General features: G+C 42.0%; 4 protein-coding genes and 1 pseudogene across 24 annotated transcripts; 2 read left to right on the top strand and 3 right to left on the bottom strand.

Annotated features, from left to right (window-relative positions):
• The first annotated feature begins 16,706 nt into the window (after positions 1–16,706).
• LOC123124064 (uncharacterized) lies at positions 16,707–17,653 on the top strand. Its single transcript, XM_044544768.1, has 3 exons — positions 16,707–16,935; positions 17,033–17,194; positions 17,367–17,653. The coding sequence occupies exons 1-3, from the start codon at positions 16,764–16,766 to the stop codon at positions 17,414–17,416; spliced, it is 384 nt and encodes a 127-aa protein (XP_044400703.1). The 5' UTR covers positions 16,707–16,763; the 3' UTR covers positions 17,417–17,653.
• Positions 17,654–18,133: 480 nt separating this feature from the next.
• On the bottom strand, positions 18,134–19,418 carry LOC123124063 (protein SRG1-like; annotated as a pseudogene).
• A 9,523-nt stretch (positions 19,419–28,941) lies between these two features.
• On the top strand, positions 28,942–30,442 carry LOC123124062 (coiled-coil-helix-coiled-coil-helix domain-containing protein 2). Its single transcript, XM_044544767.1, has 3 exons — positions 28,942–29,297; positions 29,395–29,552; positions 29,729–30,442. The coding sequence occupies exons 1-3, from the start codon at positions 29,135–29,137 to the stop codon at positions 29,843–29,845; spliced, it is 438 nt and encodes a 145-aa protein (XP_044400702.1). The 5' UTR covers positions 28,942–29,134; the 3' UTR covers positions 29,846–30,442.
• A 54-nt stretch (positions 30,443–30,496) lies between these two features.
• On the bottom strand, positions 30,497–34,858 carry LOC123124061 (protein SRG1). The gene is made up of 4 exons (XM_044544766.1): positions 34,706–34,858; positions 33,044–33,303; positions 31,105–31,432; positions 30,497–30,739 (listed from the first exon to the last, which is right to left on the bottom strand). Exons 1-4 carry the CDS (start codon positions 34,856–34,858, stop codon positions 30,497–30,499), a joined length of 984 nt encoding a protein of 327 aa, XP_044400701.1.
• Positions 34,859–38,301: 3,443 nt separating this feature from the next.
• Positions 38,302–44,239, bottom strand: LOC123119060 (heparanase-like protein 1). Of its 21 annotated transcripts, XM_044538701.1 has the most exons (11): positions 43,695–44,238; positions 43,445–43,619; positions 42,971–43,084; positions 42,606–42,740; positions 42,203–42,350; positions 41,988–42,105; positions 41,592–41,654; positions 40,706–40,817; positions 40,514–40,594; positions 38,987–39,149; positions 38,302–38,786 (listed from the first exon to the last, which is right to left on the bottom strand). In XM_044538701.1, exons 5-11 carry the CDS (start codon positions 42,206–42,208, stop codon positions 38,724–38,726), a joined length of 606 nt encoding a protein of 201 aa, XP_044394636.1. In that variant the 5' UTR covers positions 42,209–42,350; positions 42,606–42,740; positions 42,971–43,084; positions 43,445–43,619; positions 43,695–44,238; the 3' UTR covers positions 38,302–38,723. The 21 variants fall into 21 exon arrangements, 15 of the variants coding, with proteins under 15 accessions (XP_044394636.1, XP_044394647.1, XP_044394649.1 ...); XM_044538712.1 differs by adding an exon at positions 39,181–39,303 and having other exon boundaries at positions 38,987–39,086; positions 40,706–40,777; positions 41,587–41,654; positions 42,203–43,084; positions 43,695–44,236; XM_044538714.1 differs by adding an exon at positions 39,181–39,246 and having other exon boundaries at positions 38,987–39,086; positions 40,706–40,777; positions 41,587–41,654; positions 42,203–43,084; positions 43,695–44,236.
• Positions 44,240–71,219: the final 26,980 nt, after the last annotated feature.

Genomic DNA, 71,219 nt, shown 5'->3' with positions numbered 1-71,219 from the left:
AGTATTTATTCATTAGGCTCCGAGGAGCGAGATATTACAAACATAGGTCTCATGACCCAACATTCAGAGCATACAAGTCAAACACATGCGGAAGCTTAACATGTCTGAGTACAGACATCTACAAATGAAAAAGGCTGAGAAGCCTGACTATCTACCAGATCCTGCCGAGGGCACAAGATCGTAGCTGAGGTATCAAGCTAAACGTCGAAGTCCACGCGGAACTACTAGCGAGACTGAAGTCTCTCTGCAAAAACATAAATTAAGCAAACGTGAGTACAAATGTACCCAGCAAGACTTACATCAGAACTAGCTACATATGCATCGGTATCAACAAAGGGGGTGGTGGAGTTTAACTGCAGCAAGCCAGCTTTGACTCGGTGGCTATCCTAACTACGACTGCAAGTAACTCTTTTGAGGTGGCGCACACGAGTCCACATATTCACCGTATCAATACTCCACTATGGATCCGCTCCCGTCTCCCTACGAGAACGCCATCCATAGCACTCACACTTATCTTGCGTATTTTAGAGTATCCACTTTCACTTGTCTATGAACTGTTATAGGCAACCCAGAAGTCCTTTACCGCGGACACGGCTATTCGAATAGATCATATTAACCCTGCAGGGGTGTACTTCGTCACACACGCTCTCACCACTTACCGCCGTTTACACAGCATGTACTCGGCAACCTTCAAGCGGAAGCCCAGCGAGGGTGTCGGCCACAGCCTACCTAAACGCTCAAGTCTCTAGTCCAGGTTTATCGCCTATTCAGGTTCCATCCGCAGGGAGTCCGGCCGAGGTTTCCACATACGGCCCCGAACGATGTGTGCAGGGTTCCCGAGACACCAAACGGGCGACTCGGTACACCGGGCCACGAGCCTACCGCATCACAGCCCACCCCTCGGGTCAGCGCTGTCCACGGCCTCCAGCATACTACAAACACCAGAAACTACTTGCAACTCCTGGACAGAGGACAAGGGTGATTAAGAAGCCGAGAGGGTCCATTGGTTTCGGGCCCAATGCGTGGTAGTAACTGTTTCATGGATCACAAACACAGAACTCAGTTCCTGAGGACGGCTGCAATGAGACAACCCACCATGTACTCCTACATGGCCTCTCACCGCTACCTTTACCAAATCGTGTTCACACACTTAGCTCACACACAGTAGGACATGTTCATCACCATTCCAACTCATCCCCGATGAATCAGACCCGACTCAACTCTAAGCAGTAGCAGGCATGACAAACAAGCATGAATGAGTAGGCACATCAGGGCTCAAACAACTCCTACTCATGCTAGTGGGTTTCATCTATTTACTGTGGCAATGACATGTCATGCAGAGGATAAGGGGTTCAGCTACCGCATCATGTAACAGTTGAATCGTTGTTGTCCTAATGCAGTAAAAGAGAGCAGGAGCGAGAGAGTGGGATTGTATCGGAATGAACAAGGGGGTTATGCTTGCCTGGCACTTCCGAAGATCATATAGCTCTTCATCAGTGTCATCGAACTCATCGTCGGAACCACGTCTATCGAGAGGGGACAACCACCGGCAAACAAGGAAGAACACAATCAATGCAATGCAACAATTATGATGCATGCTAAGACATGGCAATATGAATGTGTTTTGGCTAATGCAACTACAAACAGATGGGTTTGGGTCATTTTGAACCAAAGGTTCAATCCCAAACTCAAATTATGAATTTAAATAGTGCCTTATCATGTTTTGAACTAAACAGCAAGGTTAAGTTGTTTAGACATGCATGAAACCAGTACAGATGGATAGATCGGATTTTTCTGATCATTTTTCATATATAAATCTTTTCAATCTGAGTTATAGATGATTTTCTATGATTTTTAGAAGTTTGCTACATTTTCAGGAATTTCCTATATAAAAAATAAATCCAGAAATGAGTTATTGCGTCAGCACTGCGTCACTGTGACGTCAGCTGGTCAACAGCGCCTAACCAGAGTCAAACCTGACAGTGGGACCCATATGTCATTGACTCAGCTAATTAATATAGTTAATTAGCCTTAAGTTAAACCTAACCAAAATGTCAGTGGGGCCAGGGCCCACATGTCAATGACCCAGGGGGTCAAATCCCTGGTCAACCGGGGCTAAACCACCAGCGTTTAGCCGGCGGCGGCAGCAGACACGGCGGAAGGGCTCGGGATTGCTTCTCCGGCGCCCAATCGAGCAGAGGAGGGCACGCGCGGGGAGCGGGGGCTCGCCCGCATCCAGAGCGGAATGCGGCAGCAGCGGGGACGGACGGAGCTCGCCGGAAACGAGCTCGGGGCGGCGCTGGCGTTCGGGTGTTTGTGGCTACGGGGCTGCAGTGGCCGTGGCAGCGCGTTCATGGCACCTACAACAACTACGCGAGGCGGCGAGCATGTTGGACACGACGCCCGGGCTGTTTGGTTGCCGGGGCCGCGTCGGCGGCGGGTGCAAGCAGCAGCGGGTGCGGTCGAGCTTGGTGCGGTCGCTACGGCATGCGAGGAAGAGAAAGGAGAGGGGGGAAACGGCCAGCAGCTCACCACGGTCACGACGAGCGGGTCGGCGAGGTCGGGGAGGAGCTGATGAAGACGAGAGGTCGCCGGCGATCTCGGCGGCCGAACGACGAAGACGAGGTCGGGGGCGGCGCTTCGGGGCGTTTGGCGTCGCGTGAGTCGACAGAGAGACGTAGGCGACGGTGGCGGATCTCCTGGGCATGTCGGAGAGGCGAGGGGGAGGCGATGGCCGCGGTGGTGGCGAGCGGCGGCGACGAACCCGTTCGGGTGGGTGAGAGAGAGTGGTCCAGGGGAGGGAATGAGCACGGGGGAGAGCGGGAGGGGTCGAGGGGAGCGCGTGGTGTCTCCGGGGACGTCCAGGGAGAAGCGGCAAGCAGGAGGTGGCCGGGGCGCGTGGGCGCGCACGGCGGCCACACGCCTCTCGTCCTACTGGCGAGAGGTGGGAGATGACTGGCAGCGGCGCTGGGCTGGGCCGGCCAGGTGGGCTGGCCAGCTGGGCTGCGACAGGTGAGGCCAGGTAGGTTTCCTTTCTCTCTCTTTTTTTATTTGTTTCTGTTTTCTAATATTCTGTAGTCTTTAGGGATTTATTAAAAATACTTAGACACTTCCAAAAATCATGAAACTACTCATGATCACTGTTGGGAATATATCCTACAGTAAACATTTTAGTTTATGATTATTTGAGCATTTAAAATATTTAATAGCATTTAAATGCCCAAATGCAAATAGAGTATGATTTAATCCAGAGCCCAAATATGTCATGGAAAAATGTGCATCACCTCTGGTTACTGTTTCCAGCATTTTCCAAGAATGATGAACATTTTTGAAAGCCATTTGGATTTACTGGAAATATTTTGGTTGAACCTAGTGAATTCCTTTAATGCTAGGGTTTAGGCAATCCCCATTTCAAGTTTCTTTCAAAGTTTAAACATGATGCACACATGAAGTTAGCCTAGTGCAATGTCAGAAGCTAGGGATGTGACAACTCACCCCCACTAAACAAGAATCTCGTCCCGAGATTCAAGTCGTGAGGTAAGAAGACAGAGGGACACAAGCTAACACAATCTTCACGATCCAGATGTCTTTCTCGAGGATGTTGATTCATTGCATCCCCTTGATCTCAACGTCTTGCTTTGAGAACTACATCCAACATGACAACGAGTAGAAAGGGAGAATTTTTAGAAGAATCAATCTTCCTGAGGTTCGAGCAACTTAGGATCGTCTTAATGATCACAAGATCAACTCACGGAATGGGACATAGAAACATCTCTGGAGCTGAGAGGCAAAACATGCATCAGGAGGGACGGAAGAAACAATTTGACGAGGGTTTCAAAGTAGCGAGGAAAATTGCCATGATTCGATAACGAGGCACCTTGGGGAAGGTGACTCGTAGAATTATTACCTTAAGTGGTAAAAAGAATTACTTTTGATATAGAGATCATTGAAACTCTTTATACCAGCTTAAGGCAAATCACAGCAATCGTTTGGCGGAGTTCGAAGGAATGGCATACTCGGACTAGAATGGATGATGTGAACTACCTTGTTGAAGACAACGCAAGGGATGATTTGCTTATCACCGGAAATGGATGGAACCCATGGTAGAATGGCACATTGGCGGTGCAAGCTGGGAACGATTGCAAATGCTGGCAATGATTCTGGTAACTGGGAGAAGCTTAACAGTAGAGGGTGAGTCCACTCTTGAAAAGTTATAACATAACCGGAGAAACTAGGAGCAATCCCTGTTAGTGCCGATGATAACACCTAGTGCTTGTGTGTGCTCTCAAGAACTTGAGCATTTCCATATACATCAAGGTTTTACCAATATCCGTGTCGAGGATCCTGGCAACACAACATACTACCATGATGAATAGTGATGGATGATGCAGATGCAAAGGAAGATAACACCTTCTAGGATTTCACCTTAGCGAGGCCAAGGGGATGAAATCTGAACGATCGACCGAGAGACATTTAGCACTCCGCTTCTAATGTTCTCCTTGATGTGCTAGTGCAACCCATTTATTAAAATGGTTTGGTACGTAGAACATCAAGTAAAAGGTCGGACTTCGGGAGCACAAGAATCCATAAGGAATATCTACGGAAGTAGAATCTTACGAAATCCTTATGGAGAGGTGGCCAACTTCCTCAATCAAGATACTATAATAATAGGTCTTCCGGTTGGGTGTGTTGGCCACGACATCCACTCTACCGGTTACCGAGAGACCAATATTATAGCTCTTGGGAAACGTTCCAACCATCACATCTGCCCGAGATTCAGATCTGGTTGGTGGCAGGATATTCCAGACTCATCGAGTCTAGGAAGAAAAATGAAGGTTTGCAACACAAATCGACGAGATGACGTTGCGAGATTCTCAGGGGATGAACTACGATAGCAAGCTCCAAAACATGAGCTGGTTCTGCTACAACATGTGAACACGCTGTCCCAGACAAGCATGACCACATAGTAGTCTTAGAATAAAACACTACCGAGTTCTGATTAGGAACCATCATTGCGGAGAGCGAAGTCATGCGCATGTACCTTTGGGTCCTTAAGGAATAGCACTTAAGAACTTCTTTTCCTTGAACAAATCAATCAGTGGCTTGGTGTGCTAGGGATTCATATAGAATGAAGGTTGCAAGTCTCCAGACCAAAGAATACTTCGCACGTATGCATGACTGACTTGGGATGATTCCAGAGGAAGCGAAACAAACTTTCTCAAGTTCACGGCGGCAACTTGCATCATATGCACGTGAACTAGAGGAAGTCACTTCTTCCATCAAAACATAAACTTCATGAGCTAACACGAGGAAGATGCTTTCAAAAGTTTCCAACGCTAACTTAGATGTTCAACCAAATCATGGAGGAGATAAGGATGTTGTCGATGGGCTCAACAACAAACCATCTAGGCTTCCATATAGATGGAATTCCACAATTAAGTGAACACGGTGATAGCATTGGTCAGACCAAAAGATGTAATGGTGTATGCTCGAGGAATCAACCACGAGTAAGACAACATTACGAACATCGTTGGTTCTGATTTGATTTGATGATAGCCCATACTCAAATCAAAGTTTGGTTAAGATGATAGGTCCATTAATTGATCACGAGGACCAATCGATGAAGAAATCATCTTTCTACAACACACAACACAAGATATCCCTTTGGAAATGAACTAAGTTAGACAAGTTTTTATCTTCCAACTCTCCAAGTTGTTGTTTAGCTTGACCAACTAGCTCAGGGGTATCCAACACAGATTCTTGGAGAATGGGTGGTTTGGAGGAAAACCAACATGATCACGAACTCAACATAGCGGTCAGGTGACAACCTGGTAATACATCCGAGAAGATATTCGGAACATCACGAACCACCGATATGTTACTAAGCTCGAGAACGATCTTGCTTTTCAGAGCAAGACGATATGACCGAATAAGCAAGGACTGACACTATCCTAACTCATTGATCGAAAAGTGCACCGGGAATAAGGACTGGGTAGCACGATCAACCTTAGGATGTGATTCAGTAACCAACACGCTAAGGATGAAATTATTGTCCTTTAACTACCAAGCAACGGAGTTGCTAGGAGTATAGATTTCACACATCATAGTTCACCTGTCGGCATTCCGGTTGTGACAACACGGAACCGAGGAATGAGCAATGATGGCGAGAAGTATCACTGCGTTAAGAATTCGTGAGAGATGGTGCAATTCTCATGACAATTCTGACATAAAGGGGGTAATACTCCGAGGTAGAACAGAACAAAAGCTGGATTGGCATTTTGATCTGCGGAATACAACTACTTTGACCAATCCAAGAAATGGATGAGGTACTGGAGTTTGTTTCTCCTAGTCATTCCGGAATAGAATGGCTTGACGGACCACAAGAATAATAGGCATCGATAACACGAATGCACAATACTCCTGACTATCAATTGATAGACGAAGGCCAGAAATAGACTAAGAGGGACAACTCAAAGGAACATATGATTTTCTGAGTTTGGATGCATGGATTAGTATGTCGAACAAATTCAACAAGTTTCTTCTAGATAACCCATGCAGAAAGGAAGGACTGGCAGAGTCACAATATGAATGGAGTACTCCTCAAGAGCGCCCTGGTTGTGATCTTTTGGTTAAAAGAACTTCTGCCATGAATGGTTCATGGTATTTGGAAGAACGAAATACCACGGACCTCGAGGACTATCACAAAGGTTACTAATATCCTAAAGGAACGAGCAAACACTATCAACAGAAGTAAGTAGGAGTGAATCTTGGGTTCAAGAACCCAGAAATAGAATGCCTACTAACTAAATGGCATCACGGGATGCTTTCGAGAATAATGGCCAGAATCCGCACACTGGGAATGCAAAGCATTGCTAGATTACTAAGTGGTTCTCTAAGACGACTGGGGTCATAATAATAGCTCCAACATATATGACGAGGTAACGGAGTACCTCAACACACTGGTTAGTGTGATTAATCTGGCCCAAGGAACATCGGGAACGGAAAGAAGGGATTTGCAAATGCATCAGATTATTTAGAAGCCTGGGATGACTCGGACAGCATAACGGCTGTAAATGCTCAAAGATTTGAGACATCCTGCAAAATGGTGGCATAACCACTCAACATCACAATATAAGACTTCCGGGATCAATGGTCAACATACGGAAGTAGTAGGAACTGAACTGAGGCTTAAATCCATCAATCCTATGAGTCTACGGATTAGTAACACGTGATCCTGATAGAAAGATGAGAAGCCTAGTTCTTAATCCCCGTAGAAGAGAAGAGGGTGACTCAGATCAGAAGGGCATAAGGTAAAGGAGTAAAAAGAGCCTTACGTTCCCTCCCACAATCAATTCCCTTATATAACTAAAGCATTTCTAGACACAACTTCGACCAGTTTGGCTTGGTAATCCTACAGGCAGTCAGGCTCTGATACCAACGCTGTCAGGACCCCGATTCTAAGTCACACCGATCTAGCCTGTAACACCTCATATCACTTTGCGGCCTCACGCACGGTATTCCCACGGGTGTCGCCTTACCATGGCCCGGGACCGTTTGCGCCTTTTGGCTCACGTATATGATAGTGTCGCTAGCATCCATATGACAGAGAACCCGGGCCGACATGGCTAGTCGTGAACCCAAAGTGGCACTAACTTACGGGGACAGGCATACATGAATCAACATCGAGCATGTCGGTCAGCAGCGTGTGAATCCGGGCTGTAGCACTGGGCTAACAGGACTCCGGGAACCCGGGCTGTAGCAGGCTAGGCAGGACTCCGGATGTCACCGCGTGACATTTCCCCGAAGGGACAGACACAGGAACGAAGTGAATCACATGCCGGCCAGTCAGGTGTTCCGGAGCAGTAGTGCTGGGCTAGCAGGACTCCGGTGAACCGGGCTGTAGCGGACTACTATGGCTCATGGAAGCACAAGACTACATTTCCCCATAAGAGAGGCTACCAAGGATAAACAACTAGGTTGTCGGATCCCACACATACCAAGCATTTCAATCATACACACAATATGCTCGATATGTGTAAATACAACATGGCATCACAACATAACTCTACGACTCAAGTATTTATTCATTAGGCTCCGAGGAGCCAGATATTACAAACATGGGTCTCATGACCCAACATTCAGAGCATACAAGTCAAACACATGCGGAAGCTTAACATGTCTGAGTACAGACATCTATAAATGAAAAAGGCTAAGAAGCCTGACTATCTACTAGATCCTGCCGAGGGCACAAGATCATAGCTGAGGTAACAAGCTAAACGTCGAAGTCCACGCGGAACTACTAGCGAGACTGAAGTCTCTCTGCAAAACATAAATTAAGCAAACGTGAGTACAAATGTACCCAGCAAGACTTACATCAGAACTAGCTACATATGCATCGGTATCAACAAAGGGGGTGGTGGAGTTTAACTGCAGCAAGCCAGCTTTGACTCGGTGGCTATCCTAACTACGACTGCAAGTAACTCTTTTGAGGTGGCGCACACGAGTCCACATATTCACCATATCAATACTCCACTATGGATCCGCTCCCGTCTCCCTACGAGAACGCCATCCATAGCACTCACGCTTATCTTGCGCATTTTAGAGTATCCACTTTCACTTGTCTATGAACTGTTATAGGCAACCCAGAAGTCCTTTACCGCGGACACGGCTATTCGAATAGATCATATTAACCCTGCAGGGGTGTACTTCGTCACACACGCTCTCACCACTTACCGCCGTTTACACAGCATGTACTCGGCAACCTTCAAGCGGAAGCCCAGCGAGGGTGTCGGCCACAGCCTACCTAAACACTCAAGTCTCTAGTCCAGGTTTATCGCCTATTCAGGTTCCATCCGCAGGGAGTCCGGCCGAGGTTTCCACATACGGCCCCGAACGATGTGTGCAGGGTTCCCGAGACACCAAACGGGCGACTCGGTACACCGGGCCACGAGCCTACCGCATCACAGCCCACCCCTCGGTCAGCGCTGTCCACGGCCTCCAGCATACTACAAACACCAGAAACTACTTGCAACTCCTGGACAGAGGACAAGGGTGATTAAGAAGCCGAGAGGGTCCATTGGTTTCGGGCCCAATGCGTGGTAGTAACTGTTTCATGGATCACAAACACAGAACTCAGTTCCTGAGGACGGCTTCAATGAGACAACCCACCATGTACTCCTACATGGCCTCTCACCGCTACCTTTACCAAATCGTGTTCACACACTTAGCTCACACACAGTAGGACATGTTCATCACCATTCCAATTCATCCCCGATGAATCAGACCCGACTCAACTCTAAGCAGTAGCAGGCATGACAAACAAGCATGAATGAGTAGGCACATCAGGGCTCAAACAACTCCTACTCATGCTAGTGGGTTCATCTATTTACTGTGGCAATGACAGGTCATGCAGAGGATAAGGGGTTCAGCTACCGCAGCATGTAACAGTTGAATCGTTGTTGTCCTAATGCAGTAAAAGAGAGCAGGAGCGAGAGAGTGGGATTGTATCGGAATGAACAAGGGGGTTATGCTTGCCTGGCACTTCTGAAGATCATATAGCTCTTCATCAGTGTCATCGAACTCATCGTCGGAACCACGTCTATCGAGAGGCGACAACCACCGGCAAACAAGGAAGAACACAATCAATGCAATGCAACAATTATGATGCATGCTAAGACATGGCAATATGAATGTGTTTTGGCTAATGCAACTACAAACAGATGGGTTTGGGTCATTTTGAACCAAAGGTTCAATCCCAAACTCAAATTATGAATTTAAATAGTGCCTTATCATGTTTTGAACTAAACAGCAAGGTTAAGTTGTTTAGACATGCATGAAACCAGTACAGATGGATAGATCGGATTTTTCTGATCATTTTTCATATTAAATCTTTTCAATCTGAGTTATAGATGATTTTCTATGATTTTTAGAAGTTTGCTACATTTTCTGGAATTTCCTATATAAAAAATAAATCCAGAAATGAGTTATTGCGTCAGCACTGCGTCACTGTGACGTCAGCTGGTCAACAGCGCCTAACCAGAGTCAACCTGACAGTGGGACCCATATTTAATAATAGTTAATTAGCCTTAAGTTAAACCTAACCAAAATGTCAGTGGGGCCGGGGCCCACATGTCAATGACCCAGGGGGGTCAAATCCCTGGTCAACCGGGGCTAAACCACCGGCGTTTAGCCGCCGGCGGCAGCAGACGCGGCGGAAGGGCTCGGGATTGCTTCTCCGGCGCCCAATCGAGCAGAGGAGGGCACGCGCGGGGAGCTGGGGCTCGCCCGCATCCAGAGCGGAATGCGGCAGCAGCGGGGACGGACGGAGCTCGCCGGAAACGAGCTCGGGGCGGCGCTGGCGTTCGGGTGTTTGTGGCTACGGGGCTGCAGTGGCCGTGGCAGCGCGTTCATGGCACCTACAGCAACTACGCGAGGCGGCGAGCATGTTGGACACGACGCCCGGGCTGTTTGGTTGCCGGGGCCGCGTCGGCGGCGGGCGCAAGCGGCGGCGGGTGCGGTCGAGCTTGGTGCGGTCGCTACGGCATGCGAGGAAGAGAACGGAGAGGGGGGAAACGGCCAGCAGCTCACCACGGTCACGACGAGCGGGTCGGCGAGGTCGGGGAGGAGCTGATGAAGACGGGAGGTCGCCGGCGATCTCGGCGGCCGAACGACGAAGACGAGGTCGGGGGCGGCGCTTCGGGGCGTTTGGCGTCGCGTGAGTCGACAGAGAGACGTAGGCGACGGTGGCGGAGCTCCTGGGCATGTCGGAGAGGCGAGGGGGAGGCGATGGCCGCGGTGGTGGCGAGCGGCGGCGACGAACCCGTTCGGGTGGGTGAGAGAGAGAGGTCCAGGGGAGGGAATGAGCACGGGGGAGAGCGGGAGGGGTCGAGGGGAGCGCGTGGCGTCTCCGGGGACGTCCAGGGAGAAGCGGCAAGCAGGAGGTGGCCGGGGCGCGTGGGCGCGCACGGCGGCCACACGCCTCTCGTCCTACTGGCGAGAGGTGGGAGATGACTGGCAGCGGCGCTGGGCTGGGCCGGCCAGGTGGGCTGGCCAGCTGGGCTGCGACAGGTGAGGCCAGGTAGGTTTCCTTTCTCTCTCTTTTTTTATTTGTTTCTGTTTTCTAATATTCTGTAGTCTTTAGGGCTTTATTAAAAATACTTAGACACTTCCAAAAATCATGAAACTACTCATGATCACTGTTGGGAATATATCCTACAGTAAACATTTTAGTTTATGATTATTTGAGCATTTAAAATATTTAATAGCATTTAAATGCCCAAATGCAAATAGAGTATGATTTAATCCAGAGCCCAAATATGTCATGGAAAAATGTGCATCACCTCTGGTTACTGTTTCCAGCATTTTCCAAGAACGATGAACATTTTTGAAAGCCATTTGGATTTACTAGAAATATTTTGGTTGAACCTAGTGAATTCCTTTAATGCTAGGGTTTAGGCAATCCCCATTTCAAGTTTCTTTCAAAGTTTAAACATGATGCACACATGAAGTTAGCCTAGTGCAATGTCAGAAGCTAGGGATGTGACACCACAGGGGGGTGCATTTGATGAATTTTTTGTAAGGCTCAGACGTGTGATATGTAAATGTTAGTAGTGGCGCACCAGGGGACAGTGCGCCATTACTAGTTAAAACTAGTAATGGCGCACTATCCCCTGGTGCGCCATTACTAGTTTTGAAAAAAAAGTAAAAAAAATTGTTAGTAGGGGCGCACAGAGTGTATGGTGCGCCATTACTAGTTGTGCGCCATTACTAGTTTTGAAAAAAAAAATTGTTAGTAGTGGCGCACCGTGGGTGTGGTGCGCCATTAGTGATATGAACACTAATGGCGTAACTACACATGGTGCGCTACTGCTATATAGCAGTGGCGCACCACATATGTGATGCGCCATTAATGTCCATATTAGCTATAGCCCTTTTCCTAGTAGTGAAGGATTGTAGGATCCGTGGTGCCGCGAAACACAACAGCCGATGAGCCAAGGTATTCTCCTGTGTGATCTCGACATATTGCAGCTGCCACACCCACATTGCCGTCACCAGAAACGGCGCCGTCCGCATTGGTCTTTGCTATCCCCTCCTGAGAAGGAAGCCATCGAGGAGCAGCCGATTGTTGTGCAACAATTATGCGCGCCTGTCTGGGCTGCTTAGGAATGGTTTGTAGCTCCTGAAGATAAGAGTTTAGAAAAGAATTAGTATGTTGCGGACTCTAAAATATGTTCTCATGGATCGCCTTTCGCCTTGCAAACCAAATGGCCCACAGGGTCACCGCCATTTTCGTGAACTTGTCACGGTTCAAAGTATCATAGAGATCAAACAGCCAATGCTTGGCACTTGGCTGAACATTCTCCCTCATTTTGTCGACGATCTCCTCATCTGTTAACACCCATGTGCATCTAGCCATAGTGCAAGACACAAGAGCGTGTCTCCATGAATCTTCCCCTCCGCACAAAGGACATGCATCTTGTACTGACATGTTTCTGTTACGAAGAACATCCGTTGTCAGTAAAGAATGTCGTGCCAGCCTCCATAAGAACACTCGAACTTTGGACGGAACTTGCAGCTTCCAGAGCGAGCTCCAAGCCTTCTCCTCAGCTGAGGTTTCTGAGGGGCCCGCGCGCCCTTCTAACCAACTTTCCCTTTCTATCTTTGTGCTTATTATCATTCGGTAGACTGAGCTAACCGAGAAAATACCCTTCTTATCCGGATACCATGCCCAAGAGTCAGGAACATCTCGCATGCATACAGGGATTTTAAGGATCTCATGCGCATCAACTGGCAAAAATACGCTCCTAACTAGATCTTCGTTCCAGGATGCCAACGCTGGAAGGAGTAACTCGTGCACCATGCGTGGGGGGTTAGCAACCAGTGATAAGATCGGTCGGCCTGAGGCCTTCTTTGGTATCCAGTTATCTGACCATATGTTTGTACTCTGACCATTGCCAATTCTGCTAATGATCCCTTGCTTCATAATATCCCTTCCTTCCAAGATTGCTCTCCAAATTTGTGATGGTCTAGATCCCAATTCTGCAGAGAGAATAGATCCATTAGGAAACTAAGAGGCCTTCAAAATTCTAGCACTCAGGGAGGTTGGCTCCTCAAGAAGTCTCCACGCCTGTCGCGCCAATAAAGCCAAGTTAAACAGCTCAAGATCTCTGAAGCCCAAACCTCCCAAATATTTAGGCCTAGTCATCACCTCCCAAGACACCCATGCTGGTTTTCGTTTGCCCTGTTTGCAACCCCACCAATTTTTTTGAATAATGGCATTTATGTTCTCACACAACCCTCTGGAGAGTTTGAAACATGACATTGAAAATACTGGAATAGCCTGGGCGACGGACTTAATTAGCACATCCTTCCCTCCAGTTGATAGCAGTTTACCCATCCATCCTTTTACCTTCTCCCAAACTCTGTCACTTCAATATTTGAAAGTCTCCTTCTTGGAGTGCCCTACATCCGTAGGCAAACCCAAATATTTGTCACTCAACGATTCATTGGGTACATGAAGGTGGCCTTTCAGTGCAGTTCTTACAATCTCCAGGCACCCCTTGATGAAAAAGATAGAAGATTTCTCTCTATTTATTCTCTGCCCTGATGCCGCACAGTAGGTCTCCAGTAGGTTTGATACCTCTTCAGCTCCATCAACACTTGCCATGAAAAACCGCAGGCTATCATCCGTGAATAATAGGTGGTTTACTGACGGTGCCGTCGGTGCCACCTTAGTTCCGCCAAGCTGGAATGACTGATTTTGTGATTTCAAAAGGCACGAAAGGCCCTCTGCTGCCAACAAGAAAAGGTATGGAGAAATAGGATCTCCCTGCCGAATAGCTCTGGAGGGTTTGAACTCCTCTAATTTCATACCATTAAATAAAATTGAGAAAGAGATTGAGGATACCATGTTCATGATGATGGAGACCCATGGTGCTGCAAACCCTAGTTTTTCCATAATGGCTTTGGGATAACTCCACTCTACTCTGTCATAGGCCTTCATCATGTCTAACTTCAACGCACAAAAACTGTTATTCTTCGACCGGTTTCTCTTCATAAAATGTAGACACTCATAGGCTGAGATTATGTTGTGTGTGATGAGCCTTCCCGGAACAAAAGCCGATTGCTCCTTTGTGTTAAGTGTACTTGCACGATCGATGTGACGGATAGTTAGCTTGATAGAAGCCAGCCCAAACTTTCTTGTTGCTAGCCTGTTGGCTTACTATCTTATTAAGTTTAAGCTGCCTGATTTTGATGAAAAATAGAACAAGCTAACATATATATATATATATATATATATATATATATATATATATATATATATATATATATATATATGTGTGTGTGTGTGTGTGTGCCAAAGCAAGTTTATGTACATACGTACGTACATAGTGCTCCGGCAGGGGTAGACTTTAGAATCAAGTACAAGAAACAATTGTGAACCAACCTGTGGTTGGATGGTTAGAGGGACTGTGGTATCCCCAGCCCACCAGGGTTCTAGTCCTGGTGCTCACATCTATTCCTGGATTTATTTTAGGATTTTCGGTGATGCACATTCAGTGGGAGGAGACGTTTCCGTCGACGACGAGGTGCCTACGGTGACTTTGTAAATTTCAAGATGATATGCCGGCTCAGTCTTTCAGAGGTGCTCATAGGGGTGTGCGTGTGTGCGTTCATAGGGGTGAGTGTATGCGCGTGTATGAGAAAAAGTACAAGAAACAATTTCCTTTTTACAGGGAACTTAACAGAGCTTTATTCAACGAAAGCATTCGCCGAACAGCCAACGATAAGGCTGCTGATTAGAAAGCTAGGGGTAGATTCAAGCCAGCTACGAGTCACAGTCATCTTACAAGCACACTTAGCACGGAGATGTGCCAGACCGTTTGCTGCTCTTATATTACATAACGAATGACAAACGTAGAAAAATTGTTGGCTAGCTCTCTCTCATGTAAGATGGATGCTACAACTGAGCGAGAATTGTAACGAGTATTCCAAAGGTTAACTGCCTCTAGACAGTCGGTTTCCATTACCACATGATCGAAGCCACGGAGCTTTGCAAAAATTATGCCAAAAAATTAATACAAGAAACAAAGACAGAAGTGTTAACATGAGTCATCTCGTGAGGCGACTAGCACCCTAGCCGCCGCCAGCGAGTTCCTCTGGCGCCTTCTCCGCATGCTCCTCTCCATCGATGACCTCGGTCATCGTGGTGAGGGGGGAGGGGGGGGGGTCACCAGATCTATGAGTGTGGGTCGTGTAGCTTTAGGTTAGACCCTAGTAGCTTAGGTTTTTGGGTCGTTCATCATCTTGGCTTTGGCGGCGGCCACGACAGCGCTGAATAAAGAAGTTTCATATCCTTCCCCAACGAGGCGATCGTTTCTATGGTTGGGGGTGAATTTATAAACAAGCATGTTAAAGTAAGGATGACGTGGCGGCGACGACACCCTCACGGTGCACTTATGTCCTCAGACTCCGCCGTTGAGACGGTGTCTGCTCCAGCGTCGGCGCGGAGCTTGAGAAGTAGTCCAGGAGTGGATGCATGTTGTGGTCTTTATCAACAGCATCTGGAAGATGATGGATCGTGTGATGGGTTTCGTGGTCCGTAGACCATGGCTAGTAGGTATGGCTTGCTCCTCCTGCATCTTAGTCGTGCGGGAGTGCTAGGTCTGGAGTTCAATGGCGTGTCCGGGATGTTGCCCAGGTGTGATTGGTTCAACGGCAATGGCTTCGTCTTTGGTGAGTCACCTTGTAAGTCTTCAAAGCTACTCCCTTCGTTCCTAAATATTTGTCTTTCTAGACATTTCAAATGAACTACAACATACGGATGTATGTAGACATATTTTAGAGTGTAGATTCACTCATTTTGCTTCGTATGTAGTCACTTGTTGAAATCTCTAGAAAGACAAATATTTAGAAACGGAGGGAGTACATATTAGCGATGGAGCCACGTGAACTTCGAATGAGGAGGTGATCTGTTAGTTTTTTCCTTCGTAACTGCTGTGGTGGTGTTGGAAGTAGGTGACATGCGTTGATGTGAAGCTCATTCGATCTTGATTATAATTTTCCTTCTTTGGTAGTATTACTTTGTGTAAATGCTATCGTTTTGTTGTCTTTTTAAACTTGTCAGTTTGGTGTTTTTGTGACGTGTACTATGATCCTTGTATGATATTCTGTTGTCCTTTTAATCTTGTCAGTTCGGTGTTTATGTGGCGTGTACTATAATCCTTATATGATATTTTGTTGTCTTTTTAAGCTTGTCAGTTCGGTGTTTATGTGGCGTATACTATGATTTTCATGATATAAATGAGACATGTACTATCATGAAAAAAGATAAAACGGCATGAAAAAAACAAAGATAGAAACGAAATGATACCGTTTTCTCGGGATCGATTCAGATTCGTCGGATCCGGCTTGCCTGCTCCCTCCCCATGCTCCCATCCGTGCTCCCACTTCATCCTACGGCTGTCATTTTTCCTTTCTAATCTAATCATCTCCCCCCAGATTTTAAAGGGTGGGGCCGGGCCTTATTTTGTTTCAATCAAATCAAGCCACGTACGCAGGAGCACGGATGGGCACACACGCGGGGAGCAGGCAAGTCTCGTCACCGTCACCGACCGGAGATCTCTCCGTGCCTGCCTAATATATATAGCACCCACCGAACCGAATGTCAATGTGTCATCAATCTATCCCTCGCCTAAGAAATAGAATACATACACAACCAAGATCGTCAATCGGATCTAATCTCGCCGCGCCTCCGGCCAGCCATGGGACACAGAGGAGGAGGAGGAGGGGGGGGGGGGGGGGGGGGTTTCCGGTCCGCGCCTCGCGCCAGGACCCCGCCCACCAAGCCGGCACCCAAGGCCCCGGCTCCGGTACCGGCATCCGCCGGCGGCCACAGCAACGTCATTTCGGCCCTGGCATACAACATCGTCGACGGTTCGTTTGATTTTTGTAGCCGTCCGCATTCGTCTACATCAGGATTGATGGATAGAGAACGGATTCTGGTGTTCTGACGTACGTCCGTGCATTGCAGGTATCACCTGGGGCGCCGGCAACGCCATGGGCCACAGGTTCGTCGAGTTCTTCGCCGGGCCACGCACCATCCAGGTTGTCTCCTCCGAGCCCCAGGCCGCCACCGCCGCCGATTCGTCCCTCGACTCGTGCGGCGCCCACAACAAGGCCTTCGCCGATCTACGTACCCATCATTCTTCTACTCTCTCTTTAAACTAATATAAAGTAATGATATAAATGCTTTTATATTAGTTTACGGAAGGAGTAGTATCTATCTATGTGTCTATCTATTGATCTGTATGATGACAGCCAAGAGTTTTAATTGATTGTTTGGTTGAATTGTTTGGTGCGCGCAGTGCCGCAACCACTCCCAGAGCGACATCAGCCGGTGCAAGTTCTACCTTGACTTGCTCAACCAGTGCCACCGCGGGTCCAGTAATGCCGGCCTCGCCGCCGCCACCGCCATCTCTTAGAGACCGAGATCTCGGCTCAATCGGTCGCCTAGTTTTTAGTTTATATCGTTTTATCTACCAAGATTAATTCCTGTTGCTAGTCATGGTATTTGTAGTAGTAATAGCCATCTCGTCGACTTATAATCATCCTCGTCTCCTTATGAATGAACGATTACTTAGAGATTGATTCATTTGCTCTGTTTTTACTTAGAGATTGATTGATACCAATGGGGAGCTGCCGACACGGCCATGCTCCACCCACACAACATATTAGTTATTTTGTCGGCCAGTGAAAATTATACATGTGAACTTTTGTACTCTCCCTCTCTCTTTTTTGAGTAGAGATATTAAAACCAATCAGGACCAAAGGAAGTGCGAAGACTGGGCTATCCATGTGGCGAACTGGAAGAAAAGAAGAACATATCTCTTTTCAAATTACAATATCAAAAGTAGCATATAATTTAGTTTATTACATAGTTCTGAAAGATTTATGCCAAGCCATCATTGGATAACCCCGCAGGGTTCATGGTTGTTGCATAGGCCAAGAGCTACTCGGAACTTTACAACGGTGGTAGGAAAATCCATCCTTACATAAGAGAAACCGTCTCTTTATTACATTTATAGGTAACCACTATTAAAACTTGAATCAAATCTAACATAAAATGATTTGCTTAAATTATCAGGGTGTTGATAAGCCTTTTTCCTTGGCGGAAATGCCCAAAGACAGTACCATAGTAATCCTCGGCCTTTATTTTCTTGAATCTTGCCAGTCGCTTCTCATCCAACAAACCAGGTGCTGGTTCAACCACCGTTTCCACATCCACGCCATAGAATATAGCTACTGAGGTCCTTTCCTTCTCTGCATTTGTCAAGACCCTATGTGGTGGGCTCTTCAAGATGCCATTACTCATTATCCGCGTGAAAAAATTAAATGCAACTTTGTGACGACTCAGAGGCCACACTAGGATATTCAATTAATCAAATTCTTCCATATTTATTACTACACCCTTCGTATCTCAATAATTCACATTCTAAAAATTTTGGACAAAATAAGCAAAGCATTTATCAGTACTACTGAGCCATATAACCAATCAATCAAAACCATGTTAGCATAAAGAAGCCCAAAATAAGGGGTGTCGCTTTTTATTTTACTGTTGATTACTCCTTGGAACATTAATTCAGATTGTGAAGTAAGATGACATAAATCCAAGACCCATAATCTGAAGTGTTTGACATAGAGGGAGTAGATGAAGTAGCTTGTATTTGTAGGTGCCTACCTCAATGCACTCTGCTATGTTGATCAACAATGTATAAGGCTTGGCTAGAACATTGTACCATTTTCCATTTCTCAGAACTTACAAGCCACCGACGTTCTCTTCGAGGAAAAGGATTGAAAGGGCACCACCATCATAGTGAGGCTTGAAGCCCAAAACAAGGTCAGGCCTCGGACATGGAGGGTAGTAGCCTAGCCTAGCTAAAGCTCGGGCCCTGGTTGTGGTCCTATTGATGAAGAAATCCTCATCGAGCTCTAGAAGATTTGCCAGGGTTCGCATGATACAATCTTTTATTATCTTGGTTCTTGACGCGTAGTGAAGTAGCACATCCCTGTAGAAATGATCTGGAAAAGTCAAGTTCAAATATTCAACAGAAACATTAGCATACTTTATTCAGTTTCTATATGTTGTTTCACATGGAACTATTGCTTGATGCTTAGGGTAGTCTCATGTCAAATTTGTTAATAGTGTGGGTAGAATATAGGGAAATCTAGAATACCACTCACTTGGCTAACTGAGACATTATCTCTAAGCTATCACTGATGTAAATGTCCTGTAGTTCTCTCAAGCTAAGCTTTCTCACCAAATCAAGGCCGCCACCCCTTCCATCCTCTCACTCCCCACCTCATGCGGGCCCAATTTAATTTTCCAGTCTCTGCTCTGTACCTCGTTCAAACCCCATGTTCATTGGTCATGCCACATACTGTTACTTTGTTTATCACAAATATTTTGATGCTTGGGCAAATATTCGTTTTGCTAAATGCTGGTTAATGGTCATTGCTTGTGTGTTCTGTATATTCTGGTGTAGATTCGTATGTTCTCTCACCATTAGCATGTACTCCAAAATGTTGTTAAAATACCCACTTAGAACTTGAGCCCTTCAAAATTAGAAATGGATATGCTAATATTCCCTCTGATTGTCTATTCGAGTCTCTAGAATCTTTGCAACTGCAATGTTATGTACATGACTATCCGTGTGAAAAATTCATCATCAACATCAAATTGATACTCAGGACGTCGTCGTGCTAAGGCCCCATAGGACCAGCGCACCAGAACAGTAACCGCTGCCGATGAAGACTAGCGTAGATCGGAAGGATCCAATCTGAATACATGCGAATGCCGACGAAAGACGAACAGATCCAAAAACATAAAAACATCAAATTTATACTACAGATTTGGCTTTCACTATCTGCTTCCCAATATTTTCTATCTGAAGGAACACACATCTTTATATATACTCCATACTAAGCTCCTCATCAATCCACATCATTCAAATTAATTCGGACGTTAGATATAATAATCAATGGTTGAGATTAAAACATAAATCATGATACATAATAGTTGTCCCGTTCCACTTTTTTAGTTGGAATATAACTTGAGTTAGTATTCATGATGCCAAACTAGATAAGGCATTAAGTTTGTACCTATACCACATATTCCGGCCCAATTAAGAAAAACAAGCACGTACAAAAGAAAACTAAAGCACCACACGTAAGAAAATGGACACAAAAAAAAACCACACGCAAGAAAAGAGAGTCCTACCCTTTCACGTACTTCTAAGAAACATACCCAGCTCTAATTAGAAAATAAGTAAAAAGCCATGTACCGAAAAGGGAATCCTCAACCCACAACAAAGAGAGTCGCCCTATATTTATCAACAATATTAAACTAGTCTCCCTAAAAAGACTATCCTAAAGTACTCAATGCAAACATAAAAAGGATTGTAATAGTAGTAACCAAAATTTTCTCACACAAATAGTCAATAGATATTTTTTAATCAGATTCTATAATATTATACTTCTGCCATGTATGATTTTTTATAAAAATAACTGGCCCGTGCCCTGGCATGAGTTGATGGCTAGTTTTCCTAATTGATGGTCAAAATGTCACTTTACCACCAGATGCCTAAGTCTAAAGGGACTAAAATTTTGAGCCATTTATTGCTTTTAACAGTCTTTGATTTTAGTAAGTGGCTAAAATATTTTTGCTTTTTATCACTCTTATTTTTAATACCTACAGGTTCAAACATCTTTACCGCATTATTTTCTATGCACATATAGTTATTATATGAAATTTTGTGTGTGTGTGAATGCATTGGCTCAACAGCCTTATTATTTAGCTATCTGGATGACTATAGATAATAGTGGTTTTATTTCCTTCTACTTATTAGTGAGCTACTGAGAACCAGATTGCTTGCCTCAAAGATTTGGGATACTTGGGCCAAAGGTGGAAACTTCTCTCCCCTTCCGGTTCTACTTGCAGAGATAAACGACAGGACCAATCGATGGTCTGGCCTTCAGATTGCAGCAGCTCACTTCTGTACCCTTCAAGACGAAAACGCTTGCCATCAATTATATTGTTGTATGTTTGCTTCTCTTCAGTAGGCTGCCCAAAGAACTCCTTCGATGCATTCATCATCCAATCCATAAGAGAGGCCTCTATACCATGGTTAGTAATCTAGGACAAAATAAGTTGGAAATAATTAATAACAAATATTGCATGTATGTACAAAATAAAAGGATTAGAAAAACCGAATATATCAATAATTGGGTTCAGAATACAAGGTGCATAGTGGGTTTTTGGCTTTGGGGCACCATGGCTCCCACTGAGCCAAAACTACTACAGATAATTAAAACCTAATTCGAAAAAATTGTGAAGAATATCGTATGTGTAGATTGGAAGTGTTTATGGCACTGAAACATTTTAGAAAATAATACAACGATTTAGATCCTGCACACAGAAGTAAAAAAAAAGAGGTAAAAATAGGGTTCAGAATAGAAGCCTCAAAATTTGAATCTTGGGCTCAAAATTATTTCACTGTATTTTCTCCAAATCACATACAAGTGAATTTTTCTATGAAACATCGCTAGGTTAAGTAACATATCGATGAGTACATGTGTAGATTTATTAGGATTTTATGACTTATGGGTAACTAGAAACAGATTTGGTTCATGCATGGTACCAATGGTGGCCTTGAGGCAAACCTAAGAAATATTTTGCTTTAGACTATTTAGATTCTAGTTAGCTCACTAAACCAGGGAGCCCGTGATAGTAACATTAGGACCGTCACGTAGTTGCACAGCAATAGACCAACGCAAGTAATACCCTATACATCTTATCCTGTGGTGTAACCAATAATGCGTGTTTTGTAATTTCAAAGAAATTAGGGCGTCTTTGATTCGCATGATTCTTAAAATGCGGGAATAGGAAAAACCTAGAAATAGACCGTCATGTCCTTTTCTACGCTTCAGAATTTGGAAGAGTGTTTGATAGCACAGGGAAAACAAAGAAATTCAACAAAAAGGTTTGAGTGGATGAATTTTTTTCCTCCAAAATGTAGTACAAATGAATCCGGAGGGAAAATCCCTAAGGATTTCAATCCTATGGATCCAAATCCTACGAAATTCCTTTGTATCACAGGAGCCCTTAAAAATCATCCATGGGTAGTTTTGTTATGCCATGTGTAAAAAAATGAAAATTAAGGGCCAAAAAGCAACTATACATTATATTGTTATATGTTATAAACAATTGTTTTTTCCTTGTGTATAGAGTAACAGCATCTGCACACTAGTAAATACCTAATTGTCCCCACTGTTTAAGGTGGGTAGAAAATTTAATTGGTTTTGCCTGGTATCAGGTCAGCCGGAGCTATGGCTCAAGTTACCCAAGTTCAACTGTCACGATGAGCTCATCCACAAGACACCGTTAAAATCTTTGAAAAGCTGGACCAGGAAGCATGTGAGCAATTAACAAGATATGTAAATAAAATCTAACTTATACCATTTGACAAAAATTAGTCCCGTAATAATGCACTGTTCCTAGAAAGATTACTAATTTTCTTGTTTGTGAAAGAAAGATCACCATGAAGAAGCCCCAGGTCTCGAGCGCCCACCGGAGTTTCGCTTCCTCCTCGACGGCACCACCATCTGCGTCAGGCCTGGATAGGCGGCCGAGGTCGATGACGGGGATAGGCGCAACACCTGCGGCAGCGGACGGGCGGTCCTGCTGCGGCATGACATACCGGGCAGGTATGTCGCCTTCGAGTTTCAGCTCAGGGCTCGCTTCTCCCTCCATTGTCCCTTTCATATTGCCCGGTGGTATACTCAAGTGCATGCGCTATGGGCAGGAGGCCAAAATATATAGTAAAGCTGAAAGGCTGAAACGTCCAGCTTGAGTGTGGCCGGCCCAAAATTTTAAGCAGTGTATGACTGCTACCCAAATTTTAGTATAGCACCTACATTTTCTTTTGAAGGGAATATGTATAGCACGTGTACACCTACAAGGCTACAAAGTGCATTGTGAAACATGCGGAGAGGGCAAGAGAGTATTTGTATTGCCGCCCAAGTTTTTGAACCTTTTCGAACATGGTTGGTAAGATGCTCATTTCTCCACGTGAATATTTAATGAAGGCCATCGACACATCCACAGGTTACATGTGGCCATTTGCCTTTCTTTTCAAGATGGAAAAAATATGGTTGTTTGGACAGATGTACGAAAAACCGCTTAATCTTTTGTACTTATGTTAATCACGGGGTTACCGTTTGATGAGAAATAGACCATACATGGTGGTTTTGTACATATATATTTTTGCGGAAAACTTCTTATCTCTTCATCTTCAATCATAGCAGCACAACGAACACCACCAAAAAAAATTACGTCCAGATCCAGCCTGAAGACGCGCCATTGTCATCGTCCCTCCCTTGCTGGAGCCGGGCAGAACTTGTTGTGGCAAACAGTCGGGAGCTTGTTGTGCTAAGACCTTATAGGACCAGCGTACTAGAATAGCAATTGTTGCCGACGAAAAGTAGTGTATATATCGAAAGGATACAACCTGAAGACACATGAATGTAGACAACGACAACCAGATCCGAGAAAATCCATCAAAAACAGATCCGCTAGAGCCGCACCTCCACACGCCCACAGAGGATGCTAGACGCACCACCGGAACGAGGGCTAGGCAAGAAGAAGCTTATTCCATCTTCAGAGAGCCGCAACCAGCTCGCTTTTCTAAGCATGACACAAAGCTAACAAAACTCGAAGAAACATATAAAAACGAAGTGTCGGTGTCAAAACCGGCGGATCTCTGGTAGGGGGTCCCGAACTGTGCGTCTAGGATCGATGGTAACAGGAGACGGGGGACACGATGTTTACCCAGGTTCGGGCCCTTTCTATGGAGGTAATACCCTACTTCCTGCTTGATTGATCTTGATGAATATGAGTGTTACAAGAGTTGATCTACCACGAGATCGTAATGGCTAAGCCCTAGAAGTCTAGCCTATGTGTATGTGGTAATGAATCTATCCTTTCCGGACTAACCCCTCTGGTTTATATAGACACCGGGGGGATCTAGGGTTTAGATGGAGTCGGTTACATAAGAAGGAATCTTCATAGTCGGTCGCCAAGCTTGCCCTCCACGCCAAGTAGAGTCCAATCTGGACACGGTGCAGTCTTCGGCCTTCATGTCTTCACAGCACATCAGTCCGGCCCATGGGTAACAGGCCGGACGCCCGAGGACCCCTTAGTCCAGGACTCCCTCAGTAGCCCTTGAACCTGGCTTCAATGACGAGGAGTCCGGCGTGCAGATTGTCTTCGGCATTGCAAGGCGGGTTCCCCTTTTTCTGAACTGCAAGATAGTCTTCGGACGTGATAATTGTATCCGGACCTGTTATAGACCACACACAACCGCAGAGCGAATATAATATTTACACGAATCTAATCCGTTGACAGCTTCTTTAAACACGACATCGCGTCTGTCCGGTTATAATTTCGAACCGTTTTTCTGCTGCCATCCCACGTTTCGAGACACGGTTGCTCTTGGCACGTCTTGTCGAAACAGAGATTGTGTCCCCTTATCGCGGGATTCTCGTCAATGGGGGCATGGGTAATTCAACCGTGTCGTTTACACAACCCTTGGGAATAGGCGAATCTTAAGGCGAGTGAGGAGGCGTTTAATGTTTGCTGCCTTTATAAGAGGATAAGGATTCCCTCTTCCTCTTCTCACGCTTTCTCTCTGTCTCCGCCTTCCCGATATCGAGCTCCAGCGCCCAAGTTCTCATCTCCTTTCCACTCAAGCAACCATGTCCGGATCCGGTGGTCAGGGCAAGTGGATGGTCTCCTCCGTCAAGGAGGAGGACATTACTGAGCTCCGAGCGGCCGGATATTTGGCGAAGGAGATCGCCCACCGTCTGCCGGCCGAAGGACAAGTCGTCCCCATGCCGGAGCCCACAGAGAGGGTAGTACTCATCCCCCATTTCTTCCGCGGGCTAGGGTTTCCAATCCACCCCTTCGTCCGCGGGCTGATGTATTATTACGGGGTAGAATTCCATGATCTGCCCCTGAATTCCTTCCTCAACATCTCGGCGTTTATCGTCTTGTGCGAGGCCTTCCTCCGCATCCAACCCCACTTCGGGCTGTGGCTCAAAGTCTTCAACGTGAAGCCGAAGGTGGTGGACGGCCAGCACGCTGAGTGCGCAGGAGCCATGGTGAGCAAGCTGCCCAACGTCTCCTGGCCAAAAGGTATTTTTGTGGAGACAGTGAAGGAGTGGCAGAGACAATGGTTCTACATCACGGAACCCCGCGGCACCACCTTGGCCGCGGCTGCCGAATTCCACTCCGGTGCTCCCATGCGGCTCACCTCTTGGGTTGAGAAGAGTCCGGACTGGTGTTCATCTGATGAGCTGATAGCGTTGCAGACGCGCGTCCAGAGCATGATAGCCAAGAACATCAAGCTCGTCGATGTGATCCAGGTGATGCTAGTTCGCCGGATTCTTCCATGCCAGCATAGAGGACGGCCTCTGTGGGATTTCAACCCGAAGAAGCATCGGACCCTGGTGAGGCTCTTCGAGACCACCCACGAAGACGCCTGGAAATTGCTCTTTAAGGGCAACGAGAAACCACCGGCCACGGATTCAGACCGTGGTCACGACTGTAAACACCCCGCCAGCGAGGTATGTTACTTTTGACGTATCCCCAACCTTATTGTTTTGAGGATGATGTCTGAGCTTTTATTATGGTTCCTTCAGGACTGGATGGAGAGGGCGAAGCGGATCCAGTGTCCGGCTCCGCTGCCTGAAGAACCAGTCGTCCCGCGTCTAGTGAAGATGCTGGTGCCGGCGCCATATAAGGCGCTGGAGAAGAAGGCCAAGAAGAAGGCCAAGGGGGCCAAGAGTGGCCTCCGCCGTAAGGGCACTTCGGACGTGACGTCCGAAGATGACGAAACTCATTCCTCTATCCCTGAGGACAATGACGAGGAAGAGGAGGAGGAGGAGGAAGAAAACAATCCTCCCCCGGAGGAGAGGAAGAAGAAGAGGGCGGCTCCGACGCGTCTGGAGGCGGAGACGCCCAAGAAGGGGAAGGGCGTTCCAGCGGTCAACACCACGTGGGACGTTGACAGCAGTCCGGAACGACGCCCCCGCACTAAGCCCCAGGCCGCATCGTAAGTGACAGGGCTCTCGTGCGCACATCCAGCCCTTTTTCTCCATTATCTTGATGTAGTTTAACTGTACTATTGCAGTCCGGCCCGCGACCTGATCCAGCGATCCTCGTCTGGAGGTTCGTTGGTTCCATCGGAGATGGCGAGCCAGTCGCCACTGCCTTCTTACTCCCCCGGGGCTAGGGACGACACCGAAGTGCTGTCCTGAAGGGCCGATCCGAACCGGGGTGGAGCCCAGGACGCTGTCTGGGAGGCACCACAAGGCGAAGCCTCCACTGCCGGACACATGGAGACTGGCGAAGAGGGCCGTATCCAGTTCAGCCCTCAGCCGAATACGATTCCGGAGACCCATATGGCTCTGGAGTCGGGCGAGCAGCCCCCTTTGAAGGAGGGGGGTGTGCCGCTTCCGCCAGTGGCTCCCGTCCATCCGGGGGCGCGGATATCCTGATGGAGGCACTGCGAGGTGCCGAGGTCACCGGAGAGGAGGAGGAGGAGGTCAACGGAGAGGAGCTCGCCTACATCGCCGGAGAGGAGGAGGAGGCCGCCGGAGAGGAGGGAGGAGAAACCGTGAGGGGAGGGGAGGAGAGGAGGGAGGAGGAGCTCACCGGAGAGGAGGGAGGAGGATATCACCGGAGAGGAGGGAGGAGGAGATCACCGGAGAGGAGGGAGGAGGAGCGCACCGGAGAGGAGGGAGGAGAAACCATGAGGGGAGGGGAGGAGAGGAGGGAGGAGGAGGTCGCCGGAGAGGAGGAGGAGGAGGTCGCCGGAGAGGAGGAGGGGAGTATGGTGGAGGAGAGGAGGGGAGATGGAGTGGAGAAGAGGAGGAGATGGAGTGGAGGAGAGGTGGAGTGGAGGAGAACAATGAAGAGGTAAGGAGGAGAGGACCCCGCCCAACCATATATACGGCATAGTAATGGTGTACCATGGGCAGGTGCGCCATTACTAACTTTTATTTTTATTTTTTTGATATAGTTTTAATTTTTGAAGGCGGGAAGAGAGTAATGGCGCACCATGGGCAGGTGCGCCATTACTGAGTTTGATTTTTTTGAATTTTTTTGCCTCTCTAGATCTTGAAAGCCCCGTAACATTTTTCTGTTAGGTTTTTGGGGATTTTGAAAATGTTCAGCGGGGTTCCCCCAGTTGAAATCGGATGTAACTTTTCGAGTAGATGATTTTTCATATAAAAAACTTTTTCATCGGAGTTCGTATGCAAAAGTTATGCCCATTTTACAAATTCTCGAGAGATTTTGCAAAAAAGTCAAAAATTCATGTTTGTAAATTTTGCTAACAACTAGACCACATATCACATGGGAATCTTATTTTCTTTTATTTTTTAGACTCCGCCAGCGAGTTCCTCTGGCGCCTTCTCCGCATGCTCCTCTCCATCGATGACCTCGGTCATCGTGGTGAGGGGGGAGGAGGGTCACCAGATCGATGAGTGTGGGTCGTGTAGCTTTAGGTTAGACCCTAGTAGCTTAGGTTTTTGGGTCGTTCATCATCTTGGCTTTGGCGGCGGCCACGACAGCGCTGAATAAAGAAGTTTCATATCCTTCCCCAACAAGGCGATCGTTTCTATGGTTGGGGGTGAATTTATAAACAAGCATGTTAAAGTAAGGATGACGTGGCGGCGACGACACCCTCGCGGTGCACTTATGTCCTCAGACTCCGCCGTTGAGACGGTGTCTGCTCCAGCGTTGGCGCGGAGCTTGAGAAGTAGTCCAGGAGTGGATGCATGTTGTGGTCTTTATCAACAGCATCTGGAAGATGATGGATCGTGTGATGGGTTTCGTGGTCCGTAGACCGTGGCTAGTAGGTATGGCTTGCTCCTCCTCCATCTTAGTCGTGCGGGAGTGCTAGATCTGGAGTTCAATGGCGTGTCCGGGATGTTGCCCAGGTGTGATTGGTTCAACGGCAATGGCTTCGTCTTTGGTGAGTCACCTTGTAAGTCTTCAAAGCTACTCCCTTCATTCCTAAATATTTGTCTTTCTAGACATTTCAAATGAACTACAACATACGGATGTATGTAGACATATTTTAGAGTGTAGATTCACTCATTTTGCTTTGTATGTAGTCACTTGTTGAAATCTCTAGAAAGACAAATATTTAGGAACGGAGGGAGTACATATTAGCGATGGAGCCACGTGAACTTCGAATGAGGAGGTGATCTGTTATTTTTTTTCCTTTGTAACTGCTGTGGTGGTGTTGGAAGTAGGTGACATGGGTTGATGTGAAGCTCATTCGATCTTGATTATAATTTTCCTTCTTTGGTAGTATTACTTTGTGTAAATGCTATCGTTTTGTTGTCTTTTTAAACTTGTCAGTTTGGTGTTTTTGTGACGTGTACTATGATCCTTATATGATATTCTGTTGTCCTTTTAATCTTGTCAGTTTAGTGTTTATGTGGCGTGTACTATAATCCTTATATGATATTTTGTTGTCTTTTTAAGCTTGTTAGTTCGGTGTTTATGTGGCGTATACTATGATTTTCATGATATAAATGAGGCATGTACTATCATGAAAAAAGATAAAACGGCATGAAAAAACAAAGATAGAAACGAACTGATACGGTTTTCTCGGGATCGATTCAGATTCGTCGGATCCGGCTTGCCTGCTCCCTCCCCATGCTCCCATCCGTGCTCCCACTTCGTTCTACGGCTGTCCTTTTTCCTTTCTCATTTCTAATCTAATCATCTCCCCTCCTGATTTTCAAGGGGTGGGGCCGGGCCTTATTTTGTTTCAATCAAATCAAGCCACGTACGCGGGAGCACGGATGGGCACACACGCGGGGAGCAGGCAAGTCTCGTCACCGTCACCGGCCGGAGATCTCTCCGTGCCTGCCTAATATATATAGCACCCACCGAACCGAATGTCAATGTGTCATCGATCTATCCCTCGCCTGAGAAATAGAATACATACACAACCAAGATCGTCAATCGGATCTAATCTCGCCGCTCCTCCGGCCAGCCATGGGACGCAGAGGAGGAGGAGGGGGGGGGGGGGCGCTCCGGTCCGCGCCTCGCGCCAGGACCCCGCCCACGAAGCCGGCGCCCAAGGCCCCGGCTCCGGTACCGGCATCCGCCGGCGGCCACAGTAACGTCATTTCGGCCCTGGCATACAACATCGTCGACGGTTCGTTTGATTTTTGTAGTCGTCCGCATTCGTCTACATCAGGATTGATGGATCGAGAACGGATTCTGGTGTTCTGACGTACGTCCGTGCATTGCAGGTATCACCCGGGGCGCCGGCAACGCCATGGGCCACAGGTTCGTCGAGTTCTTTGCCGGGCCACGCACCATCCAGGTCGTCTCCTCCGAGCCCCAGGCCGCCACCGCCGCCGATTCGTCCCTCGACTCGTGCGGCGCCCACAACAAGGCCTTCGCCAATGTACGTACCCATCATTCTTCTACTCTCTCTTTAAACTAATATAAAGTAATGATATACATGCTTTTATATTAGTTTACGGAAGGAGTAGTACCTATCTATGTGTCTATCTATTGATCTGTATGATGACAGCCAAGAATTTTAATTGATTGTTTGGTTGAATTGTTTGGTGCGCGCAGTGCCTCAACCACTCCCAAAGCGACATCAGCCGGTGCCAGTTCTACCTTGACTTGCTCAACCAGTGCCACCGCGGGTCCAGTAACGCCGGCCTCGCCGCCGCCACCACCATCTCTTAGAGACCGAGATCTCGGCTCAATCGGTCGCCTAGTTTTTAGTTTATATCGGTTTATCTACCAAGATTAATTCCTGTTGCTAGTCATGGTATTTGTAGTAGTAATAGCCATCTCGTCGACTTATAATCATCCTCGTCTCCTTATGAATGAACGATTACTTAGAGATTGATTCATTTGCTCTGTTTTTACTCAGAGATTGATTGATACCAATGGGGAGCTGCCGACACGGCCATGCTCCACCCACACAACATATTAGTTATTTTGTCGGCCAGTGAAAATTATACATGTGAACTTTTGTACTCTCCCTCTCTCTTTTTTGAGCAGAGATATTAAAACCAATAAGGGCCAAAGGAAGATGCGAAGACTGGGCTATCCATGTGGCGAACTGGAAGAAAAGAAGAACATATCTCTTTTCAAATTACAATATCAAAAGTAGCATATAATTTAGTTTATTACATAGTTCTGAAAGATTTATGCCAAGCCATCATTGGATAACCCCGCAGGGTTCATGGTTGTTGCATAGGCCAAGAGCTACTCGGAACTTTACAACGGTGGTAGGAAAATCCATCCTTACATAAGAGAAACCGCATCTTTATTACATTTATAGGCAACCACTATTAAAACTTGAATCAAATCTAACATAAAATGATTTGCTTAAATTATCAAGGTGTCGATAAGCCTTTTTCCTTGGCGGAAATGCTCAAAGACAGTACCATAGTAATCCTCGGCCTTTATTTTCTTGAATCTTGCCAGTCGCTTCTCATCCAACAAACCAGGTGCTGGTTCAACCACCGTTTCCACATCCACGCCATAGAATATAGCTACTGAGGTCCTTTCCTTCTCTGCATTTGTCAAGACCCTATGTGGTGGGCTCTTGAAGATGCCATTACTCATTATCTGCGTGAAAAGATTAAATGCAACTTTGTGACAACTCAGAGGCCACACTAGGATATTCAATTAATCAAATTCTTCCATATTTATTAATACACCCTTCGTATCTCAATAATTCACATTCTGAAAAAATTTGGACAAAATAAGCAAAGCATTTATCAGTACTACTGAGCCATATAACCAATCAATCAAAACCATGTTAGCATTAAAGAAGCCCAAAATAAGGGGTGGGGCTTTTTGTTTTACTGTTGATTACTCCTTGGAACATTAATTCAGATTGTGAAGTAAGATGACATAAATCCAAGACCCATAATCTGAAGTATTTGACATAGAGGGAGTAGATGAAGTAGCTTGTATTTGTAGGTGCCTACCTCAATGCACTCTGCTATGTTGATCAACAATGTACAAGGCTTGGCTAGAACATTGTACCATTTTCCATTTCTCAGAACTTGCAAGCCACCGACGTTCTCCTCGATGAAAAGGATTGAAAGGGCGCCACCATCATAGTGAGGCTTGAAGCCCAAAACAAGGTCAGGCCTCGGACATGGAGGGTAGTAGCCTAGCCTAGCTAATGCTCGGGCCCTGGTTGTGGTCCTATTGATGAAGTAATCCTCATCGAGCTCTAGAAGATTTGCGAGGGCTCGCATGATACAATCTTTTATTATCTTGGTTCTTGACGCGTACTGAAGTAGCACATCCCTGTACAAATGATCTGGAAAAGTCAAGTTCAAATATTCAACAGAAACATTAGCATACTTTATTCAGTTTCTATATGTTATTTCACATGGAACTATTGCTTGCTGCTTAGGGTAGTCTCATGTCAAATTTGTTAATAGTGTGGGTAGAATATAGGGAAATCTAGAATACCACTCACTTGGCTAACTGAGACATTATCTCTAAGCTATCACTGATGTAAATGTCCTATAGTTCTCTCAAGCTAAGCTTTCTCACCAAATCAAGGCCACCACCCCTCCCATCCTCTCACTCCCCACCTCATGCGGGCCCAATTTAATTTTCCAGTCTCTGCTCTGTACCTCGTTCAAACCCCATGTTCATTGGTCATGCTACATACTGTTACTTCGTTTATCACAAATATTTTGATGCTTGGGCAAATATTCGTTTTGCTAAATGCTGGTTAATGGTCATTGCTTGTGTGTTCTGTATATTCTGGTGTAGATTCGTATGTTCTCTCACCATTAGCATGTACTCGAAAATGTTGTTAAAAAACCCACATAGAACTTGAGCCCTTCAAAATTAGAAATGGATATGCTAATATTCCCTCTGATTGTCTATTCGAGTCTCTAGAATCTTTGCAACTGCAATGTTATGTACATGACCATCCGTGTGAAAAATTCATCATCAACATCAAATTGATACTCAGGACGTCGTCGTGCTAAGGCCCCATAGGACCAGCGCACCAGAACAGTAACCGCTGCCGATGAAGACTAGCGTAGATCGGAAGGATCCAATCTGAATACATGCGAATGCCGACGAAAGACGAACAGATCCAAAAACATAAAAACATCAAATTTATACTACAGATTTGGCTTTCACTATCTGCTTCCCAATATTTTCTATCTGAAGGAACACACATCTTTATATATACTCCATACTAAGCTCCTCATCAATCCACATCATTCAAATTAATTCGGACGTTAGATCTAATAATCAATGGTTGAGATTAAAACATAAATCATGGTACATAATAGTTGTCCCGTTCCACTTTTTTAGTTGGAATATAACTTGAGTTAGTATAAATGATGCCAAACCAGATAAGGCATTAAGTTTGTACCTATACCACATATTCCGGCCCAATTAAGAAAAACAAGCACGTACAAAAGAAAACTAAAGCACCACACGTAAGAAAATAGACGCAAAAAAAAAACCACACTCAAGAAAAGAGAGTCCTACCCTTTCACGTACTTCTAAGAAACATACCCAGCTCTAATTAGAAAATAAGTAAAAACCCATGTACCAAAAAGGGAATCCTCAACCCACAACAAAGAGAGTCGCCCTATATTTATCAACAATATTAAACTAGTCTCCCTGAAAAAGACTATCCTAAAGTACTCAATGCAAACATAAAAAGGATTGTAATAGTAGTAACCAAAATTTTCTCACAAAAATAGTCAATAGATATTTTTTAATCAGATTCTATAATATTATACTTCTGCCATGTATGATTTTTTATAAAAATAACTGGCCCGTGCGCTGGCATGAGTTGATGGCTAGTTTTCCTAATTGATGGTAAAAATAACTGGCCCGTGCGCTTCTACTTATTAGTGAGCTACTGAGAACCAGATTGCTTGCCTCAAAGATTTGGGATACTTGGGCCAAAGGTGGAAACTTCTCTCCCCTTCCGGTTCTACTTGCAGAGATAAACGACAGGACCAATCGAGGGTCTGGCCTTCAGATTGCAGCAGCTCACTTCTGTACCCTTCAAGACGAAAACGCTTGCCATCAATTATGTTGTTGTATTTTTGCTTCTCTTCAGTCGGCTGCCCAAAGAACTCCTTCGATGCATTCATCATCGCATCCATAAGAGAGGCCTCTATACCATGGTTAGTAATCTAGGACAAAATAAGTTGGAAATAATTAATAACAAATATTGCATGTATGTACAAAATAAAAGGATTAGAAAAACCGAATATATCAATAATTGGGTTCAGAATACAAGGTGCATAGTGGGTTTTTGGCTTTGGGGCACCATGGCTCTCACTGAGCCAAAACTACTTCAGATAATTGAAACCTAATTCGAAAAAATTGTGAAGAATGTCATATGTGAAGATTGGAAGTGTTTATGGCACTGAAACATTTTAGAAAATAATACAACGATTTAAATCCTGCACACAGATGTAAAAAAAAAGGTAAAAATAGCGTTCAAAATAGAAGTCTCAAAATTTGAATCTTGGGCTCAAAATTATTTCACTGTAGTTTCTCCAAATCACATACAAGTGGATTTTTCTATGAAACATCGCTAGGTTAAGTAACATATCGATGAGTACAAGTGTACATTTATTAGGATTTTATGACTTATGGGTAACTGGAAACAGATTTGGTTCGTGCATGGTACCAATGGTGGCCTTGAGGCAAACCTAAGAAATATTTTGCTTTAGACTATTTAGATTCTAGTTAGCTCACTAAACCAGGGAGCCCGTGATAGTAACTTTAGGCCCGTCACGTAGTTGCACGGCAATAGACCAACGCAAGTAATACCCTATACATCTTATCCTGTGGTGTAACCAATAATGCGTGTTTTGTAATTTCAAAGAAATTAGGGCGTCTTTGATTCGCATGATTCTCAAAATGCGGGAATAGGAAAAACCTAGAAATAGACCGTCATGTCCTTTTCTACGCTTCAGAATTTGGAAGAGTGTTTGCTAGCACAGGGAAAACAAAGAAATTCAACAAAAAGGTTTGAGTGGATGAATTTTTTTCCTCCAAAATGTAGTACAAATGAATCCGGAGGGAAAATCCCTAAGGATTTCAATCCTATGGATCCAAATCCTACGAAATTCCTTTGTATCACAGGAGCCCTTAAAAATCATCCATGGGTAGTTTTGTTATGCCATGTGTAAAAAAATGAAAATTAAGGGCCAAAAAGCAACTATACATTATATTGTTATATGTTATAAACAATTGTTTTTTCCTTGTGTATAGAGTAACAGCATCTGCACACTAGTAAATACCTAATTGTCCCCACTGTTTAAGGTGGGTAGAAAATTTAATTGGTTTTGCCTGGTATCAGGTCAGCCGGAGCTATGGCTCAAGTTACCCAAGTTCAACTGTCACGATGAGCTCATCCACAAGACACCGTTAAAATCTTTGAAAAGCTGGACCAGGAAGCATGTGAGCAATTAACAAGATATGTAAATAAAATCTAACTTATACCATTTGACAAAAATTAGTCCCATAATAATGCATTGTTCCTAGAAAGATTACTAATTTTCTTGTTTGTGAAAGAAAGATCACCATGAAGAAGCCCCAGGTCTCGAGCGCCCACCGGAGTTTCGCTTCCTCCTCGACGGCACCACCATCTGCGTCAGGCCTGGATAGGCGGCCGAGGTCGACGACGGGGATAGGCGCAACACCTGCGGCAGCGGACGGGCGGTCCTGCTGCGGCATGACATACCGGGCAGGTATGTCGCCTTCGAGTTTCAGCTCAGGGCTCGCTTCTCCCTCCATTGTCCCTTTCATATTGCCCGGTGGTATACTCAAGTGCATGCGCTATGGGCAGGAGGCCAAAATATATAGTGAAGCTGAAAGGCTGAAACGTCCAGCTTGAGTGTGGCCGGCCCAAAATTTTAAGCAGTGTATGACTGCTACCCAAATTTTAGTATAGCACCTACATTTTCTTTTGAAGGGAATATGTATAGCACGTGTACACCTACAAGGCTACAAAGTGCATTGTGAAACATGCGGAGAGGGCAAGAGAGTATTTGTATTGCCGCCCAAGTTTTTGAACCTTTTCGAACATGGTTGGTAAGATGCTCATTTCTCCACGTGAATATTTAATGAAGGCCATCGACACATCCACAGGTTACATGTGGCCATTTGCCTTTCTTTTCAAGATGGAAAAAATATGGTTGTTTGGACAGATGTACGAAAAACCGCTTAATCTTTTGTACTTATGTTAATCACGGGGTTACCGTTTGATGAGAAATAGACCATACATGGTGGTTTTGTATATATATATTTTTGCGGAAAACTTCTTATCTCTTCATCTTCAATCATAGCAACACAACGAACACCACCAAAAAAAATTACGTCCAGATCCAGCCTGAAGACGCGCCGTTGTCATCGTCCCTCCCTTGCTGGAGCCGGGCAGAACTTGTTGTGGCAAACAGTCGGGAGCTTGTTGTGCTAAGACCTTATAGGACCAGCGTACTAGAATAGCAATTGTTGCCGACGAAAAGTAGTGTATATATCGAAAGGATACAACCTGAAGACACATGAATGTAGACAACGACAACCAGATCCGAGAAAATCCATCAAAACAGATCCGCTAGAGACGCACCTCCACACGCCCACCGAGGATGCTAGACGCACCACCGGAACAAGGGCTAGGCAAGAAGAAGCTTATTCCATCTTCAGAGAGCCGCAACCAGCTCGCTTTTCTAAGCAGGACGCAAAGCTAACAAAACTCGAAGAAACATATAAAAACGAAGTGTCGGTGTCAAAACCGGCGGATCTCTGGTAGGGGGTCCCGACTGTGCGTCTAGGATCGATGATAACAGGAGACGGGGGACAAGATGTTTACCCAGGTTCGGGCCCTTTCTATGGAGGTAATACCCTACTTCCTGCTTGATTGATCTTGATGAATATGAGTGTTACAAGAGTTGATCTACCACGAGATCGTAATGGCTAAGCCCTAGAAGTCTAGCCTATGTGTATATGGTAATGAATCTATCCTTTTCGGACTAACCCCTCCGGTTTATATAGACACCGGGGGGATCTAGGGTTTACATGGAGTCGGTTACATAAGAAGGAATCTTCATAGTCGGTCGCCAAGCTTGCCCTCCACGCCAAGTAGAGTCCAATCCGGACACGGTGCAGTCTTCGGCCTTCATGTCTTCACAGCCCATCAGTCCGGCCCATGGGTAACAGGCCGGACGTCCGAGGACCCCTTAGTCCCGGACTCCCTCACGAAGCCCTCCCGCCAGCAAGGGCCGGGATCCACCGTGTCCCCATGGCCCTAAGGCCACCGGAGACGAGGCGGATCGGTGATGGCGCCAACGGGAAGCAGAGAAATCCTAATCTTTTTTACAGGAGGCGGCTACGTGAGAGGGGGTGGCTTTTCATGTATGCGTAGTGTTGATGTATATTTAAATGTACGGATCAACTCTAGCTGTAGAAAAACATGCATCGGCAAAACGAGGTTTGTACTCATCTTTTTTTTGAGGGAGAGGTTTGTACTCATCTTAGCATGACGAAAGATGCTTAGAGCAGAAACCAAAATAATGCGCCGCCCTCTTCGTTGTCATATCTAACGTGCTGGTAGCTGCTACTAACCGCACATTATAATTTACCACACACCAACAAGCAAATTGGTAGGTGCGTCGTCCAGAAACAATTTTCTTGCCGTATAATTGCGCGGCCCGAGTGCCTTTCTTTGGATTTTTCTAAGCTGATGTCTTGTCGGTCTACTAATTTTCTATGGTTGGCCATTTCGTTGTTGGATTAGATCTAAGCCTCGACATTCATGTACGCAAGCGAAAATGACGTCTTAGGTTGTGTTTGGTAGCAAAGTATTGCAAAATCCAAAGCATTGAAAACCATAATATTTTACCCTGTAGGTACATGATACCACAGTTTTGACACACCAAGGTATTTTAGAGTATTGAGAATACCGTGAGCGTGTTTGGCAAAAGCTTGTATGCAGCAATGTAAATTTCCTAGCTAGTCGTTTGAAGCAGTTACAACATGCGTGTTGCTAGCTAGCTAGCCGCATACACTGAAACGGTCATTAATTAAACCCATTAAGAGGCGCTAGAATGGTGGCCAACCAGCTACGCCATGTGACGCATGCTGGTTGGTCATGCTGAGAATTTTTTTAAATGGTAGGGAGACTTTTTTTGGGAGAAAAGTTTTTCTAAGCTTTTTCTTTATCCTTTTAAGATGGTTGTGATGTTCACGTGACGCGAGAAATTTTTTGACATAATGATGAGACGCACATAGCTTTCTCTCAAGCGGTCCGCAATGGCGGGCCCCAACCACTAGTGCACATAAAGTGCTTCATTGGAAGTCCGTAAGCAAAAGTTTGGTGCTGCTTCATTGGATTTCAGTGAGATCATGATATAGTGCCAGACTGCCAGCCTTAGTACTACTTGTTTCATGAATGCTTCTACATATTTCTAGGCCGTGCATTTCTACGTTTGATTACTGTATTTTGTCTCAAACCCTGCTTTACTTGTATCATTTGTGTTGTATGTCATGGAACCGGAACTAGCATTTTGGACAACCATTGGACAATATTGTATATTCCGACTTCAATTCCATGAGAGTACTGAACTTGGCATTGAGAGTCATCCCATGGAACTGAAGTTAGCATTTATCTCTGAAACCAGAACATATAGTTCACTATTGAAGTAGCTACCAAAATTTTGCAAGGCGTTGGACCTTTTCACATATGTTGCTGATCGTTTCTTCTTTATCGGTGTACGGTTTGGCCAATTCCGGCGAGATGTGGCTCGAGCGGATGTCGTTGATGTGAGAATGAGAAGATCCTCTCTTTGAGCCCACTCCCTCTCGTTTTGCCTCTCATGCTTCATGTTTCTCTATTCTCAAGGGAGGTTCACTGGTTCTTTTGCAGGTTTGTGTTATTATCTGTCTCGTTTAAATGACCAAAGGTGTGTGGGAGTTTCTATGGAATGTCACCCAAGGAGGGTCAGACATAGCTCAAAGTTGTGCCTAGGTGCGCCTTCTGAGAGGAAGTTGGGGCGGTGCCAGATGGGGTGCGCCCCTTTCACCTTCCTACTTGTACTATAATCTGTTGTTCGGCCATGAGACATTTTCCCTTTTGTTTAGTTTGAAGTCAGGATGCTCTCAACGGGGAAGAAGATTCAGGATAAGTAAAAATGCCCTTGTGATGTCCTTCTGCCTATTTTCCTCATGTCTATGATTCTATCTCTACACCACAAAACGAACAAAACAACCTTCTTCCCTCAAGAACAGGCCTTGGCCTCGAACATCGGTAGGACCACAAACACAATTGACGTCGGGGCCAGGTGCACGATCGAATCCACGGCGGACGACACGAGGTTCAGGATCGGGATGCAGCCATCGCCTGCCAGCTCCAACTGCACACCGTTCAGCAGCATCGTCCTACTCTGGTGGTCGCCGCCCTTGGTGTTTAGATGGTACTCATTCCTCTTCGTGCTCTCGCTCGACGGCTTGCTTCCCAGCCATGACACCGCTCTTCTGAGGCCGCCGCTGCGCCTCTAGTGGCCGCTTCTTTTTTTGAAGTTCAGGTTGAGGACTTGAGGTCATTCTAGAGGGTCACGTTGTACCCAGTGCTGTCGCTTAGGTTGAACAGGAGGAGCATGACACCTGTCTGCATTGTGGAATAAGAAAAGCTTTGCTGAGAATAGCAGAAATGATTGATCAAGCTGATGTTTCAATGGTAGTTGAAGTAACTCTTCAGACACAAGTAACTTAGCAAGTTAAGAACAGCCATATCACTTCAACATTGGTAACAAATATAAAGTATCTCAAGCAGTTCACTTTAATAATGGCACGGCGTCGGATTCTTACGTGTCGCTTGCTGAAGTGAGCATAAGCACACAGCTTACGCGGCGCATTTATATCAACTGAGAGAACTCCATTTCCCATAAGCCGATGCCATAGCAGAGCACTGAGAACAGAAGGAGGGATCAACACATATGAGCCACGTTCTGGAAAACATCGCAGCGACCGCCTACAATTTTTTTTACAAATGTGAGTCTTGCCTGAGTAATCAGGATTGGTAAGAATGTCTTCGTGTCAAGCAAACCGTAGTTGCCTCCGATGAGAGTCTGCATGCAGAACACTTTTGTGTTGTACTTCGATGCCATTCCAAGTTGATCAAGGTACTTGTTTGCACCAAAATTATGCCACAATCTTTTGCGATTATTCTGTGTATGAGCGTATAAATAGTAGACTCATAGAAATATTGGTGAGGCACAATTTAATCTTAAAGCAATTCACTGAATAACTGAGTTGAGATATTATCCGTGTGGATCTTACTATTTGTGATGGAATTAAATGTCTAACGGTTGGGGTGCTTTACATGCCTGTGGTAATAACCAAAATAAATAAGTACCGAGCCAGGGGTCGCCCTCTCACTTATCAGACGGAAGCAGACCCAATATGCCTGAAACAGTCCTTTTCATCACATTGACAGTTTCAGGAGGGACATCTCTCTGGACTACACTTAGATCCGAAGGTTTTACATCTTTTATCAAGTTCCAAAGGGACGCGGAGTGAAAATCAAACTCGGTGCCCAGGCTCATCTGCTCCCGCTCAGAAAAGAAATCAAAACAAATGCTAGAAAAATTCAAAAAATTCCAAGTTTTTTTTGGGTGGTAGATAATTTGATGCGTGAGGTCCGCTCCAAATTTCAACTCATTTAGACATCTGAGCAGCTCCTGGCAAAAAACACAAAATTGGGGTATGTAAAAATGCTTACTGTTCACGCACTGTTTTGACCCGATTTGTATTTTTTGCGGAGAGCTTGTCAGATGTCCAAATTAGTTGAAATTTAGAACGGACCTCACGCATCAAATTATCTACCACCCAAAAAAATTGGATTTTTTTGAATTTTCCTAGTATTTCTTTTGATTTTTTTTCTAAGCGGGAGCAGATGAGCCTGGGCACCGAGTTCGATTTTCGGTTCCAAAGTGAGGATTTCTGCAAACAGTACAAGTGTGCCATGATTATGAACAGTATCAATACACCGACTCAACAGGATTAAAAGATGCTAATCCTATTCTAGATAGCTTTTTTGAGTGGAAACTCACAAAAATCTGTTCTTTCTCAGTGGAAGATAAATAACTTCCTCATATCTGTCCGGAGACACCTCAATCTACAGGTAAACTATCCTATGTTGCATTGCTGCTTATGATTTCATCTTCTATCTACACATTGCAAATTTATGTTGTGGAGCTTCACACAGAATTAGTATATTTCTTAATAATCAATTTGTATTTGTCAAAAAAAGTCTTAAAAGAAACATCCAAACAACATGCCATCAGCAGCATAGCACCAGAGTGTTGATATGAGTAGCATGCACTAATTACTAACCTCAACAACCACCATGGATCGTAGTCTCTTTCGAAGAATTGATAACTCATCGGCAACGAATTCAAATGTATCTTGTTGTTCCTGAGAGCAAGATAAATATTCTCATAAGGGAATAGTAATACACTGTACTTTGCATGATTAGCACTCATGCATTAACTAAAAGGATAATTTGAGCATCACCATCGCGCTCACCTCGGGGAACCTGTGGAGACGCCTCCTCTGCGCGTGGAGCTCGTCGGGTGACGCCACTGAAGAGGCCAATGCCTCAAATATTTCAGACCAACTTTCTTATATAGTATAGAAACTTTCATAGGAAAATATTTTAACCAAATATATTTCGGGTCAGGAGGCATCCATATGTTAATAAAAAAACATTTATGTAGGTGGGGTCATCTCGATGATCCACATAGTTCAACACAAACATATAATCTATTCATGTAGGTTAGATGAAGAAACAAATGGAAAGGAAAGACAATCTGCACGGAGTCTCCGTCATGAATCTCATTGTCACCCAAAGATTGTTGTTTCTTTATTTAGATCAGTTTGTTGTACATCCACTCCCCACAGCATACTTCATTTTCAAATTGGAGAGAACAGTACATTGCTCTTGGGCTACTGAATCTTAAGAAAACCTAGCAAGATATCTACCCATCCAATAGAATTTCCCAACAAAGATAAGATCGATGTCTTATTGATTGGTCTATGCTGCACGCTGAGATCGTTTTGAATGAATAGCTAGAAGTTAGGCCTGACAACAAGATCAAAAAATTACTCCCTCTGTAAACTAATATAATTAGAGCATTTAGATAACTAAAGTAAAACGCTCTTATATTAGTTTACGGAGGGAGTATCTCTTATTTATTACAGATCAGAAATGCATAATGTAGTTTCCCTCTATTGAATTTTCCTCCCTTCGATGGTGTTACCCTTTTAAATGCACATAATTAATATCACTTTGTAACCAACCACCAGTCCGCCACTAGTATACTCAAAAAACAGTTTTCTAGCTATGAAGACCGAATGGAACTCTTATTCTGAAAAAACTCTTATTCAAAAAAGAACTGAAAAACTACCTTACTTGGGAATTGCATGATGTAGTACTTCCGAACGAGATCCGAGCACAAAAACATTCCAAGTTTCTCTACAAAAAGAAAAATAGTTCTGCTCTTCAGGTTAAGTTTCAAACCATCTCACTCAATAAATATAAATAATGAGCAGTTTGAATTCAAGATGTACTATATAAATCTTGTTCTAAGGAAACTATCAGAGTCATGGCACACGAGTTCACTTTCGTTACGGCTGAATATTTAGTTCTTCTGAAAGGCACTTCAATGTCTAAAAAACATCTAGAAAGAAATTCTCCACTGCACCGCTACTTGCACCAAAATGATTAAACCTAGTAAACCCCCTTCATAAAATTCTGTTGGACTGTTAGCACTTCAATATTGAGTTCCCAATTTGGACTAGAAGAGACCTTTGATGTGCGTACAAACTATGAAGCCTTGGCCCTTCAACAATGTTGCTCCCATGCCACTGGACCTACGCTTGCTTGAGAAAATAAGGACGCCAACTCCGGCAACAAGTGCATCAATCTGGATCAATTTTTTCCAATGAAAAAGAGAAGAACATGAGCACATATGCAAAGAGGAGCAGTAAAGAAGTGCATGTCCACTCACTATGCTCTGCAACCTTCATGGCATGGCCGTATCATCTCTCTGTTGTACGCCTTGGCGACCATCTTGATTGCGGCATGGCAGTCGCCGCACACCGGAGGTTCTTGAACACGTGTATGGGCGCTCCGGCCGGCATGGCAAGCAGCCCGAACACCACGGTGAGCCTCCCAGAGTAAGCAACAAATTCAATTCATCTCACACACCATGAGCGATCAGTGGTTCTAGGCTGCTAATCAAACTGCTCTTGCCAAACTATAGCTACAAATGTAGATTTCAAAGGTTCTCTAGGACACAGCCAACATCAATATTACAGCAGGACAGTAAATAAATTAAAGATATATTAACAAACTCAATGAATAAATAAATTTCTTTATAGAAAACAGTAAGGGCACTTGAATAAAAAAAGGCTTCAATCTTACCTCAACATAATCAACCTGACCACCAGCTTCAGTCAGTGTTTGCACTATTTGATCCTTTATACGTTCACCAGCACTGTTGCTATTATTCAATGCGGCAGTTCTAACATTTACCAGTGATCTACTAATGGATAATGCCTACAAAGAAAATAACAATTGCCAAAGATAGATAGTATCAAAATTGTTTGTTCCATGACATGTATCAACTGTTAGTCTTGTTTCAGTTGAATACCCAAACCAATAATAGAAAGGCAATCATAAATGATAAGATATTGTGATAAAACAATTCTATCTTCTGTAAATGCACCATTCAAAAGTCAGAATACAAGTGGGCGAAAACAGTTTGTTAATTTGTGTAGAAGACTAACCTTCTCCCTTCCTCAAGGGATAGACTAACATTATGAGATCTCATTGCAATACCATTGGCTTCTCGCACTATATCCGATTCTACTATATCTCTATTAAAAATCAAGGTCATGAACCTGAAAAGAGCATGAGCATATTTCATTCGTGTGGGAGGAAACAAAATAAAGATTACACCATAGTTTGATAGTGAAAAGGCATTGTCCATGTGTTCACATTGTACTGAACAACATATCAAATAAATTCAGTTCTAAAAGGAGAATAGAAGACTCTCTTTTGAAATACTAAGGGAAACTTTATTCAATAAACGTTCAGGTACCACTTGAAACCCAACAGAGTTTTTTTATCCCCATGGACACTACGCCTTAAGGGCACATATATTTGAAGCAGTGTTAGCCGCGGCCCTAAATAATAAACGCCAACCTAGATAGAGAAAGACTGCAAAACAAGGAGATTCAGAGTGAATTGATGGAGCTTACCAGGCAGTCAGCACGCTGCCTTGAGCAAGCAGCTGTGACGGCCGCACCGGCCTGGGAGCACGGGCACTGACGGGCGCACCGCGCGTAGGCCATTAGCCATGCCATTATCCAGTGTCGGGGGATAGAGATGGCGCCGCTGGTTGCCGGTTGGTCGCACACCTGTTTGCCGCGTAACCTGCCACCAAATCACTCGATCAAACACAAGAGAGTGATGGAGGGGAAGGGTGATCGTGTGGTGGCGCGTGCGTACCGAAGAACTCGATGATGATGGGGGCGAAGCCGTTGAGCGTGATGATGTCCTAGGATGTCGTCCTCGATGTCGTCTCTCTTCGGCCTCGCACTCACCTTGGGGAACCGGCAGAGATGCCTTCCCCGTGCGTGGAGCTAGTCCGGTGACGCCGCTAAAGAGGCCGTCACCATGACCACCCGTGGCCGTCGGGCGCGGGAGGAACGTCCATGAGACAGAGCCACACGTGGGCGGGACCAGCCACCGTAGGCCGCTAGAGCCTCGCCGGCGACGAAGGGGACGCCGCGCCCGAAACCCTAGCCATGGCTGAGGGTCGGCAGCGAGCGCGAGAGGCCGGATCTAGAGGGATGAGAGGAAGGATCAGAGCGAGAGGAGGCCATCAGTCTGCCACCCGTCGTCGAGAATCGTCGGAATCGGCCGGCGTGAGTGGCGGCGGCGGCGAGGAGTCGCGGGGGAGAGAGGCTCACGAGAGAGGAGAGAGATGAGGCTTGCGTGTGGGAACAGGGGGCTGGGAGCTGGCCAATCTCTTTCTCTTTTTCTTCTCAACTGACCAAATTTTTTTGTCTCACGCTAGTCCGACGTGGACATCACCACCCATTAACAGGCGCTAGAATGGTGGCCAACCAGCTACGCCATGTGGTGCATGCTGGTTGGTAACGGTGAGAATTTTTTTTAAATGGTAGGGAGACTTTTTTTGGAAGAAAAGTTTTTCTAAGCTTTTTCTTTATCCTTTTAAGATGGTTGTGATGTTCACGTGACGCGAGAAATTTTTTGACATAATGATGAGACGCGCATAGCTTTCTTTCAAGCGGCCCGCAATGGCGGGCCCCAACCACTAGTGTACAACAACCAGGTGCAGCAGCTGAACGACCATGTACAAAGCTAGCATACCAAAAGAAGAGATAGTTGAACAGGAAGTGAAGCTTCCAGCTGAGCAGAGAGCTGCCGGAGGGGCAACAGCGGAGCCGCTAGGAAGCAGGGGCCAGCGGCCGGCAGAGAGCGACGGGAGGAGCGCCCTGGGAGGATGATAATCTCCATGGCCGCCTACGAAGACAATCTGCAGAGACTACATAGGGGCTACGGCTTGGAAAGAGGGGAACGAGAAAGAAGCTAGCTATGCGGCGTTCTTTTCGCTTCCTTAGTTTTTAAAAAGTAGATTGATTGTTTGTTTTTAGACAGAGATAATACTGTGGTTTTGAAGATGCCATAGTATTAAGAGGTAATAACACCAGTGATGCTTAAACTTGTCACGGATGTTTACTTTGGTGCCTGAACTTGAAAAATACACCAAATTGGTTTTAAAACTTGGCAATGTGATTCAAATACGGTTCAAATAACGTGCAGATACATATGCATTTGTTGTCTAGACATGGCAGCGTGGCAGGGGGGGCCCCACCTGCAGTGCTGGGACAGAGTAAGTTGCAAGTGTACGTCTGAATGACCACCGGGTTCCACCTGTCAGTGCACACAATAATAATAAATAAAGAAAAATAAAGCGGAGCTAGGATTTGAACTTGAAACCTGGCGCAGTCAAAAGAGGGAGCGCCTATATGGCGACCTACGCGATGCGGAAGAAGCGAGCGCGCGCACCCCCCCCCCCCCCACTCCCACTGCTGGGTCGGCCCATGTGCGGGACGGGACGCCGCCTTGTTTTTTGTTTTTCCTTTTTTTCAGTAATTCGGGATATCAAGAAGTTCTAAAATTTCAGAAAAAGTTGCTAATTTAAATAAAACAATCACGATTTCACGTATTCATGATTAGAGAAAAATGCTCAGGAATTCAAAAACTGTTCACGAATTTGTAAAAGATGTCCACAAACTCAAAACATGTTCATGATTTTGAAAAAAATCATGATTCAAAAAAATGTTCGTTAATTCAAAAAAGGTTTGTGGTTTTGAAAAGAAATGTTCATGATTCAAAAAAATGCTCGCTAATTTGAAAAATGTTCACGAATTTGAAAAAAATGTTCACTAATTCAAAATATGTTCGTGAATTTGAAAAAAATGTTCATGATCAAAAAAAGTTTGCCAATTTGAAAAATATTCACGAATTTGAGAAAATGTTCATGATTCAAAAAAGTGTTCGCTAATTCGAAAAATGTTCGTCAATTTGGAAAAAATGTTCACGATTCAAGAAAATGTTCGCTTATTCGAAAAACATTCACAAATTTGTAAAGAAATGTTCACGATTCAAAAAAATGTTCACTAATTCGTAAAATGTTCGCGAATTTGAAAAGATTTCATGATTCAAAAAAATGTTCACTAATTCAAAAAATGTTCACAAATTTGGAAAAAAATGTACAAGATTTTCAAATTTTAGTCTATAATATTAAAAATGTTCATTATTTAGAAAAAAACTGTTCATAAATTCAAAAACATGTTCATGACTTAAGAGAATGTTCACAAATTTCTAAAAATTGAAGAAAATTGAAGAAAATGTTCACAATTTCGAAAAAATGTTCGTGAGTTATAAAAAGTGTTCATGGTTACAGAAAATGTTCATGATTTTGGAGAATGTATACGAATTACTAAAAATAAAACCATGATTTTGAAAAAAAAATCATCATTCCAAAAAAAAGTTAATGACTTAAAAAATAAACCACAAATTAATAGATTTTCGAAAATTGGAAGAAAAAGAGTAAAAATGAAAACATATAAGTAAAGAAAACAGAAAAAGAAAAAGGAAAAAGAAAAAATGAAAAAACCGGTTCAGGGAAGGTTCTGGAACCTTCCCAAAACCGGTTGGGGGTGAAACCCCGAAATGTGCCGGCCCATGTTAACACCAGCGAGCGTGGGGGGGGGAGTACGTCGCCGGGGATCCTATAGGGCGCGTAGGTCGCCGCGTAGCGCCATGGCGCGTACGCCCCCTGACTCTGTCGTTCACTTGTTGGGTCGGCCCACTTCCTTTTCCCCTCCTTCTCCATTTCTTCTTCTTCGTTTACTTCTCCCCGTATCCGTTTGTTCTTTTCCCCGTCTTCTTCGCCTTCTTCTTTCTCGTTCTCGTTCCGCGCTGTAGATTCTAGATCGACAGCGGACGGAGTTCCTCCCTCCGCCCGGTGTTCCTGCCCAAGGTTTGTGAATCAACCTTGTCCGCCATCCCCATCTCTGTCTCGCTTTTTCTTGTTCTCGGTTGTTGGTTGTTCCCTTCACCGAGCAGGGATTTGTGTAGAGACGCGATTGGATTTTCTAGGGTTTTGTCATAGTCTTGTGGTAGGATTTTTTTTAGATCATGGCCAGCTGAAGTCGTTTGCCTCGTTTAGTTAGGATTCCGCCGTGGACTTCCGCTAGGGTTTTCACCATAGTTTTGTGCTAGGGTTTCTAATTCTAGGCGTGCTGCTATAGTTCGCTTCGATTTCGCCAGGCTTCTGCCCTAGATTCATAAGTAGGGTTTCAATTTTTGTTTGATGGAGTGGTGGTGTTGTTTGCTCCGATTTTAGCTAGGGTTTCTTCATAGATTTATATTAGGTTTTCTATTTTATTCATGGCGTCCTAATGTAGTTTGGTTGGAATTACCTAGGGCAGCGGGAGAGCTTTAAGATCATTATTCTTCCGGATAGTTGTGTGTGTGGCTGTGTGCTTACCTGCTGCATAGTAGTCACCACTTAGAGACCATTCTTCTGGGTTATATATTGGGCTAAAATGAAGACATCACAAATATCAAAAATGCAATGAAAACTGAAGGGAGTAGATGAATTATGAATGCTATTTTTTTCACTGTTTCATCCTGCCAGTGCTGTACTTGGGCAGCTTGAAAAGAACCTCCGCAAAAAGACATTTCTTCAGCCTGAAAACTAACCTTAAAAGAGGGCCAATTACCTAGGGTTTGGGCATAGATTTAAATTTGTATGCTTACAGAAAAGGATATTAGAAGTTTATATTTCTTAAACTAACCAATTAATTTTTGTATGGTATCTTTATGGTGGTGGTGCTTCTCTGCAATCCTGAAAGCTAGTTTAAACAGATTTCAAGGAGTAGTGTTATCAGCAGCATGTAAGTCGCACCCTCATCTCTGCTTTCAACCTCTTGCTCTCTGGGCTTTGCTTGCTTTTTGATGAACTGAAGAATCTCCGCAAAAATCAGATTCTCCTCTCCTACCAAAGTTTATTATTTCTGTTAACAAATGTGTTGCATGCCCGGGTGTGGGTTGCAGGGAGCTTATAACTCAATAAAGAGGCAGCACATAACCTCAGTGTTGTTGATGCTTCATATTCTCCTACATAAGTTTTTTCGTTTCTAGATCGATGCCTATTGTTTAGTTAAGGGTTATATTGTAGTATACTTTAAGCACCGTGTACATTTTGTAATGTGGTTTAAAGTTGCTTTTCTACACCATTTAATATGAGACAATAAAGTAGCCTATGTGATAACTATGACTACTTTCTACTACCATGCTTGTACTTATAAAAGATTTCATAGTAACTAAGAGACATATTCCATGCTAAATTAAGAAATATAAACTTCTAATATCCTTTCTGTTATCATACAAATTTAACTGGTTAATTTGGTCCTCTTTTATGCATACAAATTTAACTTCTTATATCATTTCTTCAGCTTGGTATTACCTAGGGTCTGGGCATAGATTTTTGTTTAGATAGGTTCCACCCTGATAAGGAGTGTACATTTTTTCATTAGGTTTGTCCATTTCTTCATGGCGTCCTTATGTGTTTGTTTGGAATTAATTAGGTTTTAGCACATTGCTGCCTTTTTGTGTGGTTGTTAGTGTTTAACTCATTATTTTGTTAAACCTTTTTTAAGTTTGTTGTGTTTCTTATTTGCACTGCATTTTAGGTATGAAAGCACTGAATAGTTTGCAGTCCGAATCAACTTTATTAATATTTTACAATCGTTTGATGTGTCATCAATTTTTTTGTTAACAGTAGTAGTGCTATGAGCAACACCACGTGTTAATGCTTTTCATATCCATCTTGTCCTCACACACAAAAACAGCAGTTTATATCATGATTTATGATATGCTTTTTTACATGAAAATATTGCATGGCCCCCTCCCCTTCCCTCACAATGGAACAACCTAAGTAATTTTTATCTCAGTTAGTTTTTCGGTTCATATTTTTTAATCTTATTATCCTTTTCTTGGTTTGTTCCACAGAGCTCCCTGTCTAGTAACCATGTCTGAAACTCTGAAACACCGTGGGACTATAAAGCATAGGTTCTCGACCCTCAGATGGAACAAAGAAATTTCAAATTTAACTAATAAACAAAGAGGATATGTTTCGAAACATGATCTGGATAATCTGTTGCACATCAATAATCATCTCATTGTGCCCGTCGGTTTCATGCAGTGGCTTGTCGACCATACTCGCTCAAATGCTGTCTTCAAGTACAAGAACAAATTTATTCAAATCCGGAGGGAAATGGTCAATCAGGTTTTTGGAATTCAATCTGGTTCTGAACCTTTTCCTATCAAGAGCAATGATCCTGTTGTAGTAGCAAAAGTTAAGGCACTAAATGATAAATATATATCTGGAAGTAGGACCATTCCAATAGATAACATTGTCAAAATGATGAAGAATGATGAAACTGAGGAAGGGTTTATTTGCAGTTTCCTGTTTCCGTTCATCTCAACAGTTCTTTGTCCAATCACTTGCAACTACGCGAACTGGAAGCTTTTGTACGGTCTGCATGACATTTCAAAGTTGCATAATTATGATTTGGCAAGTTATTGCATCAATCACCTCAGCGAAGAGATCGAAAGCTTCCATGAAAATCTTTTTAACATAGTGGAAATTGATTTGAACGATCCTATCTGGGTTGGCGACTGCCTGCCCATGCTTGATGTAAGTTGTTTTTTCTATTTGTTTTGTTGTATCATTTTTGTTTGTTTTCTCCACCATTGTATTTTTTATTCATTTTGGTTTGATCACATTTTCATGTTATGCAAATCATATATATGGATTTTCTGGATCTTAATCCTGCAAGGCCATTTAGGGAGCATTAACTACAATGTGCCCAGAATGGACCATGTGCAGAATGCTGATTTACTTCATGTAGCTAATGTTGATTTCAAAAGGACAACTAACAAACCAGTAGCCTATGGAGCACTACCTGTAAGTGTCGATCCACATATATGTTAGAGTTTTTCTTTTTTTTCATGATTTTGTGAACAGCTTTCCACGAACAGATTCGTCATTTTAGCGTTGCTAGAAATAGTAAATTTTATCATTGTTAGCCACGTTTTTTGTGAAAATATTAGTGCTCCTATTAGTTAACTGCCTAGTTTATGTGGTAAAATCTTCTTCGACAAGTAGTGAGCCACTTTTTTTATGCTAGGGTTTCTACCTCTGAAGTATTGTTAGGGTTTCTACCACCGATCACTCATGTTCAATTTTTGCACTTCATGCTCAATTTTATTTAGCTCTTTCAGAAAAAGGCATACACAAATCATTTTTTTGCTCTACATTTGGTGAAGTATATTTTTTTAGTTTCTAAAAGTGGATGTCTTGGATTGTATGAGCTCGTGTCATTCAGCAATCCATTTTCATCTTTTAAGTGTGATCATTATTTGTTAAAGGAATTAATAAAACTCAAAATAGCATATGGTAGATGTTAACAACTAGGAGGATCCTGGTTACATTTTTTATAAGAACAAGACCATGATGATATGAAGCTCATAGCGTTTTTATAAAACACATCATGATGTTGGTGACCAACAACAACTCAAGAATTTTAAATAGAATTAAGTCAGCTCAAGTTTTCATAAAATGGTTTTTTCTTTCTTTTTCTCAGAAGAAACATATCTTTGTTTTTTATTTGTTGTTTACTTTGTTTCACATATGTCAATGAATAGTGTTTGCTTCATATGAGAAGATTTTAGTTTTGATGCAATTCTTTTAAATAGCTTCGGGACATTTCGACCAAACCATATGGAGCTCGTCCACTAGCATTGGTTGAGGATACAGGTTTCAATGCCAAACAAGGAACATTGCCCACAGGACCACTGGAAGATGTTGGGTTGAAATCATCCAACCAACCTGAAGTATGTTTGAATCTGTTTTATTTGTTCATTTTTATTATTTGTCTGCAAGATCTTTTGCTCATAAACTTATGTTTTTTGGTCAATAACAAATATAGGTAGTGCAAGTTATATCAGAGGTGGTCGCCAAGCATGATGGGTTGTGCAGAAAAAGTCATGAGAAACACATGTCTCAAATGCGTGCAGATTTGGCAAGCAATGTGCCTTCTATCATTCCAAGCACCAATTCTATGATGGCAAATACTACAGCCCCTCCTTTTATTATCAGCCAATATCAAGGGACAATAGCAACTCAGCCAACAGTGGACAATAACAATCAGGTGGTCGCAATAGTTCTTAACTGTTTTTGTTCCTCCTTACTGTTTTCCCCTTGATATATACCTAACAGCATATTTCCTTTTTTCTTCCACCAAAACTAGGGAATGTTATCAATGGTGGTTGCCAAACACGATGATTTGTTGAAGAAAGTCCATGAAGAACATGTATCTAAAGTGTTGGCAGATATGACCAAAAGTGCGATTCCTTGTGCAGAAAATGTGTCCTCCGAGTGTAATGAAGCAAAAACTCTTGTTACTCACAGTAGCAATACCCACAACAACGACAGTGCTCTTGTGTAATACCAGACAATGGCTGCTGTCAGTCAAGATCAGCAACTTGACAAGAACAACATTATCTTCCATTCAAGTCCCACTATTTTAGAAGATGACATTGATGTTGTCAAACCCATAGGACACTCAGAACTTAGACTTCCACATAAAGATTGTTCTTCTACGAGAGTGGTTGCTGATATTGAGCACGTCATAACCCTTGCTATGAGCTACGCTGATGGTACTACTTCGGGAAACGGTATCTTCTCCATTTCAACACCTTGTTCCCTTCCTTGTACATGAGCCATTTCTCATCTATTCACTTTTTAAGGCAAACACTCATACCATTTCTCGATGTTTCCTTTGTTGTTTTTCTAGATGTAGGATCGATGCCCTCTGATGTTTATGAGACAAGTACTCCAAATGTTCTATCTGGTCGTAGTACCATCGAGAAAAAAAACAGGAAGAAAAGAAAAGCAAAAAAGTAGTCCCCTGCATCTCCATTATCAACATTGAATCTAGAACTAGATGTTGACAACTTTTACCAAAAGTACCTAAACTACAAGTTCTTCAAAGACAAGTAAGTTTGTTGTATACATTCGTTACTAATCAAGTTCTTGGAGTCGTGCATTTTCATGACTTTTGGTACTAATGCAAATAATCTATCTCCATTTTTATCATTTGGTGTTTGCAGTCCCACTGTTCTAGATTTCAATGACCTAACGGTGTCATATGAAAAGTTCTACAACGGTCTAAAACCAATTGGCAAAGTGAATGATGAAGTCATGGATGCCTATGTTGCAGTTTTCAACCATGGGAATTTGAATCCTGATCCAAAATCAAAGAATCCTTCAAAATTTTCTTTCCCAACACACTTTACAGTAATTCTCTTCAACTTTTTCTTTCAATTTAACTTTTCTCTCCAAGTATGTGATGTCAGTCATTCATGACTACCAGGGGGGTTCATTTTTTTACTTCATATGTGATAATGCAATTTTGCTCTTTCTTTTCTACAGACTAAATTGCTTGTGGAGCCTGCAAAATTCAGCACCAGGTCTTGCCTTCGAGAATTCAAGAGAATCAACACAGGAAACAACCTGCACAAATGTGACTTGGTATATTTAGATCTGTTTTTCATGATTGTTAATCCTTTTTTTTCACCTCTGTTTTGTGATGGTTACTTTTTTTTCCTGTGCAGCTTTTTCTCCGTAGAGTAAATTCATTCCATTGGACTTTCTTTTGCATCAACAATCTGTTAACAATCAACTTCTTTGATTCAGCAAATAGCGTCAATGCTGATGAACTCAACATCCTCACAACAAACCTGGTTAGTTTTACTATAAGTATAAACTATTTGTTCAAGATTATTGTATTTTTTAACGCACTGGCCATGAAGCAACTTTGTGTGTAATAAGTATATTTCTACTTTTTTCGGTCTACCTAACTTTGTACTTATCTTCATGTTTTATATCATAGATTACCAACCTCAGCACTCTATTCAAGGGATCTAACTGCAGCTTCAAAAATATAGAAGAATTTGTAAAGTTTTCTCCTGAAAACTATCCCAAACAACCTAACTTGTGAGATTATTTTTGTGACCCTTTTCTACATCTTTTCTAATTTACATTTTCTGTTTATTCATCTGTTTATTTGTGCAAACATGGACAGGCATGATTGCGCTATCTATGGCATGCTGTATATGGATTATTGGAATGGAAAAGACATGAAGGACTTTGAAAAAGTAAATACTACACGCACTACATCTCTCTCTGTAACCAGCTACCTTTTGTTTTTAAATTATCCATATTCTTTTTGTGTGCAATACAATCACTGTTCCAGAGAGAGTTATTTCATGATATTGTTTCTTCCACGTTCTGTTAATTTTTTTGGTCTCGAATGTCATCATGCTTTTGTACTTCTTTTTATTGTTTTGTTAATTCTTTTGCAAGCCTTTCTTTTTTGCACACATAGACTGCATTCTTTCAGTTATGTTACTATTTTTGTAATGCTTTTCAAACTAAAATTTGAATCTGGCAATTTTCTTTTCAGGAAATCGTTCCCCAATTCCGTAAGCTCATTGCATACAAGATAGGAAACTTCAATCAGAACAAGTTCCAGTTTGAGAAGATTGATGCTGATGTCACAAAGAAGAGAAGAACCCGCCGTTAAATTTGATAGTCAAAGTAGTATGAAATGAACTAAGATGAACTTGTTTCTTTATTCGTGTTTCGTGTTCGCCGTTAGGTTTTCGATGGGAATTACAGTGATATGTATACAATGATGAACATGGTTGTGTTTCACTGTCAGAATTTTGAGAAACTAGCATCGACAAAGAAGAGTACCTATGGTTTTCCATGTAAGCTATTCTTACGAAATGTTTGTTAAAACGTTATACAGTAATTAAATCAGCCATATTGTACACTTGAAACATACCCAATATCGACAAAAAAATTGTTCATTTCTTTCAAACATGTATATTTTTTCTATTCAAAACATGTTAGTTCATTCCTAGCAAGTAACTGTTCAAAAAAATTGCAAGTAGAAAATGTTTAAAAAATTTCAAGTAGCTTGTCAAGCAAAGGAACTTATCCACATTATTCTTATTTATGAACTTTTAGACCATTTTCTTCTTAATTTGTCAACAACTTCTTTTAAACTTGTCCACATTTTTTTCTTCGAACTCGTAAATCCAAAGATTAACTATTTTTCAATATTTTATCAACATATTTTTCGAACAACTTCTCATAAACTTGTAAAAAAAAATTGTTACAACTTTTTAATACGAATGTTGACATTTTTTTGTTCTTAAAGTCATGAACTGTTTTGTGAACATATTATTTAAAATAAGTTGAAAATAATTTTGTAAGACTTGTCTACATTTTCTTTATATAAAATCGTTAAGAGATTCTTAACATTTTCTTTCAATTTTTTGTTAACTAGTTTTGTATTTTGTGTTACAAGTCGAAAATACGAATGTTAACATATTTTCTTTCATTGTTTTGTTAACATTATTTTATTTTTTGTTACAACTTCAAAATATGAACGTTAACATATTTTCTTTAATTTTGTCAACATATTTTATAATTTTTTGTCAACTTCCTTCTTTCTTCAAATGTGTGAACAACTTTTCTAAATCTGCCAACATTTGAAAATAATGTCAACTATTTTCTTAAATTATCGACAACTTCTCCTAAACTTGTCAACATTTTTCTTCTAACTCGTAAATCCTTCTTTCTTCAAACGTGTAAACAACTTTTGAAAATCTGCCAACATTTTTTTTAAATAGGTTGTCAATAACATTTCTAAGTTTATCTACATTTTTTATAAAATAGTGAACAAACTGTTAACTTTTTTAAATAAAATTTGTTCATATATATTGTAAATTTGCCAACATTTGTTTCTTCCAACTCGTAAATCCAAAGATTATCTATTTTTTCAATTTCATATCAACATTTTGTTCTTTAAAGCCCTGAACTTTTTTGTTAAAACATTTTTAAAATAATTTTTAATAACTTTTGTAAGCTTGTGAATAATTTGTTAACTAAGGTGTGAAAAACAATTTAAATTTTTTAAATTTTTTTGAAAAATACGTTGTGAATAACTTTCGTAAGAATGTTTACATTTTTTATGAACAAAATCATGAATAGATTGGTAACATTTTCTTTCACTTTTTTATTTCTCTATTACAACTTGAAAATACGAACGTTAACATATTTTCTTTAATTTTATCAACATATTTTACAAATTTTTTACAACTTTTTCCTTCTTTCTTCAAGCGTGTAAACAACTTTTTAAAATCTGCCAACATTTTTTTGGAATAAGTTATACAAAACATTTCTAAGTTTATCTACATTTTTTTAAAATAGTGAACAAACCTTTAACTTTTTTTAATAAAAGTTGTTCACATATTTTGTAGATTTGCAGCATTTTGTCCTAACCTCAGGCCACAAATTTGTCAACAACTTCTCCTAAACTTGTCAACATTTTTTCCTTTGTTTTTGAACAAGTTCTTTCATCTTCTTGTTTACATTTTTTGTATTTTGCATTACAACTTCAAAATTCAAACATTAACATATTTTTCAAAAGTTTGTCAACATTTTTTTTCTTCTATGATGTGAACAATAATTTAATCTTTTTAAATAAGTTATTAATAACTTTCGTAGTTTGTCTACAGTTTTTTAATAATAAAATCATGAATACATTGTTAACATTTTCTTACAATTTTTTGTTAACATTATTTTTTTCTGTCACAACTCAAAAATACGAATGTTAACATATTTTCTGTAATTTTGTCAACAACTTCTCCTAAACTTGTCAACATTTCTGTGTTACAACTTTTTAATCCAAAGTTAACATTTTGTTCTTAAAGCCGTGAACTTTTTTGTTTACATATGTTTTAAAATAATTTCTGAATAACTTTCATAAGCTTGTCTACATTTTGTTTAGGTTGTTCACAACAATTTAATTTTTGTTAACATTTTTGAAAATAAGTTGTGAATAACTTTCGTAAGCTTGTTTATATTTTTTTATTAAGAAAATCGTGAATACATTGTTAACATTTCCTTTCAATTTTTTGTTAACATAATTTTTTTTCCAGTTACAACTTGAAAATACAAACATTAACATATTTTTCTACATATTTGTCAATATATTTTATAAATTTTTGTCAACTTTTTCCTTCTTTCTTCAAATGTGTAAACAACTCTTTAAAATCTGCCAACATATTTTTAATAAGTCGTCAATAACATTTCTAAGTTTACCTACATTTTTTATAAAAGAGTGAACAAATCGTTAACTTTTTTAAATAAAAGTTTTTCATATATTTTGTAAATGTGTGAACATTTTTTCCTTTCAACTTGTAAGTCAAAAGATTATCTATTTTTTCAATTTCTTATCAACATTTTTTTCTTAATTTTTAAACAACTTCTTAAAATAAGTTGTTAATAACATTTATAAGTTTTATCTACATTTTTAACAAAATAGTGAACAGACTGTTAACATTTTCTAAATCAAATTTGTTATCATATTTTCGAAATTTGGCAACATTTTCCCACTAACCTCGGGCCACAAATTTGTCAACTACTCTACCAAGAAAAACTATTCTAAACTTACGAATTTTTTTATTATTCTGTCAAAAACTTGTCCTAAACTTGTATATATTTTTTCTTCCAACTCGTAAATCAAAAGATTAACTTTCTTTTCAATATCTTGTCAACATTTTTTCCCTTCATTTTTGAATAAGTTCTCATAAACTTGTCAACATGTTTTGTTACAACTTTTTATTACTAATGTTAACGATGGTATTAAACCCGTTAACGTTTTTGTGAACATTTTTTTAAAATAATTTGCGAATAACTTTCGTGAGCTTGTCTACATTTTTTGAAGAAAAACGTTAACAAATTGTTAACAATTTCTTTCATCTTTTTGTTAACATTTTTTGTATTTGGTGTTACAACTTCAAAATATGAATGTTAACATATTTTCCAATAGTTTGTCAACACTTTTTTCTTCTAAGGTGTGAACAACAATCTAAATTTTTTGAACATTTTTTTAAAATAAGTTCTTAAGAACTTTCATAATTTTGTTTACATTTTTAATAATAAAATCGTGACTACAATGGTAACATTTTCTTTCAATTTTTTGTTAACATTATTTTATTTTGTATTTTTATTTTGTGTTACAACTCAAATATATGAACGTTAACATATTTTCTATAATTTTGTCAACATATATTTTAATTTTTTGTCAACTTTTTCCTTCTTTCCTCAAACATGTGAACAACTTTTTAAAGTCTGCCAACATTTTTTTAAAATAAGTTGCCAATAAGATTTCTAAGTTTTTCTACATTTTTTTAAAATAGTGAACAAACCGAAAACATTATTTTAAATAAAATAATGAATAGATTGTTAACTATTTCTTTCAATTTTTTGTTAACATATTTTCCACAAATTGTTTTCAACATATTTTTACAAATTTGTAACAATATTTTTATTCTTCTTCAAAGGTGTGAACAACTTTTTAAATTTTATGAACAGATTTTCTTTAAGAATCCTCAAAAGTGTTTTCATCTACTTTTTTTTTGAAAATAGTGCACAGAACATTAAATTCATTAACATTTTTATTTAAAAAAAAACTTTTTGTTAACAATTATGTAATTTTCGTGAGAACAAGTCTCTTAGAAAAGTTGTTCACATATTTTCTAAGCTTGTCAACATTTTTTCTAAAATCGGTCCACAAATTTGTCAACTTGACAACCAGAGGACAACTATTCTAAACTTATGAAACATTCAATTCTTACCAAATAAATACACATTCTCCAAATACACAATCTCTATCAATTGGCAAACATTATTAAAAAGGATTCAATCATAATACATATTGTCCAAAGCATGTGCTAACAATTTTTTTCCCACAATACACATGTTCCAAATAATTTGTCTAAACTTTCAATAGTTGTCCAAACAATAAATAGTTTTTTCACTTTGCAGCAAGTCCTCATCGATATACCTAACAAATTTGTAGAAAAAAAGTAGCAGCAATATCATGGGAGGCACTCCAAACTTTCCTTGACACCAATGTACCACTCCTGGACCAAAAATGACCATGAAAATAGGTTTTCCAAGAGCTTATTCGACTACCAAAACTGTACAGACAAAAAAGCCAAAATTAGAATATGATTTCCCAAAGTCAAATTAGAATGTCCAGATTAGTTACAAATCCAATACCATTCATTTCTTATGCTGAACCATTTTGTCCTTGTCGTTGCTTCTTTTCTTTGCAGCTATTTTCTTGGCCGAGTTCTTTTCAGACTGTGATTTCAACCTCTGACCTTTGTTGACAGATTTCGAAGGTATCACAGGAGGATCTTTCAACGTACCCGAGCATTCATATTGTGTTCTCACCATCTCTGCATTGTTCACAGTTTGTGTTGGTATTATAACAGGATCATTCAAAGCGCCCGAACTATCACACTCAACTGTTTCAACAGCCTTATTGCGCTCCAAATATTTTGCATGCACCTTCTTCACTGCCTCTAGCAATCCTTTACTAACTCGGAATCTTTACTGAGGTCTGAGCATGCATCAGCAACCTTACTCATCACGATAGCATACCGAACAACATTCCGAGAAGGGTCTATTCCTGTCACTTCAATGAGATCGTTCTTGAGTTTCTTCAACTCATTTTCTCTAAATGCAATAGTCCATCTGTTTAGAATGTAACGCTCCGGAAACTCAACAATATCAAATTGAGTAAACAATCTTAAGATATGACAACACATGATTCCATCTCTTTCAAACTTCCCATAGAAACATTCAAACGTTGATGCCTCCCTATCAACAACAACTCGGAACAACTTCCTACTGAATTCTGGATGTTCATAACTGACATTCCTCTTCAAGTCATACAACTTGTCTTTCTCTATTTCAATCACACCAAAAGTTGTTGCATTCACAAATTTTGTTAGCATTTTCAAATATATGCCATGGCTGAAAATTCTTGCAGCATGCCTTTCTAAAGGACAGCGGCTCCATAATATAGGAGTTTTCTCATTAGACACAAATCTGTCCTGATTCTCAATACTGATGACATTTTCTTGAAATAGCTCATACTACTTCATGAATGCTTCTATCGTGTCTTTCCTTCTTATGTAGTCCTTGAAGTTGGAGTTGAAACTTTCGCTACAGCTTGTTGATCGAATGAATGGACAAAACACGCCTCTGAAGTAAGCCGGAACAAAATAGGCACGAATTTCCCACATCCTTTTAATATGATCTTGCTCTGCACAGTCATACTTCGCACAAAACTCTTGCTAATTTGCAACAAACTCATCAACAGTGGCAGATTGTCAATGCAGTTTTCATTTCTTCTTCCATTCCTTCCCTCAAAGCCATGTATGCACCCATGTTATCCTTCATATTCTTCAGCACATGCCATATGCAGAACCTATGGAGAGAATCTCTCAACACTCGGGGAACAACCACTTTCATTGCTGAATCTTGATCAGTCAAGACTATCCCTGGTTTCTAGCCTTGCATGACTTCTACAAAAGTCTCAAACAACCATGTGAAAGTATATGCTTTCTCATTTTGTAACAGCGCCCAACCAAACACTATTGTTCGCCCATGTCCATTGTTCCAACAATCGGTGCAAACGGCATGTTGTACTTGTTAGTGCTATAGGTTGTGTCAAAGGATATGATTTCTTCGTAGAACTTGTAGTCCAATCTTGACCGAGCATCTGTCCAGAAAATGCTTCGCACAGTGTCATCAACATCTATATGCATCTTATAGATGAAACCAGGGTTCTCAAGCTGCAACTTCTCGATATACTACCGAGTCCACTCAATATCTGTGTTCTTCATCTTCTTTATCCGCTCATCCTATTTCAGGTTATCAAGATTTTTGATGTCAAATGTCAAATTACCAAAGTTCCCACCACGCAGCCTCCTAAATATGCTCATAATTCTTCGTGGTTTTGATAACCCACAAGTATAGGGGATCGCAACAGTTTTCGAGGGTAGAGTATTCAACCCAAATTTATTGATTCGACACAAGGGGAGCCAAAGAATATTCTCAAGTATTAGCAGTTGAGTTGTCAATTCAACCACACCTGGATAACTTAGTATCTGCAGCAAAGTATTTAGTAGCAAAGTAATATGGAAGTAACGGTAACTATAGCAAAAGTAATATTTTTGGGTTTTGTAGTGATTGTAACAATAGCAACGGAAAAGTAAATAAGCGGAGAACAATATATGAAAAGCTCGTAGGCATTGGATCGGTGATGGAGAATTATGCCGGATGTGGTTCATCATGTAACAGTCATAACATAGGGTGACACAGAACTAGCTCCAATTCATCAATGTAATGTAGGCATGTATTCCGAATATAGTCATACGTGCTTATGGAAAAGAACTTGCATGACATCTTTTGTCCTACCCTCCCGTGGCAGCGGGGTCCTAATGGAAACTAAGGGATATTAAGGCCTCCTTTTAATAGAGTACCGGACCAAAGCATTAACACATAGTGAATACATGAACTCCTCAAACTATGGTCATCACCGGGAGTGGTCCCGATTATTGTCACTTCGGGGTTGCCGGATCATAACACATAGTAGGTGACTATAGACTTGCAAGATAGGATCAAGAACTCACATATATTCATGAAAACATAATAGGTTCAGATCTGAAATCATGGCACTCGGGCCCTAGTGACAAGCATTAAGCATAGCAAAGTCATAGCAACATCAATCTCAGAACATAGTGGATACTAGGGATCAAACCCTAACAAAACTAACTCGATTACATGATAGATCTCATCCAACCCATCACCGTCCAGCAAGCCTACGATGGAATTACTCACGCACGGCGGTGAGCACCATGGAATTGGTGATGGAGGATGGTTGATGATGACGATGCCGACGGATTCCCCTCTCCGGAGCCCCGAACGGACTCCAGATCAGCCCTCCCGAGAGGTTTTAGGGCTTGGCGGCGGCTCCGTATCGTAAAATGCGATGAATCCTTCTCTCCATTTTTTTCTCCCCGAAAGTGAATATATGGAGTTGGAGTTGAGGTCAGTGGAGCGTCAGGGGGCCCACGAGGTAGGGGGCGCGCCCCCACCCTCGTGGACAGGGTGTGGGCCCCCTGACGTGGATTTTTCTTCCAGTATTTTTCTTATTTTCCAAATAGATGTTCCGTGGAGTTTCAGGTCATTCCGAGAACTTTTGTTTCTGCACATAAATAACACCATGGAAAGTCTGCTGAAAACAGCGTCAGTCTGGGTTAGTTCCATTCAAATCATGCAAGTTAGAGTCCAAAACAAGGGCAAAAGTGTTTGGAAAAGTAGATACGACGGAGACGTATCAACTCCCCCAAGCTTAAACCTTTGCTTGTCCTCAAGCAATTCAGTTGATAAACTGAAAGTGATAAAGAAAAACTTTTACAAACTCTGTTTGCTCTTGTTGTTGTAAATATGTAAAGCCAGCATTCTAGTTTCAGCAAAGATTATGACTAACCACATTCACAATAACTCTTAGGTCTCATGTTTACTCATATCAATGGCATAATCAACTAGCGACCCATAATAATAAATCTTGGATGACAACACTTTCTCAAAACAATCATGATATGATATAACAAGATGGTATCTCGCTAGCCCTTTTTGAGACCGCAAAACATAAATGCATAGCACCTTTAAAGATCAAGGACTGACTAGACATTGTAATTCATGGTAAAAGAGATCTAGTCATGGTCATACCCAATATAAATTAATAGTAATGGATTCAAATGGCAGCAGTACGTGCTCTCCAGCTAGTGCTTTTTAATAAGAGGGTGATGACTCAACATAAAAGTAAATAGATAGGCCCTTCGTAGAGGGAAGCAGGGATTTGTAGAGGTGCCAGAGCTCGATTTTGAAATAGAGATAAATAATATTTTGAGCGGCATACTTTCATTGTCAACATAACAACCAAGAGATGGCGATATCTTCCATGCTACACACATTATAGGCGGTTCCCAAATAGAATGGTAAAGTTTATACTCCCCCTCCACCAACAAGCATCAATCCATGGCTTGCTCGAAACAACGAGTGCCTCCAACTAGCAACAGTCCCAGGGGGAGTTTTGTTTGCAATTATTTTGATTTAGTTTGCATAAAGCATGGGACTGGGCATCCCGGTGACCAGCCATTTTCTTGTGAGTGAGGAGCGGAGTCCACTCCTCTTGAGAATAACCCGCCTAGCATGGAAGATACGGACAGCCCTAGTTGATACATGAGCTATTCGAGCATACAAAACAGAATTACATTTGAAGGTTTAGAGTTTGGCACATACAAATTTACTTAGAACGGTAGGTAGATACCGCATATAGGAAGGTATAGTGGACTCATATGGAATAACTTTGGGGTTTAAAGGATTGGACGCACAAGCAGTATTCCCGCTTAGTACAAGTGAAGGCTAGCAAAAGACTGGGAAGAGACCAACTAGAGAGCGATAACAGTCATGAACATGCATTAACATTAATAAACATTGAGTACAAGCATGAGTAGGATATAATCCATCATGAACATAAATATCGTGAAGGCTATGTTGATTTGTTTCAACTACATGTGTGAACATGTGCTAAGTCGAGTCACTTAAATCATTCAAAGGAGGATACCACCCCACTATACCACATCATAACCATTTTAATAGCATGTTGGCACGCAAGGTAAACCATTATAACTCATAGCTAATCAAGCATGGCATAAGCAACTATGATCTCTAATTGTCATTGCAAACATGTTTATTCATAATAGGCTAAATCAGGAACGATGAACTCATCATTTTACAAAAACAAGAGAGGTCGAGTTCATACCAGCTTCTCTCATCTCAGTCAGTCCATCATATATCGTCATAATTGCCTTTCACTTGCACGACCGAACGATGTGAAAATAATAAGAGTGCACGTGCATTGGACTAAGCTGGAATCTGCGAGCATTCAATAAACATGAGGAGACAAGGTAATATGGGCTCTTGGTTAAATCAACAATAATGCATTTAAGAGCCACTTCAACAATTTAATCATGGTCTTCTCCTATCGACCCCCAAAGAAAAGAAAAGAAATAAAACTATTTACACGGGAAAGCTCCCAACAAGCAAAAGAAGAATAGGAAATCTTTTTGGGTTTTCTTTTTAATTATTAGTACTACAGCAAGAAAAGTAAACTAACTGAAAGCTACACTAATTTTTTTGGTTTTTTCTTAAGGTTTATCAAACACACAAGAAGAAAGAAAGAAAAAGAAAATAAACTAGCATGGATATTACAGTGAAAGAGTATGAGCACCGACATCTAGCAATGAGTGTGTGTGAACATAAATGTAATGTCGGTGGGAAATACGTACTCCCCCAAGCTTAGGCTTTTGGCCTAAGTTGGTTTATTGCCACGGATGGCCTGGCGGATATCCATAGTTGTAGCCGGGGTCGTACTGAGATGCAGCGGCTATCGCCTCCTGGGCTGCAGCATGGCGGCGAGCTGCCTCCGCACTCCTCTCGTACTCATCTGCCTCCTCTCTGGTAATAACATATCTTCCTTTTGCCTGATAATCAAAGAAGGCAGGAGCAGGGAGAGTAATACGGACAGCACGACATCTGTCAAAGACTAAGCGATACCGGAGAGGTGATTCATTCCTCTCAACAAACTAGTGGTGAACCATAGCATTAAAGTCTAAATAAGTGGGAAGTAACTCAATATCATCCTCACGTATGTCCACACCAAGAAAATCAGCTAAGCGGGTTGCATAAATTCCTCCGAAGAAATCTCCATTAAATCTATTATTATGCAACCTACGTGCAACAATGGCTCCCAAGTTATAAGATTTGTCTCCTAACACAGCACTCCTTAGAATCCTGAGGTCAGGAACACACATATGACATGCTTCATCTTTACCATTTATGCACCTACCTATGAAGAGAGCAAAATAATGTATAGCAGGAAAATGAATGCTCCCTATGGTAGCTTGTGCTATATCTCTAGATTCCCCCACAGTTATACTAGCAAGAAAATTTCTAAATTCAGATTTGCGGGGTTCACTAGCACTACCCCATTGTGGAAGTTTGCAAGCAGTAGTAAAATCCTCTAAGTCCATCGTATAAGATTTTTCATAAAGATCAAACAGGACAGTTGGAGAATTACGTGAAGATGAAAATTCAAACCTCCTCACAAATGAACTAGTGAGATAGTGTATTGGCGGCACTTCTCTGCCTCGAAGCTCACAAGATCAGCGTTACGCAAATATGCGTTAAATTCTTCCTTGATTCCCGCTCGATCCATAAAGTTCTCTGAAGGCCATTCACAAGGCCGCACTGGAGCGTCCCTTGGTGGCTCATCGTCAGCATCACGCATTGCAAGCCTGGGTCCTTGCTTCCTTGAAGAACCACCTTGGAACATTTTCCTAAGCATATTTCTTCCTCTAAAAAATTTCTGAAATTTTTAGTAACTTCAAATAAAAGTGAACCAAACTCAAAAAAATTGATAGCAACTACTCCTACAAGTGCCTAGAGACTATATCATGCATTAGAACTACTTGGAACCATATAAATTTGACATGCAAGATCAAGAACATGGTCACCTAGGCAGCAGAAATTTGCAATGAATAAAGAACTAGAACAAAAACTAATTGGACCAATGGAGGAGTCACATACCAAGGAACAATCTCCCCAAGCAGTTTTGTGAAAGGTGCTTTGAGCAAGGAGATAGAAAATCGCAGCAAAATGAGCTAGAACTCGTGCTTGAGCTGAATGGTGATTTTTTTGGGAGGAAGAAGAAGTGTGTGGGTGTAGGAATAAGTGGAGGGGAGCCACCATGGGCCCATGAGGCAGGGGGCGTGCCCTATAGGGGTGGGCGCGCCCTGGACCCTCGTGGCCAGGTGCTTGCTTCCCCTGCTGCGTTCTCAGTGCCAGATATTCTCAAATATTCCAGAAAAAATTATATTCCATTTTCAGGGCATTTGGAGAACTTTTATTTTCGGGGTATTTTTATATTGCACGGATAAATCAGAAAACAGACAGGAAAATACTATTTTTACTTTATTTCAACTAAATAACAGAAAGTAGAGAGAGGGTACAGAAGGTTGTGCTTCTAGTTTCATCCATCTCATGCTCATCAAAAGGAATCCACTAACAAGGTTGATCAAGTCTTGTTAACAAACTCATTCCGAATAACATGGAACCGGAGAAATTTTGAATAACACTATGTTACCTCAACGGGGATATGCACATCCCCGATAATAAGAATATCATATTTCTTCTTGACAGTAGGAAGAGGAAATTCAAAAACTCCAAAAATAATCGATGGAATTTTTCCAATAGAATTGATACTGTGGACTTGAGGTTGTTTCCTCGGAAAGTGTACCGTATGCTTATTACTATTAACATGAAAAGTGACATTGCCTTTGTTGCAATAAATAACAGCCCCTGCAGTATTCAAAAAGGGTCTTCCAAGAATAATATACATACTATCGTCCTCGGGAATATCAAGGATAACAAAGTCCGTTAAAATAGTAACGGTTGCAACCACAACAGGCACGTCCTCACAAATACCGACAGGTATAGCAGTTGATTTATCAGCCATTTGCAAAGATATTTCAGTAGGTGTCAACTTATTCAAATCAAGTCTATGATATAAATAGAGAGGCATAACACTAACACCGGCTCCAAGATCACATAAAGTAGTTTTAACATAGTTTCTTTTAATGGAGAATGGTATAGTTGGTACTCCTGGATCTCCTAGTTTCTTAGGTATTCCACCCTTAAAAGTATAATTAGCAAGCATGGTGGAAATTTCAGCTTCCGGTATCTTTCTTTTATTAGTGACAATATCTTTCATATACTTAGCATAAGGATTCATTTTGAGCATATCAGTTAATCGCATACGCAAGAAGATAGGTCTAATCATTTTAGCAAAGCGCTCAAAATCCTCATCATCCTTTTTCTTGGATGGTTTAGGAGGAAAAGGCATGGGTTTCTGAACCCATGGTTCCCTTTCTTTACCGTGCTTCCTAGCAACAAAGTCTCTCTTATCATAACGTTGAATCTTTGATTGTGGGTTATCAAGATCAACAGCAGGTTCAATTTCTACATCATTATCATTACTAGGTTGAGCATCATCATGAACATTATCATTAACATTCTCATTAGGTTCATGTTCATTACTAGATTGTGTTTCAGCATCAGAAATAGAGATATCATTTGGATTCTCAGGTGTTTCCGCAATAGGTTCACTAGAAGCATGCAAAGTCCTATCATTTTCTTTTTCTTCTTTTTAGAAGAGCTAGGTGCATCAATATTATTTCTCTCAGAATCTTGCTCAATTCTCTTAGGGTGGCCTTCAGGATACAAAGGTTCCTGAGTCATTCTACCGGTTCTAGTAGCCACTCTAACAGCAAAATCATTATTCTTACTATTCAATTCATTGAGCAAATCATTTTGAGCTTTAAGTACTTGTTCTACTTGAGTGGTAACCATAGAAGCATGTTTAGTAATGAGTTTAAGTTCTCCTTTAACTCTAGACATATAATCACCCAAGTGTTCAAGCGTATCGGAATTGTATTCCAATTGTCAACCAAAATAAGCATTGAAGTTTTCTTGTTTGACAATAAAATTATCAAACTCTTCTAAGCACTGTTGCAGACTTATAGTGAGGAATATCACCTTCATCAAATTTATAGAGAGAATTTACCTTTACTACCTGTGTCGGGTTATCAAGACCATGAGTTTCTTCAATAGGTAATGGATTAGGATCATATGTTTCTTCAACAGGCGGTACATTAAGACCATGTATTTCTTCAATAGGAGGTAAATTCTTAACATCTTCAGCTTTAATACCCTTTTCTTTCATAGATTTCTTTGCCTCTTGCATATCTTCAGGACTGACAATGTAACATCCCAAAATTCTAAATTTTGGAATGTTATACTAAATAGATAGATTTGATTGATTGTTTGATTGTTGTGTGATTGAGTGAGTGAATTCGAAACTTTTTGAAAGTTAAATGAGAGGGAATAAAAGGACTTTCCCAAACTTTCATTTTTGCTTTTATGATCCCTGTGAATTCAAATTCTTTTCACCACAAAACCCTAGAGAGAAGATGACATGACTTCTTCCATTTAAATAAATGAAAAGGGATTTGAAAGGATTTGAATTTTATTTGGAAATATTTTCAATTCAGAAAACTTTAAGCAACTCAATGATTTTCATGAGAGAAGATAAAATGACTTCTTCAAAACATATGAAATATGAGTTGGAAGTTTAAAAGGATCAAATTTAAAATCCTTTTGAAATTATTTTCAATTTGGAGTTATTTGATTTTTATTCAAATTATTTTTATCCAAAAATAAAATACATGGAAAATAGGGTAACATGATTCCCTACAATAGAAAATTGGAGAGAAATAAATTTGAATTAATTTTGGTATTTTAAAATGATTTTTATTGGATTTTAATAGGGCAGTAGCACTGTTTGAATTATTTGTATTTGTGTGGATTTTATTTAATGCTAGGAAAATGTTCATATTGTAGAAAATGTTTTTCTGAAAAGTTTGATATATTATATGCCTATAGTTTGTTTTTATTTCATATCGTTTTATTATTTTTTGTCTGCTAATCGTTTAAAAAAAACGGAAACCCTCCCCTCCGACTGGGCCGGCCCAGCTCCCAGGCCAGGCCGCGGCCCAGCCCACCACCTCGTCGTCCCCAAGCTCGGGAAGGACTCCCGAGCCAGCACGCCGCCGCGCCGTGACCTCCATGGAAACCGCCGCCTTACCCCTCCTCCACGCCATCCCCTCGCCCCCCTCTATTTAAGCCGCCGCCCCCTCTCTCTCATCTCTTCTCGCCGCTGCCTCGAGCCGCATCGCTACGCCGCCGCCGCTGCCAACCACCGCCGCCGCTGCCGCGCCCCGCCTAGCCCCGCGCCGCCCCGCATAGCAGCTGCCTCCGCCGCCCCGCGCCGCTCCCCGCCGACGCCGCACCGCTCGCCGGAGGCCGCGCCCCGCCGGAGCCAATCCAAACCGCCGCCGCCGCCCGGACTCGCCGACTCGCCGGCGCCCAATCCCGATCGAACCGTCGGTTTTCTTCCGGTCCGATAAAACCGCCCCGGTCCGAACCGGTTTTATTTTAAAGGTTCGGTTTTGGTTAAAAACCCTTTTTTTAATTCGTTAGATAGCGTTCAGCAGCGAACGTTCGTACGGTAAAGTTTTTTTTCCTTTTTTTTCAACCAGGGACCTATCTGTGATGATTTTATTTACAGATTAGTCCCTGATTTTCAAACGATCACTACTTTTTACTCGTTTGTCCAAATCCAACGAAACCAATGCCAATTTCTTCGTTATGATCCCCTCTATCCTGTAAAACAACTTAAACATGTATTTGAAATTTTTAAAATTTGAATTCAAACAGATTTGTATTCAAACTTCGTTTGATCGTAACTTGAGTTTCGTAGCTTCGTTTGAGTTGATTCTTTTTGCTAATCGAAGCTCTTGACCTAAACTTTCTGATAAGGCCAAATTCACATAATTTTGGTACTGTTAGAAATGGTTTTATGTTGCAAGAGTTATTTGCTTGGTTTTGAAGTTTTCCGAATTGTTTTCCTCGTTCTTTCTGATCTTTTGAGTGATTGCTTATGTGTGGTTACTATTGCTTGCTTACGATAGATTGACCGGAGTGTGACGAGTAGAACTATCAAGAGTTATGAGTGCGAATCATCTTCATCAACATTGCAGGCAAGTTCACACTTTGATCATATCCCTTCCATACCCAGTTTTTATTGCATTAGACCAATCCTCAAACATTGCATGATTAGGTTCTAATTAAATTGTGGGTATTGGGAAGTAGTTGAGGTAGTACCTATTACCTGCTTATTATCAAACCTTTGGGAGTTACTTCTACGTTTGCTCATATTGCTATGCTATGCTAGTAGACGTGGAATGGGTTTGAGTGTATCCATGACAGATGTGAGATTGTTAATTAATGGTTAAACCTAAGGTGGCAACTAAAACTCACATCTGGGTGGATTGAGGTACCTGGGTATTCCAGGATTGCCTGTTTTTCTTTTGGACTGCCACCCAGGTTCAAAGGGATCATGAGATTATTCATGCTAGAAACTTCCGTGTGCAGCCACAAGCTATTATGGGCTCTAGCATAGTTGAGTAGGTTACATGATCTCTTGAAGAGGTGGGCTAGCAGATGTAGGGGAAAGTAGGTGTAACTGTCCACCCGGAGTAAAGATTTATTGTTTCTGAAAGACTGTGTCTCGGTCATCCGTTTCTCAAACATCATGTAGTGCGAGAATCAAGCGGAGGCGATCGAGTCTTGTGGGGAAAAGTGCACAAACCTCTGCAGAGTGTACAAACTAATCATGATTAGCCGTGTCCCCGGTTATGGACATCTTGAGTATCTAGTACTTGGATTATCATGTGAATCTCATCATGTTACTTTAATTAATTTTGTGGGTTTATTCACGTTCTTAATTGGGATTGAGATGCTGTCAACCATCTCAATGTTTAACAACCACCATGATAGTCAAATAAAAATTTATTCCTTTGTAGTAGGGAAAAATTGGATTTTCGCAAAACATTATAACCATAGAGCTTTTCCACCAGCCATATATGCATGTAGTGATAGCCTTTGTTCATCATTTCTCTATGGTGTGAATTTGCCAGCATATTCCATGTGCTGGCCCGTTTTCGGGCTGCCACGTCTCATGTTGCGGGATATCTTACGACGAGTAAGTGATACGTTAGGGTTACGATTTCTACACTCAACTTGGCCGTTGGTGTTGATGGGAATCCACAACCTTGTTACTTCCGCTATTTGGATTGAGGTAATAGTATTTACGTTACTTTATACATGTGATTTACCTCTGTTATAAATCCTCGAGTACTGTGTGTGTCAGCATACCGATCCAGGGATGACACTTAAGCACAGAGACTTGATCCATTCGGGTCGGGTCGCTACAAGATGGTATCAGAGCACATGTTGACTGTAGGACGTGACCCTAGAAACTGGCAAGCCCATAGGAAAAGATTTTTCTCTAAAACTTTCTTTTTCAAAAAGATCTTTTACCTCTCTTCTCTTCTAAGCTTATTCAAATATTCCCATTAGTGAGACCATATCCCTTTCCCCTTTTGACCACTCGAAGATTCGACTGATGAGACCACTCCAAGAAGGACAAGATATCGGACAACCAAGACCACTTCAGAATGAAGAGTATTTTATCGAGCATTGTTATAATTGGAACTACAACGGTTAAAGACTCTGAAGACTAGGAGAATTTGAAGGCTCTGAAGAATTTCCAGATTGGTATAGGAAGGCTACCCTTATGGAACTTGGCAGACTATGGAAGCCGTCAATACCCGAGACCAAGGTGTATCGGAGAAAGACCGGAACATGGAGCATTAGAACTCAAAGTTTTTGTTAAGAAAACCCAAAGACAGGAGATATCAGTTATGGAATGAAAGCTCATGGCAGTAACATGGGCATAGACACGGCTGACCATGGTGTTATTACCCGCTTATGCTATTGTCACCGTGCTGAGTTAAGCATGCATATGCATGGAAGGATTGGATGGTAGAAGGCTGATGGAGCACCTATCAGCAAGATGAAGTTTTAACCTTAGCTGGTGTATCACCAGGATCTGGAGCATTACATCAGGAAGTTTAAAGATGAACCTTTAGGAAGCAGTATTCGACAAGTAAGCATTTCGTGAAGGGCTCAGAACCCAGAAACTGAAAGTAGCCAAGCTAGAGGAGCAAAACCTTGAGACATCAAAGATTCGTCAGGAACTGAAGGACAGTAGGATCATGGTTCATGTCAAGGATGTTGAAACCCGGAAGTTTGGAACGCAACTCCAGAAATATAAAGGACGTAACGAGAGACTTCGCGTCAATAGAGATGATCTGGCAAAAGAACTTAAGAAGGACAAGCACGATGGGAAGAAGCCATTGGAGGCATGAACAAGACTTGAAGAGTTTGATGACATTGAAGATTTATTGACCTTTAGAAGACCAAACCCCTGTTATATACCTACGTTAGATGCGACGATTGTGAGTTGTCATTTGTTTGATGTTTTTCCGACAGCCACAAATAAAATCTGTCTTTTCAAAACCATTGTTTGTATTGTGTGCATCCCTCTCTATCTCTCTTATCCCACCCCAAACCCATGGACCCAATAGAGGATGAATGGAGATGAGCTTATATTTTCTGGACCAATGACTCAATTGGAGACGGACCGATGGATTCAGAACATGGAGGATCACATGGAGAATAACCCTATAGCCGGAAAGGATATGACCCAGCGTACTCTTGAGTGCTTTGAAAGAGGTGCCACTACCTGGTAGAGGATGTACCAAACCATCAATGGATGGCAAGGAGTAACCACTTGGAAGGAATTTAAGTGGACTTTGTTAAAGTCTTGGCTTGTGTCCCAG

This window comes from Triticum aestivum, chromosome 5D (genome assembly GCF_018294505.1).
Source record: "Triticum aestivum cultivar Chinese Spring chromosome 5D, IWGSC CS RefSeq v2.1, whole genome shotgun sequence".
In the NCBI taxonomy this organism is placed as follows: Eukaryota; Viridiplantae; Streptophyta; class Magnoliopsida; order Poales; family Poaceae; genus Triticum; species Triticum aestivum.
Note: the sequence above shows the minus strand (reverse complement) of the source record. Positions and strands in the feature narration are given on the sequence as shown.

Excerpts from the sequence above, each read along its gene's own strand:
- LOC123124064 (XM_044544768.1), top strand. The coding sequence starts at position 16,764 with ATGGGACACAGAGGAGGAGGAGGAGGGGGGGGGGGGGGGGGGGGTTTC. Across the intron at positions 16,936-17,032 it reads GGCATACAACATCGTCGACG|GTATCACCTGGGGCGCCGGC; the intron begins GTTCGTTTGATT and ends CGTGCATTGCAG. Across the intron at positions 17,195-17,366 it reads CAAGGCCTTCGCCGATCTAC|TGCCGCAACCACTCCCAGAG; the intron begins GTACCCATCATT and ends TGGTGCGCGCAG.
- LOC123124062 (XM_044544767.1), top strand. The coding sequence starts at position 29,135 with ATGGGACGCAGAGGAGGAGGAGGGGGGGGGGGGGCGCTCCGGTCCGCG. Across the intron at positions 29,298-29,394 it reads GGCATACAACATCGTCGACG|GTATCACCCGGGGCGCCGGC; the intron begins GTTCGTTTGATT and ends CGTGCATTGCAG. Across the intron at positions 29,553-29,728 it reads ACAACAAGGCCTTCGCCAAT|TGCCTCAACCACTCCCAAAG; the intron begins GTACGTACCCAT and ends TGGTGCGCGCAG.
- LOC123124061 (XM_044544766.1), bottom strand. The coding sequence starts at position 34,858 with ATGCCGCAGCAGGACCGCCCGTCCGCTGCCGCAGGTGTTGCGCCTATC. Across the intron at positions 31,433-33,043 it reads AAGTATCCCAAATCTTTGAG|GGATGTGCTACTTCAGTACG; the intron begins GCAAGCAATCTG and ends TCATTTGTACAG. Across the intron at positions 30,740-31,104 it reads ACATAGCAGAGTGCATTGAG|ATAATGAGTAATGGCATCTT; the intron begins GTAGGCACCTAC and ends CTTTTCACGCAG.
- LOC123119060 (XM_044538701.1), bottom strand. Across the intron at positions 40,818-41,591 it reads CTACATCATGCAATTCCCAA|TTTCTATACTATATAAGAAA; the intron begins GTAAGGTAGTTT and ends TTCCTATGAAAG. Across the intron at positions 39,150-40,513 it reads GATCCATGGTGGTTGTTGAG|GCGGTCGCTGCGATGTTTTC; the intron begins GTTAGTAATTAG and ends AAAAAATTGTAG.